The following is a 72,089-nucleotide window of genomic DNA, read 5'->3' as shown; positions in this document are numbered from 1 at the left end:
ATGGAATAACTAGGAAGAGGATATATCATCGTATCCTCTTCCTTGTAGTTGTTTTTGAGAAACCTCATTTAACTAGGCTACTCTCATGTTGTACAAGTTATTAAAATAAAAAACACAGAAAAAATATGGGCCCAGTCACCAATGGTATGAGAACTTCCATGACAGATGAGCAGCCCATTAGTAGGAGCATCAGGGGCTGTGTCATTTTTTGAATTCAAGAATTAGGACTTGGGATTTGTTCTGGATACTAGTCCTTCCACTCTCTGGCCTTTTGTACCCAGACATGGTTCACAGTTTCTACCAGGCTAAAGGGAATAAGGATGCGCATGAAGAGTATTAGTTTAATGAAGTGATTTTTGTGAATCACTCCACCAGTCAGACATGTTCCTTTCCAGAGCCTGAACAGTTTTGCATAAAACGGTCCATTAGTGTCAATGGAGAGGGTCTGACCTCCTTTAGCTACTCTGTAAGCCTAGTCAAGTGGAACTATTAGAGTTGTGCTTGGACTGGAACAGTAGGCCTGTTTATCCCATGAGGGATTTTTTCCCTCACATCATTATGCATTCAATGAAAAAAATCTATGATACTGCAAACTCATAGTTGCAAATTCAGAAAAGTTGGATAATTATTTTAATACACAAGAGTACATATGCTTTATGTTTAATTATAATAAGCTCTTTTCATTGATTGAAAAAGCTACAATTGTTTTGTCATTTTCTTTACACTAATCATTATTTAAACACATGTGCATATATATATATATATGTACACACAATATGTACAAATTCATTTTGGAGGTTAAGACACTCAAATTTATCCTGCCATTAGTCAAATTTAATAATTCATTTGCAAAATATATATTTTTAAGTCTCTTGTTTTCTTGAATAATAAATCCATGGTTGTGGCAAAATAGGAGGGGTACCATGAGTTGATACTAATGATCCAGTGGAAAAGAAATTGGATTTGAATTTATAATCACTGGTTTCAAATCATTCATAAAATTTTTCTAGGAAGTACAGTGCAGGGTTTTTTTGTTTTTGTTTGGTTTTTTTATTTTTTATTTTATTTTTTATTTTTTTACAATTTTGCTACTTTGATCTCCTTTAGATATATTTTCATTCCAAATTCCCAGGATTATAACTCGGAGCAAGTTTCATCTATCAAGCTTTCCCTCCTAGGAGTATATTGAAGAAATAATTGAAATTAAGCATACAAAGGAAAATTTTAGTTTGGAGTGTAACCATTATCTTCATTCCAACAGTGTAAGATGATTTGTTTTATCTTGTTTGTTTGTTTGTTTTCTGTTTTAGGGAGGATCTTTGTACATTCAAGCAAGGATGTAGAATTACCAAGGGTACTACTACTACTTCTTCTTCTTCTTCTTCTTCTTCTTCTTCTTCTTCTTCTTCTTCTTCTTCTTCTTCTTCTTCTTCTTCTTCTTCTTCTTCGATTAGTGGATAGTCTTTGAGGTAAATAGTAAATATATGTGTATTGCAGAAAGGACAGAAAGAGAATACATTGGTTAAATTTGGATTGGTTGACCATAACAACAAAAAACAGTAAGAACAAAGGTCAAAACTGTTTCCCACAATTTCCTGAAAATGACATTGATTCATAACAACTTAAGAATGATGTTTTCATAGACAATTTAAAACATTCATAAGCTCCAAGTTTTGAAAATAGGGAAATGTAAACAAAGAAAGCAAAACTATATAGGAAAAGGATAAGGCATATGCCAGCTCCCTGTACTACTGGAGTTAAACTCAAAATGCTTTTTGTATGTCTATAAAACATAAGCTTGCACTCCAATACTTTTATTCAATTATAAAAAGTAGTAGTTGTTTTATTCAACTGAACAATTGTCTAGAGAACACTGAATATATAGAATTACAAATATATAAATAAATAAAACATAAAAATATAAAATGAACAAAAATAAGAAATAAAATAAAATGAAAGATTTAGGTGGTTCATTTATGGCTCAGCACCATCAAAAAAGGATGATAGTGATAAGAAGAATAAGAATGTGAGAACAGTTTGGCACAAGAATAGGAGAAAGAGTTTTGTAGTCAGGAAGATATAGGCAAATCTGGCTGTCTGTTTCAGACCTACAATTGTTAACACATCCTGACTTTGTGATCCTGATTATGTCATATTTTTGGTGCCCCAGGAAACTCTCGATGACAGTCACTTCCAAACTTCTTGCTCATGCAACTCCATCAGTAATATTTTAGAGCAGTTCTCTTGTACGTATTTACTTACCTGTTAATTACAATACTATTTTACTAACTAGTACTATTGTGCTAACAATTATATACTTTTAAAAACTTACAGAAAATAGAAATTTAAGAAAGACGATGTTAATCCTTTCTTTTTGAATTTAAGTGCTGTCTTGACTTGCGCTTGAATTGGATTTCAGTGCAGCAGAGTTGCACAGTCATAAGCCTCATTCTTGCTTCTAGACATCAAAGATCAGTGGCAAGACAAAAGTCAAGACAGCGGAGAGAGAAAGATGAAATAACATTTTATTCTAAAGTGAACAGAAAGCTATTAGAGTTTACTAAATAGAGATGTTGTTTGTCAGATTTTTGCTTTAAAAAAATCCCTTTGGTATCTGGGTGGAGTGTGGATGAAGGTGGCGAATGCCTTGGAGCAAGGAAATCAATTAGGAAGCCATTGTAATAGTTCTGACCAGAGGTGATAAAGGCCTGATTTTATCTGTGTGGATAAAGATAAAGATACTGAAGTAAGAGACAAGGAGGTAGAAACTACAAAATTTGGTAATCTATTGGCTCAGAGAAGAGAGGAGTGGATTAAGACCAAGATTGTAATTCCAGGGGGATCAGGAAAATGGTTTTTTTCATTAGCAGTACTAGAGAAGTTTGAAAGAATTATAGATTCTAGGGGAAAGATACAAAACGCAATCCAGCTCCCAACCTCTCCAGACCTGTTCATTTAAAAAAAATAAATAATTAAAAATTTTAATTTAATAATTTTAAAAATACATGCAAAGATGTATTCTTCAACACTCACCTCTGCAAAATCTCATATTCCAAACATTTCTCCCTAATTCCCCCCAATCCTCTGCCATTAGCAGCAAGCAATCCAATATAGGTTAAACATGCACAATTCTTCTAAACATAATCCCATAATCATCATGTTGCACAAGAAAAATCATATCAAAAAGTGAAAGAACAACAACAAAAAAAGACAAAAGACAAAAAAAAAGCAACCAAACAACAACAACAAAGTGAAAATACTATATTTTGATCCACCCACTAAGGTACAATTTACTAAAGCTATGGGGTGAACTGGGTGTTGGTGGTGGTAAGAGATGGTTATGTTGTATACATAGATGGGTGATGGAGGTGGAGTAGAATTTTCCAAATGGTGCCTGGGTTGATGTCATTTACTAAGTTTTAGATGCCCATAAATGCAAAGAAAGGCATAAACAGTGTCTTCATTTAAAATATTTTACATTCTAATGAGGAACACTATGTACATATACTTACATAATGCTCCTCAGCTTACATATACATATATATGTACATGTGTGTGTATTTATATGTATATATATACACATATATATACATACATACATATATATAGAGAGAGAGAGAGAGAGAGAGAGAGAGAGAGAGAGAGAGAGAGAGAGAGAGAGAGAGAGAGAAGATAAATGTAGATTAGGTAAAGAGATGTTAGGGATCCTATAGATAAAAAGAGAATGAATGAAGATTAAAAACAGAAAGAGACTTTTAATAGAAAAATAAAAATACTTTGTTACAAGGCAGGTTTGATCTGATGGGCTGCCATTTGGAATGAAACAATTTTAAAAGTAAAGAAAATTTCCAGACCAAGTCATAATTACACAGGGACATTTGAGACATTTTTTTGTGGGGTAGGGCAGAGAGGTTAAGTAAGCTACTTGGTCTGCAACATAATTATGTAAATGCTAAGTACTCATAACTGTTTCTGGGTCATATTAATACAGAATTCCTTCAAGTGCCTACTCCTCCTTTTACCTCATACCAAATGCAGTTTTCTCTAATAGAAGCAGTTAGCTAGGTTTATGGTTCAATCTTGTCTGATTCTTCATCATCATTTAGAATTTTCATGGTAGAGATATTGAAGTTTTTGCCATTTCCTTCTCTAGCTCATTTTACAGATTTGGAAACTGGGGCAAACAGGATTAAGTGAGTTGCCAAGGGTCACACAGCTAGTAAGTGTCGGAGGCAAAATTTGAATTGAGGAATATGAGTCTTCCTGATTCTAGCCCTGCCTCTGTCCTTGCTAGCTAAATAGAATAGTAGATAAAGTGCTGGATCTGTAGGCAGACACTTACTAAGGTTTGACCCTGGGCAAGTTACTAAATTGTTGTCTGCCTCAGTTTCCTCATCTGTAAAATGGTGACAGTAACTCCCATGTTGTTGTGAGAATAAAACAATATTTGTAAAAGTTTGAAAAAAGATTAAGCCCTCTTCTCTTCTCCCTTATACTATTTCATTTGATGCTCTTTTCAGCTCCCATGGACTTAATGACCATGTCTATGCTAATGATCCTCAAATCTACCTTTCCTGTGTCAATCTCTCTACAACTCTCTAGTCTTGCATACACAAACTGCTTTTCAGGCATCTTAAATTGGATGAACAGTAAACATCTTAGATTCAAAGTCTGAAGAATAATTAATTATCTTTCCTCCTAACACCACCCCACCCTTTTCTCTATTGCTATAGACTACAACACCATCCTCCAGTTCCCCAGGCTCAGAACCTAGAGGTCACCCAGGATTCCTCATTATCTCTCACTGCCCATAACCAAGTTGTTGCCAAGGCCTGCTGATTTTATCTCTGCAACATCTCTCAAATAAGCACCCTTTTCTCTTTTGACATATCTACCATTCTAGTGCAGGTCCTTATCACCTTACACATTGATTATATAATATCTGCTCCTCAAATCTCTCCCCACTCCAATCATTCTCTATTCAGCCATTAAACTGATTTTCATGAAGTGCTAGTCTAATCCTGCTGCTCCCCCTTCCCCCCACACACATTCTCACTCACACACATTCATATCCATATATGCCCAACTCAATAAGCTCTAGTGGCTTCTTATTACTTCCAGGAACAAATATAAAAATGCTCTATTTGGCATTCAAAGCCTTCAACTTCATAAAATATAGGCCCTAATCTATCTTTCTAGTCTTCTTACATCTTATTCCCCAACATGGACTCTTTGATTCAATGACAATAGCCTTCTGACTGTCTCATAAGCAAGACACTCCATCTTCTTGCTCCAGGCATTTTCCCTTGGCTACCCACCATTCCTGAAATGCTCTCCTTTCTCTGCTCCCAACTACCAACCTCTCTAGCTTCCTTTAAATCTCAGAAAGCCTTCCTCAAGCACTTTTTAATTGCCGTGCTTCTCTCTTTTTGATCATTTACTATTCAACCCATATGTAGTTTGCTTCGAATATTTTTGTTTGCATGTTATCTCCTTCATTAGATTGTAAACTCCTTGAAGGCAAGAACTTATTTTTCCTTCTTTTTGTATCCCAAGAACTCAGTACAATGCTCAGCACATAGTAGGTGCTTAACAAATATTTATTGATTGATTATTTTTGTGAGAACAGTTCCAATAAGAAGACATTGAAGTTCTGGAAGGAAGGAAGGAAGGAAGGAAGGAAGGAAGGAAGGAAGGAAGGAAGGAAGGAAGGAAGGAAGGAAGGAAGGAAGGAAGGAAGGAAGGAAGAAAGGAAAGAAGGAAGAAAGGAAGGAAGGAAGAAAGAAGGAAGGAAGGAAGGAAGGAAGGAAGGAAGGAAGGAAAGAAAGAAAAAAAGAAGGAAAGAAAGAGAAGAAGGCAGGGAGAGATCTTGTATTTGCAGAATTTTGAGTTGTTCTACCCATTCATATTTTTTATAAATATGCCTGCATACCATGATTCTTTAAGAGGTACTCACCCTTTCAATAGACTGTATTTATTGGTGGAAGACGTTGCCCCAGGTGTATAGGAAAAATATTCTGTAATTGTTTTTAACATTTGAGTAAATACCTTTTTGAGGAGTTAATTGAGGTTTCTAGTTGATTGCTAAAATGAAATACACTTGTTGGCGGTCAGGCGCTGTAGTGTCAGGAATGTAGATACTCACAAAGATTATCTCTTTCTTAAAGGTTGTAGTTGCCTCTTTGGGGACCCAACCTGAAAACATGAGTATGAGTTGAGGGAGTGATCCTAGACAGGGTGTTATATAGGTTTTGTACCTGTAGCTGAATGACAGAAATTGCCAAGAAGAAAGATAAATTTAATCCATTAGATTAAGGACCAACAATACTGGTGGGTAAATTTGAATTAAAAAATTCACATGAATCATCATTTCTTATGATTTTTGATCTAGCAAGAATTTTAGAGGTTAAATCCAATCACCTCATTTTACACATGAGGAAACTGAGGATCAGATAAAATTACTTGCATAATTACACAGCTAATAAGTATCTGAGCAAGGATTCAAACTTTGATCTTCCACGTACAGCCCCCTATCTACTGTGCTATAGTACCTCTAAAATTTTGGCATAATGATGAAAAACAATGCTATTCTTGACATGGGAAAGGGGGAAGATAATTCAAGATGCTCAAACAATTTTAATTATACTCAAATAATAAGTAATTAAAGGTAACATGGCATCGTTGATGACCATCTCTAGATACCTTTGGAGTCACTAAGACTGAGGTTCCAGTTCTTTCTTTGGTCTTCATTGGCTATGTGAACCTGGACAAGTCATTTAACTCTGTTTGCCTCAGTTTCCTCATCTGGAACTGGAGAAGGGAAATGGCAAACTACTCCAGTATCTTTGGCAAGAAAATTCTAAATAGGGGTCATAAAGAGTCACTGAAGTGACTGAACAACAATAATAATCAGATCATGATAATTAACAGTGAATTAAACAAAAAAGGGAGGAGAGACAAAAAGAGTTGGACAGGAGTAATCAGCTAAACAAGCTTTACTTTTTACATTTTAATTTTGAAGTGTCAACTCAGGGGACTTTAAAGATCAATAGATAGTACTATCAGATATATTTGAAAAGTACTGTGGAACTATGAAGGTCCAAAATAAAGTGAGAGATTTTCACATACCGAGTGAATCAATGTCTAGGTTGTTCTGGGGTTGTTTATTTAAGGGATTGATTTTGTTTCTCTGATCTTCACCTCCAAACTCCTTTCAGTTCGGAGCCTGCTACTTAGAGGAAACAACTTCTTATTCAATTCAACCAAGAGGAGGGATCATTTAAAATGATAGGTTTTTTCCTATCTTTTTATTTAGAGAACATCTGATTGATTGTTTCCTCAAGCATTATCTTCAGAGAGCTTGTTACAGGAGCACTTAAACCAGTTAGGTGATACAGTAGATAGAGCTACAATTAAAATCCAGTTGCAGACATTTGCTAAATATGTGAACTTGTAGTTTAACCTCTGTCTGCCTCAAGTTCCTCTTCTGAAAAATGGGTATAAAAACAGCCTCTAACTCTCAGGATTGCTGTGAGGATAAAGTGAGGTATTTATAAAACACTTTGTACAGCTTAAAGTAGTCGAAAAAAATCTAGCTATGATTGCAGAAATATCATTAATTTTTACCTTAGATGTATTTGGAGGCACAGCTAATGTTATAAGGTGATATTTGTAAGTTCTGTGGCATCATGTGGAAATCTTTTTTTTTTTTTTTTAGGAACATAAATCCCTTTTATGCATCTTAGGTGACAAATCAATCTAGTAGTTTGATACAAACTATTTATCTTCAAACTATTTATTATGCTGACCTTGTATAGTTTGGAAGTGAGGATGATATAGAAAAGACAAAAGTTTTTGGAGAGCTAAAGGAGTATCTTTAGTAATAGAAATAGATTTGGGGACAGAACTGCTATTCTTTTCTTAATTTTCTTTTTAATTAGCAAGTATTTATTTTTTCTTCCACCTACTCTACTCTCCATTGAATTTAGAATGAAAGAAAAAAAAGATAACTAAAACCCTTATAACAAATATGCATTGTCAAGCAAAACAAGCTGCCACAATGGCCATGTCTCAAAATGTAGGTTTCATCTTGTATCTTGAGTCCATCATTTCCCCTTCAGGAGGCAGTTAGAATGCATCATCATCTGTCTGACTGATGTTGCAACTTAGTGATGATTCATTGTTTCAGACATCCCACAACCTAAAGTATCTTTGCACAGCTTCATAAGCATGATACAGCTGAAATGGCAAGGAGGGGTCCTGTCACTGTCTAAGCAAAGCTGCTTGAGTTAATTGATAAACCTTTCCTTCTATTATCAGTGCTAGCCTTCTGTCTGGAATGGCTCCGCCTATTGCCCCTGCAAGGCAGTGAGATGTCCTTGTGGGATTCTAGTAGATATTGGAAATTGTGCTGGCAAATTAGCAAGGGCCACAGACCAGAAGTGACAGCTTCAGCGCCCTGATGGAGGGAATGCAGCAATCTTACCCTAATAGCAATTGGCCAGACTTATCATATGGACTAATCACAACAGATCTGGGGAAATAATAGGCACCAGATGTTATCGCTTTGTAGGCTTGGGTTCTCCAGAGATTAGAGCTCTGATAGAAAAGCTCCCTGAAAACAGGAGAATGATTCTGCCCCTGATTAATCAAACAAGAATGGGGAGGGGTGATAACTATCAACTCCCTCCCTTCTCAGCCCATGCTCTCTTTCTATTATGCAGAAGAGGATGAGCAAAGAAGTTTTCAGGAGGCTTGTCTATGTGTGTGTGTATGTATGTGTGTATATATATGTGTGTGTATATATATATATATATATATATATATATTATATATATATATATATATATATATATATATACAAAAAAAAAAGAAAAAAAAAGAAAACATTTAACTGATTTTCCAAGATCATGATATTTTTCTTAGAATGGCATTAATGTTTCAAGATATTCTTTTAAAAATTAGTCATTTCCCATCACCTATCCCACATTTTAAAAACATTAATTACTCTGGACTTTGAAACAATTAAATTCAATTTTGTTGCTTACATTCATGTGCTTTAAAAGTAGTTGAGAGGTAGTATAGTGTAGTGAATGGGGGAATTACAAAGTTCTGAGTTTGAATCTAGTTTCTTACATTTGACTAGCTATGTGACTTTGGGTAAGACACTTAACAACTCTCTCAATCTCAGTTTGTTTATCTGTAAAAATGAGAGTTGAAATAGCACCTATCTTATTGTGAGGATAAAATGAGGCAATTTATGTAAAATGATTTGGAAATCTTAAAATGATATATAAATAGATGCATTGTTCCCAGGGAAACCGAAAAACTCCTTTGTGGTCTCAGAGTATATTACTCAGCAAGTTAATTCATCCTGTGGGATTTATTGTTTTTTTTTTCCATTTCTAATACCTTTTCAATGTATAAATACCTTTCAATAATAAATAGATGATCTTGCTGTTATTCAACTCCTATTGCTTATGGCCAAGCCCTCAAAAAGAGCAGAGGATACAATTCCACACATTGCATTTTTAGAGCCAGGTTTATACCTGTCATTTGAAATATTAGCCTGTCATTTGAAAAATTAAAATGATGCAGTGCTTGATGAAGTTGGTTCAATAGACAGAGTTCAGGACTTAGAATTAGGAAGATGTGAGTTTGAATCTTACCTCAAGCACACCTAGGTGTGCTGGGTGGCACTGGGTAAGTCACTTAATAGCTCTCTGCTTCAGTTTCTCTATCTGTAAAATGGAGGTAATAATAGCAACTATTTCCCAAGGTTGTTGGCAGGATTAGATAATTTGAATTACAGCTTGGGCTAAGATGACAGGAAAATATAATAATAAATGTTGGAGGGGATGTGAAAAAACTGAGACACTAATATATTGTTGGTGAAGTTGTGAAATGATCCAACCATTCTGGAGAGAAATTTGGAACTATAGCCAAACTGTGCATACCACTGATCCAGCAGTTTTTCAAATGGGTCTGTATCCTAAAGAAATCATAAAAGAGGGAAAAGGATCCACATGTGCAAAAAATGTTTGTAGCAGCTCTTTTTGTATTGACAAGAAACTGGAAACTGAGTAGATGTCTTTCAGTTGGGGATTGGCTGAATAAGTTACAGTATATGAATGTTATGGAATATTATTGTTCTATAAGAAGCAATCAGCAGAATAATTCCATAAAGGCCTGGAGAGACGTACATGAATTGATGCTAAGTGAAGTGAGTAGGACAAAGAGAACATTGTATACAGCAACAAGATTATATGATGTTCAACTGTGATGGATTCGGTTCTTTTCAACAATGAGGTGATTCAGGCCAATTCCAATAGGAGAAAGTCATCTCCATCCAAAGAGAGGACTGTGGGGACTGAGTGTGAATCACAACATAGTATTTTTAACTTTTTGTTGTTGTTTGCTTGCTTTTGTTGTTTTTCTCACAAGGAGTGGGAGAAAGGAGGGAGAAGAATTTGAAACACAAGATTTTGCAAGGGTGAATTTGAAAACTATCTTTGCATATATTTTGAAAGTAAAAATCTATTATTTAAAAACTATAAAAATTAATTTGAATAAACACATGCACTTTATAAATTTTGAAGTCATATAAATCCTTAGCTATTTTATAATAAAAAAAATCATTATTATTACTGTGCTAATTTGAAAAATCAAGGAGAAAGGATTATGAATAACTAAAGAATATTCAAAATAATTTCTGAGTGCAGCATAGGTACATATACAAATATGCTAAGATATTATTTACTTCTCTATGAAATGCTCTGTTTTGAACTATTATTATCTGTCTAGTACCAGTGAGATCCACAATGATCTATTTCTATTTAAGTGCAAATTCAACAAGCACTTAGTAAGCATTTACTCTATGCAAAGCATTACTCTCAGTCTGGAGATATAAAGATAAAATAGCCAGTTCCTGCCCTGAAGGAGCTTCTTTTATTAGGAACATGGAGGTAACCAGACAAACCCACTCATTTAACAGATGAAGAAGCTAAGGCAAAGGGTATGATGGATGTCCTGGTGCCTTGTAGAGCACATTGTCATTGATCCTCCCCTTTTCTCTCCTTTCTGTTCTAAATGGATGATCTTGCTATCATTCTTCTTTGGTCAATTCTTGATTCTTATAGCTAATAATTTAAATAAAGCAGAGGAAAAAGTCCCACATTCTGCAGTTTGGGATTAATGACATCTATTGTCATTGAAAAAATTAATGTTCTATAATGATAGATGCAGGTAATGGAGAAGATACATCCGAGGACTTGGAGTCAGAAAAGACTTTGTTCTTAACATTCATTTTTAAATAAAATTTAAGTTTCAAAAATTTCCCCTCTTTTCCTTCCTCTCTTCATCCCTCTCTAAAATGGTAAGCAATTTAATTTATGTAATCATTAAAACATGAGTTAGGAAGATCTGAATTTGAATCTTGCCTCAAACACTCTCCTAGCTGATTGACACTGAACAAATCACTTAACTGTTCTGTGGCTCCATTTTTCTCTCCCTGGAGAAGAAAAAATGTCAGTAAACTTAGTATACTTTTCAGTGAACATTAATGTCTCTTGACCTAAGTTTATTCAGTAAAATGAGGGGTTTAGATTGGCTGATTCCTAAGCTATCTTCTTAAATATTATTTCTTTAATTTATTTTTCCTAATTACATCTAAAAATAATTTTTAACATCCCTGTCTTTATAATTTTGTTATCTTTTTATTGTAAATACTATCTTTGTTGTCTTTTGCTTTGTGTTTTGAGTGACAAAAATATAGCAAACCTAGAAGCTGACTTTAATTATTTTAAGGGAAAAAAGTATAGGGATTTTTTTTTTTTTGATTGAAGGGAGGGAGTTTTGGAAGTAATAGCAATGTTGACTAAAAACACCTAAGAGCTCAATAATTTTTTTTGCAACTAAACAAAAAAGAAATTAGGTACTTTTAATCGAACTTTTCAAAAGAACTATATATATCAGAAGATATAATCACTACTTACATTTTTTGCAAAGAACAGGTAAGAGAAATTCTGTCATTCTAAACTACCTGTGACAGGGAATTAGAGACTATTAATTGAGAAGATTGAATGGAAGTCTGTCTGCATAGCTGGGGGACTTCTTTATATGGCTTTTAGATAGGGCTATGGGCCTGATTGGGGTGTATGGGTGTTCAGGAAGAAATAGCACCCCTTATATAAAGGCTTGCTACACCTTTTTCATGGCAGCATAATCAAATGATTAGCTGTATATACAGGACAAGGAAAAAGAGTGACCTAGATAATCAGGAATTAATAACAATAAAATAATACAGCATGAAAAGGGAAAGAAAGATTAGTGGGGCAGATAACTATGAACATAAGGATCATGGGTCAGGATGAAGGGAGCTAAAATTGAAGAATTCTGTGCAAAGAGCCACAATTAGGAGAAAAACAAATTTTGTCCTTAACTGGTCTTATGTAACAGGGAAGGCTGAAGTGAATTAGATATAGAAAGTTCATACATGTATCACTTAGATATTTATCCACCAATATAGAAAGTCATTGAGAGCATTTATACCTCAGGAATCAGATCACTACAAAACAAATTGTTGTGTTAATTATTTAAACTTAAGAAAGTGTTAATAATGCAGATTAAATTAAAAAGAAAAACTTAAAAAGTGTGTGCATAGATTTTTTTTCCCCCTTGAGAGTCTAATTGTTAAATATTTACCCAGCACACTCCTTTATTGCTCTAGAAACATTGCTTGAGCTCAGCTGGAGTGCAGTAGGAAGCTCAAGAAAGAGGTTATTACCTTTATGGAAGCTTACTAACTACACTAATAATAGTAATAATGATAACAGCAACAATAAGCATTTAAGATTAAGATTGGCTGTATACTTCTAATTTTGGAGGAACAAGTAGTTTTAAAAATCTCTTTAAGGCTATTAAATCAAACTATGTTTTCCAAAAATTAGATATAAGGCCTTTCCATTTCAATAATTAGTATGTATGGTTAGTTATTTTATTTAATAAGGAACATTTTGGCTCATATTAAAGCTTATTCATAAAGTTAGTATTATTCAAAATTATATTCCAATTTAGATTGATGATAAAAATTATAGTTCTATAGAATTACAAGAAGATTAAAATTATTTTTCAGTCAATTAATCAATAAACCTTTATTAAGCACCTACTATGTGGCAGACAATGTGCTAAGTGCAGGAGATAGAAAAAACAACAAAAGACATTCCCTGCCCTCAAAAAACTTAGGGGGGATACAACATACAAGCAAATATACAAAGCAAGTTATATGCAGAATAGATAGGAATTTTTTTTTACTTTGAACAGTATTTTATTTTTCCAAATACATGTAAAGATAGTTTTCAACATTCATTTTTATAAGACTTTGTGTTCTAAATTTTTCTCTCACCCTGCCTTACTTTCTCCCCTCTGCAAGACAGCAAGCAATCTGATATAGGTTAAATATGTGCAATTCTTTTAAAGATAATTCCATATGTGTTGTGTTATATAAGAAAAATAAGACTAAAAGATAAACAAAACTATGAGAAAGAAAAAACCAAAAAGGTGAAACTACAATGCTTTGATTCACATTCAGTTCTCTCTCTGGATGTCATTTTCCGTTCTAAGTCTATTGGAGTTGCCTTAATCACCACATTGTTTAAGAAAAGCCAAGCCCATCCCAGATGATCATCATAAAATCTGGTTGTTAGTATGTACAACATTCTCCTGCTTCTACTCACTTCACTCAGCATCAGTTTGTGTAGACCTTTCCAGGCTTTTCTGAAATCAGCCTGCTTATCATTTATTATACAATAGTAATATTTCATTACATTAATAAACCATAACTTATTCAGCCATTCCCCAATTTAATGGACATCACTCAATTTCCAGTTCCTTGCCACAACAAAAAGCTGCTACAAACATTTTTGCACATATGGGTCCTTTCCCCTTTTTTTTTATTATCTCTTTGGGATACAGACCCAGTAATGAGACTGCTGGATCAAGAGGTATGTACCATTTGATATCCCTTTGGGCATAGTTCCAAATTGCTCTCCAGAGTGGCTGGATCTGTTCACAACTCCACCAACACCACTGTCCCAGTTATCCCATGTCCCATCCAACATTCATCATTATCTTATTTCTGTCATCCTAGCCAATCTGAGAGGTATAAGATGGTGCCTCAGAGTTGTCTTAATTTGCATTTCTCTAATCAATAGTCATTTAGAGCATTTTTTTCATACGACTATACATGGCTTTAATTTCTTCATGTGAAAATTGTCTCTTCATATCCTTTGACAATTTATCACCTGAGGAATTACTTGTATAATTATAAATTTAAGTCTATTTTCTATATATTTCAGAAAGTGACCTTTATCAGAAACACTGGCTATAAAACATTTTCCCTAGCTTTCTATTTCACTTCTAATCTTGGCTGCATTAGCTTTGTTTGTGCAAAAACTTTTTAATGTAATGTAATCAAAATTATCCATTTAAAATTAAATATTGTCTTCTTTGGCCATAAATTCTTCCCTTCTCCACAAATCCAACAGATAGACTATCCCTTACTCTATTAATTTGTCTATAGTATCATCCTTTATATCTAAACCATTTTGACTTTATCTTAGTATAGAATTTTAGATGTTAGTCAATGACTAATTTCTTCAATATTTAAATAGGAAACAAAAGAGGGAAGGAATTGGAATTAAATGGGTTATTAGCAAAGGTTTCCTATAGAAAGTGGAATTTTAGTTGGGACTTAAAAAACCAAGAAAGTCAGTATTGCGAGATGTAAGAATACTGAAAAGGTTGGAGGAGACTCAGTTATGTTCAAAATAGAACATTTTGAATTTGCTCTTGGAGGAACTAGGAAGTCACTAGATTTTATTGAATAGGAGTGTTTCATAATGGGACCATGCTTTAGGAAAATTACCATAGTGGCTACATCAAGAATGGCTTAGAGTGGGGAGAGATTTGAGCCAGACAGACCGTCCAGTAGGCAGACTATTGGAATAATGAAGGCCGGGAGAGGTGATAAGGGCTTGCACAATAGTGGTAGCAATGTCAGAAGAGAAAAGAGAGCACTTTTGAGAGATGTGGCAGAGCTGAAATTAAGAGACCTGGGCAATAAACTGGGTGGGAATGGGTGGCGAGTGATGTGTCCTCAGTAAGGAGGACTTAATCCCAGATTGATGCTAGGAGGGGAGTGTTACTTAAATCTCTAGGATTCTAACTTCTTTTTCTGTAAGGAGAACTTTCAACCCCAAGGTTGTAATCAGAGTTAGAGTGGCCACATGGATGGTTATGGGAGATGGGACTCAATTAGGGGAAAATTTTTCTTTGTTTTTTTAATTAAAAATTTTTTTTCCAAATACATGCAGAGGTAGTTTTCAATATTCGTCTTTGTAAAACCTTGTGTTCCAAATTTTTCTACCTCCTTCTCTTCTCCCAGTAGACAGCAAGCAATCCAACATAGATTAAACATGTACAATTCTTCTAAGCATATTTCCATATTTGTCATGTTGGGCAAGAAAAATCAGATCAAAAGAGAAAAAAGAGAAAGAAAAACAAACAAGCAACAAACAACAACAACAAAATGTTGTGATCCACATTTAGTCTTTATAGTTTTCTCTCTGGATGAAGACTGCTCTTTTCATTGTAAGTCAATTGGAATTGGCTTGAATCATCTCATTGTTGAAAAGAACTTGGACTTGGGTCCATCACAGTTGATTATCTTATAATCTTATTACTGTGTAAAATTCTCTTAGTTCTTATTTTATGCTTTTAAGGGAGAAAACAAACAAATAAATAAATAACCATCATCAAAAAGGTGAAAATACTATTCTTTAATCTACATTCAATCTCCATAGGTCTCTCTTTTTGTAGTGGCTCTTTTCATCATAAGACCATTGTAATTGCTTTGAATCATTACATTGTTGAGAGGAGGCAAGTTCATCACAGTAGATCATCTAATTTTGTCACTGTGTACAATGTACTATTGAGTTTGTTCACTTCACTTGTATCATTTCATGTAAGTCTTTTCAGGCTTTTCTGTATCTTCTATGACTTGTGAACCACATATGAGCTTGTAAGGAAAGTGAGAATATCTAGGCAAGATCTAAGAATAAGCCAAATTCAAATGTTCCCAAGGGAATATAGGACACAGACTATAGAGTTACTATCAAGAAGCCTTCAAGATTGAATTCATCCTGTGAAAAACCAGAGTTGGTTTTCCCATGGTCAGATAGGACCATAGATTTTTTCCTGCACCCAGAGCAAGCTTCACAAAACATACCCTCAATTTATTAATACAAATTTTGATGGGAGGAAGAGATAAATGGGAATACTGGCATATCTCTTTCTGAACTCAGTTGTGTCCCTTGTAATGTCTTAAGAGCTTGTTAGTGCTTGAGGATCTTTTAACCATACCTTCCTTAATTTACCTCCTTAGGAGAAGGTCTTTTAGAGTCATTCAAAGGTAAAAGTGGGTAGACAGGGGGATAAGGCATCCTGCAATCAAAATTGAACCTCTGGCATTTTGTTCTGTTTGAGAAAATGATCACTAGCATGTAGCATGTAGTGATTGAGAGACTCAAGTCTCTTTCTTCTCCATAGTTGACCTTCTATCCAGCTGGCAAGCAATTTTTTGAAGCCAGAGAGCTGATCAATGACCAAGTCATTCTTCAAGTGAGTAAAATAGAGTAAAATCCAGAGGTACTCTGTTGACACTATAATCAAGTACCGATTCCTATTTGGCAGCTTTGCAAGCTGACTCCAACCTAAGTTTCCAGCTTTATATTACTCCTTTTCCCTTGATATTCTCTACAATCCAGGCAAATCAGCTTTCCCTTTTCACATTATCATCTTCATTCTTCTGCATTCATGTGCACATCTTCATTTTTGTGCCCCCCTCTTAAAATGCACTTCCTTTTCTCTTCTGCTTCTTAAACCTCTTAGAGTCAGGGGAAATCACTTATGTCAAAAAGAATACTTTCAACTAATTGTTCATTTAAATATCAAATAAAATTAATGATATTAAAGTGTTTTGAAAACCTTAAAATACTATATAATGCAAGCTTATTATTATATAATGAAAAATTCCTTATAGTTCAACTAATTTAGAATTAATGATTTTTTTTGGCAGGGGATTGGACTGCAGTTTAACTTAGTAGTTCCTATAAGAAAAGGTCTGTAAAAAATGAATTGTGAAAATAAAGTTAAAAGGGGAGCTTTTCAGTCACTAAGAAAAACAAATCATTTTCATACTCTCTATTCACACATATAACCTCTGAATTGGAAGGATCCTAGGAAGTCATTCAGTCTAATCCATTCATAACAGAATTTTTTTTTTAATTATGGAATCAGTTGTCTTCTGTTCCTTATGTGTCAATCCTCTATTTGCTAAAGAAAATTTCTTTAGGACCCAAATATATTATTGGACAGTACTTTGTTAGTTTATTTATGACATATACTTTTATTCTTTTTGTTTGTTTTTTGTTCAGGCAATTGAGGTTATGTGACTTGCTTAAGGTTGTGCAGCTAGTAATGTCAAGTGTCTGAAGCTAGATTTGATTTCAAGACCTCCTGAGGGCTGGTGCCCTATCCATTGTACCATCTAGCGGTCCCTACCCTAGAGTATATACTTGAAATAATGAGTGAAATTCTTCAAGGTAGGGAGGGAAAAAGTCTGATTAAAACACTTCTGGTATGGAAACTCCTTTTACCAAGCAAGGAAGGTCTAGTTCATTAATGGATTGTTAGGAAAATTCTAGGGAATTCTGAATCACATAGAAATTAAATGATTTGTCCATCTTGCACCCAGGATATTTCAGAAACAGGATTTAAATCTATGTTTTCTTGATGCCAAGCCTGATTCTCTGATTACTATATCACTTTATCACTATAATAAAATGATTTTTCTTTAAAAAATAACCTGTAATTCAAAGACACTGGCTATAGAGTCATGAGTTCAAATTCAACCACAGACACTTGAAACTTAGTAGCTGTATGACTCTGGGCAAGTGACAACCCCAAAAATCTCACCAAAAAAAGTAATAAAGTAAACTATAAGTCCCTTGTGTTCTTTCTCCCAAAAGTTTTCTGATGCTTCTTTTCAAAGACACATTTTCTGCAACTCCTGAAGAGAGGAAACCTGAATATGGAAAAAGCTTAAGGGAGAGAAAAGAAAAGAAGAGGGAAGAAAGGGGGAGAAAAAGAGTCAGAAGAGGGAGAAACAGAGGGAGAAAAAGAAAGGATGAAGGAAGGAATGTGTGTATACCAGGAAAATGCACCAAAGAGAAAGAAAAGCAACCAACTAGAGAGAAAGGAAGAAAAAGAAAAAAAAAAACTAAGAAGGTATGACAAGGAGGAAGGAGAAAATAGAAGGATTATCACAGAGTTCCTGTCAACCAACTTCTGACAGAACAAGGACACTATTTTTACATTTCCTGAAGAACTTCTCCCTCCCCTTCAGTAGAGTCATCAATTCTATGGTTTCTCTCCATCTGTCATTTCTGCAATTCAAAAGTCAGAAAAGAAAATTATTTTCACATTAGCAACCTATTAAATGGCTCCATATTTGTAGCTGAATCACGGCTGGATGCAAATGCATTGTTTTTTACACATCTAAATGCCTACTTAGAGGCATTGTCAGAAAAGTCAGTGCAGGCCTGCAAGACCTTCTGTCATGCATATGGTTAAGTGGGTGGGGTGGGACTGTGTCATAGTCATCCATCACTCTCCATCAATGTCACTACCACCTGCAGGGACCCAGCCAATCTTCAGTCACTCACTCAGAGCTGACAGCTGGCCATCAATCTGGGATAGCTGAGCTCTGCAGCTCTGAAGATATGGGATGCTTGAGTAACTCTTATGTACTAAGATCTGTAAAATATGCTTATTAAAGTTTGAGAGGCATTCCATGGCCTTACAATCACTTGAAATATTAGAGGTTCTAATTTATTTACATTAATTCAGTTCTAAAATTCTATGAAACTGTATGGTCAGTTAGTAAAGAAGTGATAAGATTTGGACTGTATTTGTTCTGAATTCTGTTGAACTTTTCATTCTTTAAATTAAACACTATAATTTAATCAAATGAATGCAGAGATTTTAGACTGTCATTTTCAAATGAGATAAGGAAGACAGACAGGCAGGTAAGCAGAAAGGAAGGAGGGGAAGAAGGAAGGAAGGAAAGAGGAGAGGGAAAGAGGGAGGGAAGAGAGAGAAAGAGGGAGGGAGGAAGGAAAGAAGAGGGAGGGAGAGAAAAAGAAAGGAAAAGAAGGAGGAAGTGAGAGGGAAGAAAAAGGAAAGGAAGGGAGGAAGGAAGGAAAGAAGAAAAGAAGGGAGGGAGGGAAGGAGAGAGGGAGGGAGGAAGTTAGGAAGGAAGAAAGGAAGAAAGAAGGAAGGAAGAGAGAGAGAGAGGCAGGGAAAGAGAGGAGAAAGGACCTTTTTTATTCTATTTAAATGACTTACTAAATGGGGAGTTTTAATGAAATTATAAGACTTAAATGAGAAATCTTTGTCAAAACGGAGAAGGATAATAGACAAATCTAAATAATGGAGCAAAGCCCTAAATTTTGTATGATTTCTCAATAGCTCAGATGTTTTATGTGAGAGAAATTATTGAGCTATGTACTCTTTAATTAGTATTAAAGAAAAAGAGGTGAGGTAAAAGGGAACTAAACATATCTCAAGTGTGGATGAGCACACTAGATTTGGTATCTTAAAGTTCACCTTTTTTTTTTTTTTACAATTCATGAGAGAGAAATAGATACATTTATTAAAACATTTATTATATATAATATACATTATATATAATACATATATAAATAAACATTTATTAAGCAAAGCATGAATGATGGTTTTTTTACCTAAACAACTGACATTTTAGTGGAAGATGGTACATAAAAGAGAGTTGGAAAGAGAAAGGGAGAAAGTACATGAGGCAGAATGGTGTAGAGATAGACAGGAAGTATAGTGGAGAGGTAGTTCTAGGAAATATTAAATCCATCCTGAATTGTAGGAGCTCATTATTCCACAGGAAAAATCCAAGTTTTTATTAGGAAAAAAGATGGGGATGATTAGATGGTATAGAATGAAGGTGACTAGACAGTGTTACAAAAGCCCAAAGAATGAAATAAGGTAGACAGTCAATTGAATGGCATTTCTGGGCAAGGCTTTCTTCGTATATCTGGGAATGAAATGGAACAGACATTTTAGTCTTATGAAAACAAAAGCTTTTAGTTACTTATACAGAAAGATATCTTGAGATTATTCCAAGAATTTTCATCTGGCTTTCTCTACTATAGTTCAGCAGAGAATCCAAATTGTACCAATATTCTCCCTTAGACCAAAGTAAGTCAAAATAAGGTATTTCAAGCCTGACATCTTTATAAATGAGGGGATAATGAAAAGAGACTCAAATAATATTAATAATATGGTATTAATTAACCAATTATCAATCAATTGATTAATTCAACAATATTTATTAAATATTTGTTAGGTACAAAGTCCGTTATATTAACTACTAAATGAAAATAAAGCAAGGTCTCTATATTCAAGGAGTCTATCATGAAGGTGGGAGGTTGAAAAGGGAAAGAAATGTAATATATGGGTGCAAAATAATGACAATGTGAAGTTTTCTACAGTTTCCATTCCTTTGTCAGTGGGTTGCTTGAACCCATTGTATTTATTATAAATTTGATTTGGCTGAAATCTTCATATCTACAAAGCCCACTGACAACATAGATGTAATGCAAACATATTTCATGATATCAAAGAACTAGAAACAAAGCAGGTATCCTTTGAATGGGGAACGACTAAACAAGCTGCAATACATGAATGTAGTGGAACGTTGCTATGCTTTAAGAAGTGATAACTGTGATAAATGCAAGAAAAAGCAATTCAAAACCAAAAAAGTTATATTATATATATATATATGTAGTGATTACAGCAATATAAATAGAAAGAATAACACAAATTATAATTACAAGCCCTAAGAAGCTTAAGAAAAGAAATGAGATATTATATCTGTACATGAGGTATAAAATGGCATATGTAATAAAAATAATTTTTTTTGATGTGTTGATTTTTTGGTGTTTTTTACTTTGCTAAGTTGCTTTTTCTACATTTTCTTAAAAATTCTTTATGCAACAGGTATTTGAACAGCAGTGGCTCATTTCTCTATTGCCTTATACATTATTTCATGTGGATCCATAAGGAAATGGAATAGGGGGATCCAGCCTTCCAGTTCAGACCATGGGAAGGTATCCCATGACTATTTTCTGTCTTACTGTGGGATCTTTTAACTTGTTGCTGGAACTTGGTCTATGTAAAACATCCTCAGTGACTTGAGTTTGCTCTTTTTCCCGATGACAATCAAGGCAATAACTGCTGTCAACCATTGATAAAGAAAAAGTAGCACTAACATCAGCAAACTAAGATCTCTTGTGGCCATGAGTACCTGATGCTTCCCTTTCTTTATGTTTGCTACCATATCATCATCATTATTCTCTTGAGTCAAGGGGCATTAAAGATCACTACAGTCTTATGAACTTTGATAGTTGAAAGAGGAAACTGTCAGTGGACCAGAGTCCTTTCCAGAGATTGTGAGCAGCAAAATCCCTTAAGAAGGAATCAGCAGTCTAGTCCAGCAGTGACTCAACCTAACATCCATGATTATGTTTTCTTCAAGCAATAATAATCATAATAATAGTTGGCATTTATACCTCATTTTAAAGTTTGTGAAATATTTTGCAAACATTTCATTTTATTCTCACAAAAGCCCTGAGAGATATTGATATTATTTTTACTATTTTCAGATAAGGGAACTAGTTATACAGTTATTAAGTGACTTGACCAGAGTCACACAATTAAGTAAACATCTGAAGATAGATTTGAACTCAGGTCTTCCTGAATGAAGGTCCAGCTCTCTATCCATTGTAGGACATGTGTGTGTGTGTGTGTGTGTGTGTGTGTGTGTGGGTGTGTGTGTGTAGATAAATAGATAGATAGATAGATAGATAGATAGCCATAGTTCATTCTAAATTTGGTAAGGTTTGAATCAACTGTTTGCCCACCCTTCATAGAAACAGAGGTGATAGAAGAATATCCCCTCAGTTTGGAGGGTAATATGCTTTGTAACATTTATTTTTGTTATGTCTTCTCAGTAAATATTCTTTTGTAAAAATTAATTGATGTTAATTGGTTAAATAATGGGATAAATAGTGGGGTGCCACTAATCAAATGTCACTGATAAAGGGGAGAAATTAACAGTAGCTGGCAATAAATATCTAAAATAACCAACTGGAATGGGAACTTGAGCTGATAACATTAGAAAAATACTCTTAAATCCTTCAGAGGCATACTTAGAACCCTAAGAGAGAGATGTAGTCAGTTTCTCTGAGGAACCAATTTTGTCAATAGAATTAGAAGCTAGGATAGGAATTCTCATAAAGTTAAAAAGATTATATTTATTATAAGGGATGAGATGGGACCTAAAGGGGGAATCCCACTAAACAGAAATGTATATGATATTTTAAAAAAAGGCTTCCGAAGAACTAGATTCAAATCTTAGCTCTGACTTTTATTGGATATATCATGTGGCAAGTAATTTAGTTTCCCTAAATTTACTTCCTCATCTGTAAAATGGAAATTATAAAGGTTATATTAGCTACTTCACCAGGTTATTGTATTAGAAGTTTTAGGGAACTAAATTATTATAATTGAACAATGATTATTTATAGCATTTATCAGTAGATAAATAATTTGAAAATGAAAACATAAAACACACGGGTAAAAAACCAGCTTTCCAATTCATTATGGAAAAGGCATTGTTAGCAGTCTTGTTTTAGTTTGGTTGTTTATTTGTTTGTTTTTTTAAGATATGAGAACTTTAGAGGACTTCAGTTAGCAGTATGATGTGATAATAATAATAAAAAAAAATGTAACAGGATCTTGACTTGGAAAAAGATGAGAAGCACAGGTTCCAGGAAGAAAAAGGTGATTATTTCTCTGTAGTCTTCCTTGATCCTATTGTGGAGAATTGTGTTGAATTCTATAAACCACAGCTTAAGAAGGACATTGATAAACTAGAGGGTAGCCAGAGGAGGACAACCAGGATAGTGGAACCTTTAGTTAGTATGATAAAGGATTTACTGAAGGAATTGGAACTGGTTAATCTGAAGGGAAAAAATACACAAAGACATATTAGCTGTCTTCAAGTATCTGAAGAACCGTTATATACATGAGGGATCAGTTTTGTTCCAGCTGATCCAGGAGAGCTGAATGAGGAAAAATAGTCAGAAGTTGAAATGATGCTGTTTATTCTTATAATAATCAGAACAGTCTAAAATTGGAATGGATTGTCCTGCAGTATAGTATGTTTTCCTTCATTAAAGGTCAAAAAAGTGGACAATCATTTGTCAGGTATGCTTCCCATTTAACTATATTACTTTTGAACTTCTTGGAATTTTCCACTATGCAAGTACCTCCCTACCTCTCAAATGCCATAAGCATGAATGGAAAAATTCTTAGGGCATGGCAAATGAGTATAAGCACCCCAATTCCTGAGCTTGAGGTCCCATGTTATTGGTATTTAATTGTTATTTGGATGATGAGCAAAGAGAATGGGAGAATTCCACTAATGGATATTGAATAACTTTATACATCCATTCACATGAAGTGGTTTAGAATTTTCTCCCATTATCATCTTTTATAACTTTCAAGAAATATGTCTTTTTAATGAATTTTTTTCTTCTCAAAAGAGTTGCCCTTGATAAATATGAACTTTATTTTATATCAAATGAATGAAATCTTCCCCTTCAGTCCTGACTGGAGAAGAGAACCTGGTGATGAGGAGGAAAATGTATAAGATAACTTTATTCTTCTCCAAAACGATAGTGGTGGTGGGAGTAGTAGTAGCAGTAGCAGTAGTAGTAGCAGTAGCAGTAGCAGTAGTAGTAGTAGTAGTAGTAGTGGTGGTAATAGTAGTGTAGTAGTAGTAGTAGTAGTAGTAGTAGTAGTAGTAGTAGTAGTAGTAGTAGTATTGAATGGTAGCATCAGTCATAGTGATGATAAGTGGTAGGATTAACAAATCAATAAACATTTATTAAGTACCTATTATATACCAGACACTGTACTAAGTGCTGGGACTGACAAAAGTCAGTCCTTTCCCCAAAGAATCTCTTGCTTTAATGGGGAGACAAAAGCAAACATTTATATAAAAAACTATATAGAGGACAAATGGGGAATAATGAACAGAGGGAAGGCACTAGAATTAAGAAGGGTTTGGAAAGGATTCTTGTAGAAGATAGAATTTTATTTAGTACTTAAAAGAAGCCAGGGAAGTCAGTAGGTGGAGATGAGGAGGGAACAGTGGTATAGGTATGGGCAGGGGCAGGGTGGGGATAGTCAGAGAAAATGCCCAGAGCTGAGAAATGGAGTGAATGACTTCTCTGAGAAATGGCCAGGAGACCAGTGTCACTGACTTGAAGAGAATGTATTGCGGAATAAGAAGTCACAACCAAGATTATGAAGGACTTGGAATGCCAAATAAAGGATTTTATATTTAATCCTGGAAATAATGGGGGAGGGGGAGTCAGTGAAATTTTATTGAGTAGGAGGGTTGACATGGTTGAACCTAAGCTCTAAGAAAATCATTAGTAGCTGAATAGAGTGATAGAGAATGGATTAGAGTGAGATTGAAACAGGCAGTCCTACCAATAGGCTATTACAATATTCCAGGCATGAGGAGATTAAGGCAAATGAAAAAATGTGGATATTAGAAAGATATTATGGTAAAATAGACAGGTCTTGGTAACAGCTTATATATGGAGGTGAAGTGAGAAATAGGGAGGAATCAAGGATATTTCCTGAGTACTGGTAAGGTGTTATGGCTCTCTATGATAATAGAGAAGGTAGGAGGGAGTGGGTTTGAGGGAAAAGATAATAAGTGTTGTTTTGGACATAATAAGTTTAAGATATCTACATACAGTTCAAGATGTCTGAAAGCCAATTGAAGAATCAGCAGAGAGATTGTGGCAAGAAAGGGAGATTTGAGGATCATCAGCATAGAGATGGTAATTACATCCACGGGAACTGGTGAGATCACCAAGTGAAGTAGAACAGAGGGAGAAATGAAGAGAAGGGGGTTCCTCTTTGCTCTGGAGATTGTCCACATCCTGTTTGGGAGGTAGGCTGGCAGCAGGAGGTGGAAGTTGCCTTGTGTTGGCACAGGTGGAAGTCCTTGCTTTGGGGCAGATGGAAGACTCCCTACCCAGCCCCTTGCTGCCTTCCCTCAGGGAACATGCTGCACCCAGCAGGAGGTGGAAAGCACAAGAAGCTTACATTATATTGAAGAGGACAACATGTACACGTAAATCAGGTTCAAGCCTGGTGCATTTGCATAAGACTCCCCTCCTTTGTGGAGAGATTGATGACTTGAGGTTGTGTGCCTGTGTGAGTTGGTATGAGAACTTTGGAGAGGAAAGATAGTCTTCCTGTTTTGAGAGAGGATACATTTCAGTCCAGACTTTCTTCAAGACCAGCTCTAGGGGAAAAAAAGACTCTGGCAGGCAGATACACAGGGAAAAATCAGCTCCTCAGCATCTCCTTGATTTTTAAATTTGTCTCATTAAAGATTATGGGGGACTTTCTCTTGTGTGAAATCAGGAACTTTTCCTCCCATAACTGAGGCAACTTGCTCTCAGTAGGAAAGGTCATTTATTTCATGTATTTATCTGATAGAATTTAATCTTTAACTTGTCTTACTCCTGTTTACTATCTGTTAAGATAATGAGTTTATTCAGAAATTACTATTTGTGACAGTCTTTTGTGTGACTTGTAGTTGGTGAGGAGGGATCAAGTCCTCAGACATTAGCTTGGTATATACTTTCCTCTATAAGAAATAGTCACCAGGAAAGTTGCTTGAACCTAAGACAACCGTTCCCTTAGACTAGCAATATTTGGGGGTGTAGGAAGCTATAATTTAGTCTCTCTCTGAAAGCAGCCACCCTTGTGGTCCCTTCTCTTCCATCCCAGACAGAAGAGCCTCCATTGGAATGGGATGGGTAAGATTCCATAAACATGTATCAAAGCCCTCTTCATGTCTTATATCCTATATATTAGCTATTATTGTTGTAATATAGTAATAGTTGTAATATAGTTATATGTAGTTGTTGTTTTTAACCCATGTAGATATATACATAACCTATATGAACAACATATATATCCTGCATAAATATTAGGAGAAGCAGCATTGGTAGTAGAGAACTCATGGTATTGGAAGTCAAGAAAAAAGAGGTTTGAATTCTGCCATAAACACTTACTCACTGTGTGATTCTGAGTTACTCACATAAGCTTTATGGGCTTCACATTTCTTCAGTTGTAAAATAAGGGGACTGGGTTCTAACTCTAAAATTCTTCCCAATTCTTAATCTATGATCCTGTGTATAGAAAAAAAATCAAGGTTATTTACTTTCCTTTCTTCTTTCTACTTCTCTCCCCTTTCTTCCCTTCCCCTCCCTTTCCTTTCTCTCCTCTCCTCTCCCCTTCTATTCTCTCTCCTCCTCTCTTCTCTTCTCCCATCCTTTTCCTTCCCCTCCTTCCCTCTTTCCTTTTCTCCTCTCCTCTCATCTCCATTCCTCTCCTTTCCTCTTCTTTTTTATCTTCCTTTCTTTTCTCTTCTCCTTCCCTTCTTTCTTTTCCCTTTCCTTTTTCTCTCTCCCCTTGTGTCTTCTGTCCTCTTCTCTCACTATCTCTCCTCTCCTCTCCTCTCCTCTCCTCTCCTCTTCTCTCTTCTAATCTCCTCTCCTGTCATCTACTCTCCTGTCCTCTCTTCTACTCTCCTCTTCTTTCCTCTCCTCTCCTTTTCTCTCTTCTCCTTTCCTCTTTTCTTTTCTCTTTTCTCCTTCCCTCTTTCTTCTTCCTTTAGTTTTTTCCCTCTCCATTTACTTCTTCTATTTTCTTCCCTCCCCTCCCCTCCTCTCCTGCCCCCTCCTTTCTCCTCCTCTCCCCTCCTCTCCCTTCCCCTCCCCTCCTCTCCTCTCCTCTCCTCTTCTCTCTTCACTTTTCTTCTTCTCTCCTTTCCTCTCCCCTTTCTTCCCTTCCCCTCCCTTTCCTTTCTCTCCTCTCCTCTCCTCTCCCCTTCTATTCTCTCTCCTCCTCTCTTCTCTTCTCCCATCCTTTTCCTTCCCCTCCTTCCCTCTTTCCTTTTCTCCTCTCCTCTCCCTTCCCCTCCCTCCCTTCCTCTCCTTGCCTCACCTTGCCTTGCCATACCCCACCTCACTTTGCCTCACCTTAGTCTTCTCCTTTCCTTTACTTCCCTTAACTTCCTTTGCCTTAACTTCTTTTTTCTTTCCTTTCCTTTCCATCAGAACACTGATAGCCAGGAGATCAGAAAAAACTTCATATAGTAATTGACCTAAAACTGAATTTTGAAGGAAACTAGGGATTCTAAAAGGTGGAAATTAAAAGAAAATGCATTTGGGGCAGGGATAGGATATTATGTCACATGTAAGGAACAGCAAGGACACAAGAGTGTCTGGACCAAGGAGTTCTCAGAGAGGAATGGCTTGTAAAGCTGTAACTGGACAATGAAGAGTTTTAAATATAAAACAATGGTGACTAATTCTAGAGGTAATATGGAGCTACTGGGGTTTCTTGAGCAGGAGAATGACATGGGCAGAATTGTGGATTGTGGAGGGGCAGAGATAAAGGAGAGAAATTAATTAGAAGGCTATTGTAACAGCAACTAAAAGATTATGTAATGATTAACTGAATCTTTTCAATAATGAGGTGATTCAGACCAGTTTCAATAGACTTGTGATAGAGAGAGCCATCTGTATCCAGAGAGGGGACTATGGAGACTGAATGTGGATCACACATTCACCTTTTTGCTGTTGTTTGCTTTCTTTTTTTTCTTTCTCATTTTTTCCCTTTTTGATCTGATTTTTCTTGTGCAGCATGATAAATGTGGAAATATGTTTGGAATAATTGGACACGTTTAAGCCATATTGAATTACTTGTTGTTTAGGGGAGGAAGGTGGAGGTAAAGGAAGGAGAAAAATTTTGAAAACAAGGTTTGCAAGGGTGAATGTTGAAAACTAGCTTTGCATGTATTTTGAAAATATAAAGCTGTTATAAAAAGTTTTAAATAAATAGATAATGAATATATTTTTTTTTTAAAAAAGAAGGCTATTGTAAGAGTTCAGGTGAGATGATGAGGATCTAAACTAGGGTGGTGATAATGTAAGTAGAAAGAATAGGATGAATTGAGAAATTCTGTGAAGACAGAACTACAAAATAACTTCTTCCATGAAGCCTTGTTTGATCTCCAGAGGCAGAAGAGATCCTTCCCTCTATGATTTCTTCTATTTTACTGCTCCTAATCATCTTTGCTCACATAAAAATGTTCAAGGCATGGGAGAAAGGAATAGCACTGTCTTTAGATCCCCTAAGCCTAATAGAAATGGCCTCCATCTTGTGAATAGCCATATAATAGCACAAATTATTTTACATCCATTCATAGAATTTTACATTGTAAATATTTGGAGATAGATAACTTAGTTGATAGAGTACTGGGATTGGTATCAGGAAGATTTGAATTCAAGTTTTGCCTCAGAATATTTACTTATCTGTAACCCTTACCTTCTCTGTACCTTGTTTTCTTAATCTTTAAAATAATTCTAATAATAGCACTTACCTCACAGGTATTTTTTGAAAATAACAGGAGAAAATTTGTGCTTTTCCAATTTAAAGCATTATATAAATGTTAGCCACAACTGTACATGCAAATTGTATCTCCCCTATTAGATTATAAGCTTTTTGAGCACAGGGATCTTGCATCATATCTCTTTATATACCCTAATACATAGCAAGCAGATGTTCAATAAATATGTTGAATGAATGAATGCATATATGAATGTTACTCAAGTCTTATTCCATTACCCCTCATCCATGGAGATAATACAAGATTGATTCTAGCCCCAAGAGTGTGTAATTGACTCATAGATAGACTTATGAGCATTTATTCTAACTTTTAAATCCCACCTAAAGTAATAACTCTTAGAAAGCAAGCCTTAGCTATAGGAAGTCCAGAGTTCAAAAATCTTGCTTTGGATATTAGTTATATGATACTAATCATATAATCGCATAATCTCTCTGTGTCTCTGTTTCCTCAATTTATAAATGAGGAGCTTGGACTTAATTGCCTCTTAGGTTCTCAGCTCTAAATTTATACTCCTGTTATCCTTTAGATGCAGGCTAAGTAAGGACCCTGAGAGCTATTCTAGGACTGATCCAAGGATTTGGATCCACTGAAGTATCTCTAAATTGAACTGAATCCCCAGGAGGCTTAACTAAGGCTTTCTAAAACTCTGGGTAGTTTGTAAAATGTTTCTTATTGAACTAGCTTCTAAATAATTATGTATTCCCAAGATTATTCAACATCACAAATTATAGTCCATGGGACAAATCTGGACTGCTACCTATTTTGGACAATCCATCAATTAAGATGTGAAATCATCTTTTTGTTATTATATCATGGAAATCCTTGGTTTTTTCCATAAATTAAAAATAAAATAAATAAGACTCAAAAAAAACACACACACACACACACAAATACTTAAAGGAAAATATATGTAGTAAAGGTCTATTGCTTTAGACTTCCCTGGCCAGGTTGACTTTTGGCGGAGACCTATTTGAAGGCCTAAAACTGTAGGAACTAATTGGAACAATGTTCTAAGGGGCTTTCCTTCATTTTTTCAGGTATCATATATGGTTTAACTCCAACCTCTAGACAGAGACTGTCTATTATCTATTAATGACATTCAGGGTAGAATGGGACTGCAAGGACTATGACAGGTTGATGAAGAGTGGGACTCATATCTAGCATGAAAAAGCAACCTTGTAGAACCCCTCAGATATCTCAGGGAATGGAATGGAATCAAAGTGGCAGTAAAATATTACAGAATATTTCAACGTTCTCAAAGATTTGAACAAAACAAATTTGAATAATTAAATTCAAATGTACATGCAAAGTATTTTCCTTCACTTGATTTACTATAATGAAAAAAGGACACAGTTTTGTGCTGACAGAGAAAATATTCCCTCCCTAAAACTCTACTTTCAGTTATTCCCAAGTCTTATTGTATGAATAATCTCAAATATTTAGAAAACTTCAGAGGGGTCCCCAAGACTCTTCCATGTTTTCTCCAATAGATAAGTCTCAAAAAAGGGAAACAAATCAAGGAAATTGAGCATTTTTTTTTTATTTCTTAGGTTTTGAAACCTTTTAACCTAGAAATTGTGCTTTCCCAACTAGTTCTCTGTGTTGGGCTCATTAGCACTTAGCAGAAAACAGTAACAGGCATGTTTTCGAACTAGAAATAGAGAAGGTACTTGCAGCTGGTAGAGATAGCACATTAGAAATTCATTTTTTCCTGTCATAATAACAAAGTGCTGAACAGCACTGGTGACATAGTTTCGTATGGGAAAACCCACAGAAGGGGCCAGCTGAGAGAAGCTGTTCTTTTCTCCTATATTCCTAGTCGGGTAGAACCATCCTCAAAAGGAAAAAGGGCCTTGTCTCATTTAGACATCTAATTGAAAGTGGCAAAAACAAGTCCGTCCTCCTCTCCCCCTTCTTCTCCTGAATGTCCTGAATGATATTATGTACACAGAATTCCTGCTTCAGAAGAGCTAAGTTTCTTTCTAGCTGGAGGATGATTTCAGCCCCAGACTCCAGAGAACTTAGACAAGAACAAACTTTGTTTTCTTGTATTTCCCTCTGGACAAGTTTCTAAGAAGCAAGATTGATTTAAGGAAAAGGAAAGGAAAAAGAGATTAAGTAAATGTAGCTTTTAGAGCAAACAGATCTTACTGAATATACATTAGCTGTATTCTTCAGTTAATGCAAACATCTCCATTGCTAGCCAAATTAAAAAAAATGCAGGAAGGTGACATGTAAATGACAAAGAAAATGACAAAAAAAAATCTGTCCCATGAGTGTAACTGTATTACAAGGCTATTTCCTCAGCTCTAATCTGTGACAATCAGTTACCCATATCAGAAGAAAATAGTATCATTCCCAAAGGAAAAAAAAACACTTCACTTTTAGTAGCCAAATTGGTGGTTCTCAAAATTTTTGGTTTCAGGACCCCTTTTTACTCTAAAAAAATTATCAAAGATTCTCTAAGTTTTTATGTGGAATATTAAACAATAAAACATATTTGCATTCTTATGAAAACAGTTTTGACCTCTCAGACTCCCTGTAAGGATCTGAGGAACCTTTAGGTCACACTTTGAGAACTACTATTTAGATAATAAAAGAAAAATAAACAAACTTATCCAGTTATCTTCTTCAAGCAGAATGAACACAAGAGCAATGAAGATGTTAGTTTGTTTTTTGTTTGTTTGTTTATTTTTTGCAGGATTATGAAATTTAGAGAAGATCAATCTTGATCCCAAAGGAAAGATATGAAATCGTACATATTTCCCTTAAAAAAATGGTGGGACTAAAGGCATAGAATACCACATATAATGTTAGGCTCTGTAGAACTCTTTACCTCTGGTTTTAAATATTCTTTATAAAAGATAACTTCTAGGAAAGTTGTTTGCCAAGTTTTCTAATCAGCGCAAATATTAGCTGGGAAATACTAAAAATGTAGAGGGTATAAAAACAAAAGTTATCAATAAAAATTTTTACATTTGAATTTTAAAAGAAATTTGAAAAATACATAGAGGAGAAAATAAATTCAAGTTATTAATGTGCCTTTCTAAATTAAGAATTTGTATACTTGGATACCTGAATTTTGTACTTTAATATAATAAAGCTATAGTTTAGTTGATAGATCATTAAATTTATATTCAAAAGCCCTGAGTTCTTGTCCTAATTCTGACACCTATTAACCATGGAACTTCAATTAAGCCACTTAATCTTTCTGAGCTCTTTCTGCCTTCTCCATAAAATTGAGATGTCAATACTTATTTTGATGGTGTTGTTTTAAGAAAAGCCCTGTGTAAACTGCAAAACTCTTTCCTGATGGAAGCTGCTGTTATTGTTAATATTCATTTCAATGCAGGTTGTAGTGGATTCTAATAATCACACACATTTTATTATTTTACTTGCTGCAGATATTAATAACAAGCGAGGTTCAAGAGATTCTGAGACTTTCTTTGTTCTTGGCAACATATAAGGAAATCTGAAGAAAAGTTCTTGCCTCACAACATCATCCAGTTTTCCTAATTAATCTAGCTTTCCCTGACATACTGAAATCCTTCACTTAGTGTAGAGAAAACTGAACAGCTACTGGAGCGCCAGTCCTTACCATTCAATGTAAACCAGCAGGGGTTGCTAGAGAACAACCCAGCCAGTCATCCTTTCTCTTTTTAAGAATGGTGTGAAAACAAAGTAAGCATCCCCTTACGGAAATCTAAAGGATGTAGGTAGGATTCAGATGTTTGAGAAGCACATGAAAGAAGTGGCTAAATAAGACACACTTAATTTAAAAGGACAGAATGAACTATTTTTGATGAAGAAAGACATTATAATTAAATGACTATAGAATTATATATCTTTGGGAAGTCTATCAGATCTGGAATTGGAGGACCTCCATTTGAATCCCAGCTTAGCTACTTAGCATCTGTTTGATTTAGGGCAAGGCAAATCACTTCACATCTCCCAGACTCAGTTTACTCATCTGTAAAATTAGAAAAGTGGACTAGAAGATATCCAAGATCTTTTAGAACTTTATATGCATTCCAAATGCTTAAATGGAACCACATGTCCCATAAAAGCATAGAAGTTTGCAGAGAAAAAGTCAATTTCTGAATTGATTGAAAAACAACAATTTGTGACCATCCATTTCTCTTAAGCAACTTCCCTGAAGAGTCTGAAAGGTATTCTGTTCTTGGAGAGCAGATGAGACTGGAAGGGATAAGAAACCAGAGTAGGGGAAAGAATGCAAAGTTAATTTGGGGTTTTGATCAGGCTTGGAAGGAGCTATTCCCTGATTTCACTCCTCTGACAAACATACCACACAAAGTTTCCTAACAATTTCCACATCTTCTGGTTAATCTTTCTATAAAATACTACTGTATTTCCAGCCACTGCTGAAATAAAATCTTTAGTTCCTGGCCAGTTGTTCCAGGTTAAACAGCCAGTTCCAAGAAGAAAGTCTTGAAGCTGCACTTGCCATCTTGCTGCTGACTATTGTGTTGAGGGTTTTGTTGGGAATTTTTTTTGGCCCTGATTGTAAATGTTTTGAATTTAACAGACACCCAAATTCATTAAATGTGTGAAATGATGGGAAAAAAAGTGTGAAATTGTAACAGTCGGTTTGTGGTTGATTAATAGAAATCTCTTCTAACAATCCCCAGAACCTTCTGGGGGTCATTGGAACAGAGCAGCTGTAAAGACAGCAGGAGTGATTTAGCCATCGCCCAATGGGGGCTGTGCAGGGTTCTGAGCAAGTGGGAAGTGTCCCATGCATGAGTTCAGGCCAGTGGGAGAGGATTGGCCACTGCACTGTCAAATTAATACACCGATCAATCAGCAAGGTGCTTGACATTTGGGCGTGGAAGAATTTTTTTTCCAGTAAGGAAGATTAGTGTTTAAGGAAGGCCTCTATAACACAGACATTTTGCCCACCATTAGGGGTTTTGTCTATTAAATCCTCATTACATAGGCTGATTGCTTATACCATGAGCAGAAATAGACAATCCAAACTATCTCAGAATTCTTCAAAAGCTCAAATTTAGCAAGCCTGCTACTTATGGGTTGTGTGTTGGTGTATAGATAGACCGAGTCAGGGGAGAGAAGGGAATGCAAAATGCTCTCTAAATATTGAGGAACCATATTTTTCCATTTCTTTGCTTTCATTCATTCTCTCATCCCAAACTTGTAGTCACTTTCCCTCTTTGAACCTCTCTTGCAGCCTAGAGTTCTGTGGCTGAAAGAAAAAAAAAAGCTTTCGGAGAGGTACAAAGGGGACATCAAAGTAAATGTCCTCACATTGACATAAGGCTAGAATAATGGTGACCTAGCAGCTAGAGACTTGGCCAAATGCTGAAAGTAATTCACGCCACTCACTAACAATGGGGGATGTGTGACAATGATATATACCAGAAGACCGAGGACAGCTACTTTGTGGGGGCTTCGATGCCCCACAAACCCAATTGTAGGCAGATCAATACTGTCATAAGACAATTATCAAAGACCATCAGCACATCATATTTTCATACCATAAACAGCTCAAGGCGCCAGGGATGGCTTTCCTACAGAAAGCACATAGCATAAATTTGAAGGGTGTGAAATTGACATGATTAATAATTATAGTTATTAGCACATGTGCCAGCTGCTCATGTATGGTTTATCCCTTGATTTATGGTGCCATAAATGCCCATATCTCCCTCTGATGCAGAATCAAGGGGGCACACAACCGTGGGCAGAATGTGCCTCTCTCATTGCCAGGAGTTTCACCACAAATAAAAGAAAAAAGTGGGCTGAAAATCACCCTGGATCAGTAGACACCTCGGTGAGAGGGAAGCGGGCCTTTTGTTTTCCAGGCTGCTTTATCGGCTGCTGAAACCTGTCTACTCAATGTCCTGAAAGCCTTTGAAGTTTGGACTGCAGCTAACAAGGGGCTATAGTTTTTCCGGCCCCCTCTCACTCCTTCACGCTGTTGCCAGGCTGCAGACAATCACTATATATATTACAGATGAAACCACGAGGACTAACAATAGAAGAAGCAAAAACTAATCTTTTAGGTGCCAGAAGTTAAAGCTTTTGTTGTCAAACACAATTTGAGAGGAGTTTTCCTGGCTTTCCATAAAGTCAGTATAGACATGGTTAGAAAAGATGTGCAAACAACTTAAATGTCTAAATCTGAGCCACACACAATCTTCTCTAGGATAAAAAGAAAAATCAAAGAACACTGTGATTTTTTTTTTTTCAAATCATGAGCCTGGCTAAATTATGATCAGAAATTCTCAACTATTTCTCATGATTTATGTTCTGTTAATTGACATATTCAAGGGAAAAAAAATACTTGTAGAATGTTAGAAAATGTAGACTTTTGTGGTGGGGCTTTCTTTTTTTCCAAAGGTCTTATTTTCTAAAAAAAAATCCTTGAAAACCAAGCAAAGAACAGGTAAAAAGAGACTAATACTTTTGTTCATTTTAGGAGAACTTAATTTTGTAAAGATGAGGGAAAATGGGCAAGTTGGGAGGAAAAAAAAAACAAATTTCAAAAAAGTTGCCATTTTTAAAAAGTGACCTAAAATCAAATCCCTAAGCCAAATAATTAGAGGATTACAATCTATATATTATCAGAAGGCTATTTTGATGAATTGTTATTTATTTTTTATCCACAAGAAATATGCTCTAAAGCCTTTGTCCTGTATCATCTCTTCTTTATCCACTGGCCTTGTCTTGGTATTCTCATCAATTCTCATGGGCTCAGTTGTCATCCCTACACAGATGATTCTTGGATCTAAATATTTAGCTTCAGTCCTATATCATATAACTCCCCCTCCCTCATGTTTAATTGACTATTATTCCTCTAACTTTATTTCTATAGAGGGCACCCCTACTCTTTTAAGCCATTCGTGAATGCAACCTGAGAGTTGTCCTTGAATCCCTTCCCCCCTCAATACCGATACATTATTTTATCTTGCATCTCACATAGTTCACACCTTCCTTCAGGTTCTCATCACCTCTACCTTGGACTACTGCAACAGCTTCTTGGTCTTCATGCTTCTAGCTTATTTCACTCCTCCTAACTATGACCCCATTGCTAAAATCATCTTCCAACAATGTCACTCCTGTGCTCAGGAGTCTTCACTGGCTTCCTAGTGTTTTTGAGATAAAATACAAATGGTAACACTCTTTGGTTCCAACCTGCTTTTCTAGATCAATTTCATATTATTTCCTTTTTTTTCATGCATGTTACTTTCCAGTCAAACTGACCTACTCACTGTTTGCAGTCAGGATTTTCTGCCTTCTCTTTCCATGTCTTCACCCAGATTATCCCTTAGTTTGTGAAAGCCTTCTTACCTCTTACAAGTCTTTGATTCCTTCAAGACTCAGTTCAGCTACTAAGTGAAGTCTTTCTGATTCCCACTAGATGCCACATACTTGTAATCCTCTGCTACTAGGGAGGTTGAGGCTGGTGGATTTCTTCAACTTGGAGATTTTGAGCTCCAATGGGCAAAGCTGTTAAGTGTCTACACTAAGTTTGGCAATGATATGTTGAACTCCTGAGAGTGAGAAGAATAGGAGGTGGACCATGCTGCCTGAGGAAAGGCAGACTAACCAAGTTCAGAAGCAGAGCAGAGCAAAGTCTAGTGCTGATCAGTACTAGGATGATATCTCCAAGCCTATGTAAGATAGGGAGACAGTCTTAAAAAAAAAAAAAAAGTGAGAATGGGATTGATGAATAGTTTGTTAGGTTCCTTGAATATTTTATAGGTTCATTATAATAATCCTCTGGCTCACCAAATTTCTCTAATTTATTACTCTGATCTGCCTCAATGTAGTTAATGTTCTTTTGTGATTAAAGCACCCTCTGATTTCTCTTTCCATTCCTTGATTTATAAATGTGGCATACTTTTCCCTCATCTAGTCTAAACTTTAGGCTCCCTAAGAATGATCTGTTTGACTTTTACTTGCTTGTTTATTGTTTTTCATTGATAGCTCTCTTCTTTATTACCAATAGAAGCTTCCCCAGATTCACATTCATAGAACTTGCTTTTAGTATCAATCCATTGCTTTCTGCTCATCCCAGCTAATTCCTTCTCACTAATAACATATTTAATTAGTTCTTTAAGATGTGCAAAATATCTTCTTTATTTTTTCTCATTTTGCTTCACAAAAACTTGATGAGGTAGGTAATGCAATTATTCCCATTTTACAGATGAGAAAATTGAGGTTCCATGATTATATATGGTAAATGGTGGAAATGGAGTTTAAACTCAGCTCTTCTTGGATGTTATGGCTATTACTCTACAGTTACCATGCCTCTACAACAAATATTTTCATTTATAACTTTGGGCTAAGATAATATCTCTTACAAAAATACCTAACATTACATCATTATGAATTTATTTTATGCTTCTAGAGGCACCTATTATAGTGAAACTATTTTTTTCAGCAGGATGACTCCTTAAGTCATTATTAGTTTAGACATTGGAAAACAAATTTGTTAGACTGCTAGTTGTGCGAGTATGATGTCCCAATTAGACACAGAATAGGTACCAAGTAGGAGGCAAGAACAAAGAAAGGCATAAAGCAGAGGAGGATATGGTGTGTGTGTGTGTGTGTGTGTGTGTGTGTGTGTGTGTGTGTATGTGTGTGTGTGAATATTCTACTGTGTCTGACACTTCATGACCCCATTTGAGATATTTTCTTAGTAAAGATACTGGAGTGCTTTGCCATTTCCTTCTACAGTTTATTTGACAGATAAGAAATTGAGGCAAACAGGGTGAAACAACTTGCCAGGGTCACACAGTTAGTATTTGAAGCTTGATTTGAACTCAGGTTTTCCCGACTCTGATCCTGACACCATCTAGCTGCCTTGATATATTATATAATACATATACTCTCTATAATATTATTATCATCACAATAATTCAGGGATGTAAATAAAACAAAGTAAGATATAATGGTGAATTAATTACCTCTGGATTCTCTAGATACCAAAACTTCAGGAAAGAGAGAGAGGGGACTTTGCTCATGCTCATATTTTTTTAAAAAATAACATCCTATTGAAACTTGTTTACTGTAGTAGAATTCTATGTGAAAACCAAGTTATTTTCATTAGTCTCCAAAATATCTAACAAATTTATATTTTAGACGAGAGGCACAAAGGGGAGTCATTGATGCCATTTCTTTTTTAAAAAATCAACCATCCAACTAATAAGTATTTGTTAAGTACTTAGCAGATGACAAGCCCTAGGTCAAACTCTGGGGATACAAAGTCAAAAGAGTGAAACAATACCTGGCCTCAATGAATTTGTGACTTACACATATATAAGAATAATCAGAGGCAGCTAGATGATAATGTACAGAGCACCAACCCTGTAGTCATGAGTTCCCAAGTTTAAATCTGGCCTCAGACACTTACTAGCTATGTGACCCTGGGCAAATTACTTTACCCTATTTGAGAAAGAAAGAAAGGAAGAGAGAGAGAAAGAGAGAGAGAGAGAAAGAAAGAGAGAGAGAGAGAGAGAGAAAGAAAGAGAAAGAGAGGAAGGAACGAAGGAAGGAAGGAAGGAAGGAAGGAAGGAAGGAAGGAAGGAAGGAAGGAAGGAAGGAAGGAAAAGAAGGAGGGAAAGGAAAGAAGGAAGGAGGGAGGGAGGGAAAAAGGAAGGAAGGAAGAAGGAAGGAAAAAAGGAAGGGAAAGGAAAGAAAAAGAAAGAAAGGAAAGGAAGGAAAGAAAGGAGGGAGGGAAAAGGAAGGAAGAAGGAAGGAAGGAAACAGAAAGGAAGGAAAGATGAAATAAAAAAAGCAAGCAAGAAAGAAAGAAGCAAAAAGAAAGAATGAAAGGAAAGAAGGAAGGAAGGAAAAAGAAAGAAAAAGGAAAGAAAGAAAGAAAGAGAAAGGAAGAAAAGGAGGAAGAAGGAAGGAAGGAAGGAAGAAAGAGAAAGATCAAAATACCTACAAAAGGAATACAAGAAAGTTTGGGGAAAGAGGGCAGGAGCAGTTTGGGGGGGTTCAAGAAAGGTTTTATGTAGAAGTCAGAGCATGAACTGAATGTTCAAGAAAAATCTGGGTTTCTAAGAGATGGAGATAAGAAGGGAGTGAATTTCAGATGTGAGAGCAGCTAGTGTAAAGACAGGGAGATGAGAAATGGCATTTCACCTTGAAACAGCAAATAGGTATATAGGACTGGGCTACACAGTGTGGGGAAAAATAAAAGGTCTCTTCAACATCATCTTTTAAATAGAAGATTGGAAAGATTTATATGTACTAATTAACAATGAAGTGATTAGAAGCAGAAGAATAATTTATAATATCAATATTATTAGGATTTTTGTAAACTGATGAAGAATAAAATAAGCAGAATCAGGAGAAAAAAATCATACAATGACAACAGTATTAAAAAAAACAACAACTTTGAAACTGTAAAAACTATGATCAATACAATAACCATTCATGAATTTTAGAGGACCGATGATGAGGGAAGGGAAAGGAGTAAACACCTAATATGTGCTAGGTACTGTGCTAAGTCATACAAATATGACAAATATGACGTCATTTGATACTTACAACAACTTTGCCATTAGTAATATTATTTATATTACTAAAATTCCTATTTTACAATTGAGGGAACATGCTACTCATTACAGAGAAATGATGGATTTAGGCCACAGACTTCACACACACACACACACACACACACTCATGTATGTGTATATATACATATATACATATACACACATATATGCATGTATACCTGTATATGAATATCTGTGTATGTGTATATGCATATATTTATGTATATGATTTGTAACTATATTTATACATATACATATGCATATATACATGTATGTGTATGTATATGTGTATATACTCATACATATATATGTGTGTTGTGTATAGTCATTAAGGGAATTTGTTTTGTTTGACTATGAATATTTGTTACAATTTTTTTTCCTTTTCCTTTTACACTCCAATTATGTCAGGAAGATGGGATGGTGAGAAATAAGATTTCTGTTAATTTTTTAAATTAGAAAGATTAAGGGATGCTACAGTATGTATTTTCAGATAAAGTTACTTTTAATTTTTAACTATTTTATTTATATATTTACTATTTTACTTGTTACAAGAGGCCACTGATAAAGTGGGAATAATCTACAAATGAACTGTGTATAGTCATTAAGGAAATTTGTTTTGTTTGACTATGAATATTTGTTACAATTTTTTTTCCTTTTCCTTTTACACTCCAATTATGTCAGGAAGATGGGATGGTGAGAAATAAGATTTCTGTTAATTTTTTAAATTAGAAAGATTAAGGGATGCTACAGTATGTATTTTCAGATAAAGTTACTTTTAATTTTTAACTATTTTATTTATATATTTACTATTTTACTTGTTACAGGAGGCCACTGATAAAGTGGGAATAATCTACAAATGAACTGTAATTACATCTATACTGTAAAAAGAAAATATAAGTTAAAAGTTGTAGAAAAAATAATATGTAAAGAAACTAGAGGTAGGAGTTAGTTCATGAAAGCCTTTATATGCTAAACAAAAGAATTTATATTTGATCCTGGAGGGTTATTGGAACTAACAAGGGGCATGGGGATAGTAAGAATGACAAGATCAGATCTAAGTTTTAGAAAAATCACTTTTGTGGCTTGATTGAGTTGAGGAGAGACTTAAGATAGAGAGACAAATAGGAAACTATTATAATGGTTCAGTCAAAATATGATAATTTAAAAAAGACATAGAAAGACCTAGGTGAACTGATGCAAAATGAAGCAAGCAAAAATCAGAAGAATAATTTATACTATAACAGTAATATTGTAAAAGTTTTTAATTTTTAAGATTTTATATACTGATAGAAAGTGAAAAACACAAAACCAGGAAAATTATTTATAAAATAGCAATACCATAAAGACAAGTAATTTTGACTGACAGAATAATGATGGATTTGGGATGTATGCATGTATATATGTGTATGTGTGTGTGTGTGTGTGTGTGTGTGTGTATAATGCATGTGCATATAGTATATTATATAAACATATTAAGTGTTATATATTTTATTATTAGATAATTGCACATTAGATCATAATTACATATGCATATAATATTGTATGTATATACATAACATTGTATATATATATATAATTCTACATCTACATCTATATTGATCCAAGTTCTTATAGTTTTCAAAATTTGTCTTTATGATCTTATTATTTTATGAATTGTTCTCCTGATAATGCTTCTCTCTCTCTCTCTCTCTCTCTCTCTCTCTCTCTCTCTCTCTCTCCTCTCTCTCTCTCTCTCTCTATCTATCTATCTGTTCTGTCTATCTGTCTGTTTGTTTGTCTTTCTCTCTCTTTCTTCCTCTTTCCTTCTCATCCACCCCACACACATACATACATACATATGCACATAGAGAGAGCCAGGTGATGCATAAATAGAGCACTAAATCTGGAGTTGAGAGAACCTGAGTTCAAATCTGGAATTATATACGTGTGTTTGATATAGACCTGTGCTTTCACTGGTATATGTATCCTTTCCCACCAATACAGATTAGTGATTCATCTGTCATATAGACTTAGATGTTGAGTGTTTGAGTGATTTGCCCAAGTTACACAACCACTCTGTGTCAAAGAACAGGGACCTAGGTCCTCTTAACTTGAAGACTGCCTCTTATATTCTATCATGAAACTTCTCAACAACAATAATACCAATACAAATAGCTGTATGAACCTGGGCAAGTCACTTAATCCCTCTTGACTCAGTTTACTCATCTGTGAAATGAAATAGAGAAGGATATGATAAAAGCACTCCAATATCTTTGCCAAGAAATTTCCAAATTGGGTCACAAAGAGGGAGATATGACTGAAACAAAATGAATATATATGTGTGTGCATACATATACACATACACATATGTTTACATACATACATGTACTCACATATTCAGACACATAGCCTCATTTAAGGTCAGCAAAACAACTTGATTTGGATCACCTGCTAGCATCCACACAAGACTAGTTCAATAGAGGTACACGGTAGGAACCAGTAGTTCAATTTTGATGGACAGGCTATCTCATAAGACCCCATCTGAAGGTTTTGAAGATTTTGAAGTATGGGATATTCACCCAATTTAAGTGCATAAATTAAAGGAAAGCAAAGGGCAAGAAGAATAGAGAAGCTGTAGCAAATTCAAAATTCACAGTTACAAAGGTCAGTCACTATCACTGTTATTTAAATCGTTAGTCCAGAACTTATTTATCCATTGCAGGTAAACCCTTTAAAATAATAATATTATTAGTAGTAGTATAATTATATGTGTATATTTGATTTAGACCTATGCTTTCACCTGTGTATATCCTTCCCCATCAATACAGATTGGTGACTCGTCTATCATACAGACTCAGATATTGAGCATTTGAGTGATTTGCCCACAGTCACATAACTACTCTGTGTCAAAGGACATGAACCCAGGTTTTCTTAACTCGAAGGTCTCCTCATTTACTCTACCATGAAATTTCTCAACAATAATAATACCAACAACTAATATTTATATAAAACTAAGTTTGGCAAAGCACTTTAAATGCAGCATCTCATTTGTTCTTCTTAATGACCCTGTGAGATAGCTACTAAAGATCTTATTGTCCCCATTTTCTACTTGAAAAAATTGAAGAGTGATTAATAAGTTACTAGGGGTGTTATTCCTCCCAGTTTCCAGTTGAGAAAATTAAGGAGTGGTTAATGACTTCTCCATAGTCATAAATTTATATATACCAGAGGCAAGATTCATATTCAAATTCCAAGATTCTAGAATCCAAGTTTCAAGTTTTCAAATTCCAAGTTTCTAGAATCTTGGTTAATCATCATACTATTTGGCAATGTATCTAATAGATAACAGCTTTTACCTCTATATTGCCAAGCAAGTTAACTCTTTCATTAAATATATAGACTTTCCCTCACACAGACAGATCTTCTTAAGTCTTATTACTCTCCCATAGCACTGTGCCAAGTCTATAAAATTATTCATCATCTTTTATATGTCTTTATGCCTATGTCCTCAAAATCCTCAGCCATCCACAGAGAACAGCTCCTGGCTTATGGCTCCAAGCACTTCAAATGATGTTCATAGATGGTTGAGTTGGAAGAGTTTCCTGGAGGACTGGAAATGTGGCTTAATACCAGTTTTCAGATCTCTTGTCACATCCTTGAACTGGTTACCAAAAAAAGCAGATTAAATAAAATTAGGCTTAGTATATAGCCCCTTGTCACTTTGTTGGTAACAGAGAATTAATTAGAGAGATCATCAATTCTGACACATCTGGCAGCCTATCATGCAGCCAGCAGAGGATTTTAGTGAACTTCTCTGGGCAGCCAAATTGGCTGAAAGACTGTTAAAGCCCAGACCTACTAATGACATGAAATACTTTTCTAAGGATCCTTTCATCCCATAGTCACAGAATCAACCCATCCAGAAATATTTATTTAGCATCTACTAGGCACAAGGTATGATTTGTTTCTGGTCCCATAGTAAATGTCTAAGGTGGCATCGAAATGCAGGTTTTTTGTTTTTGTTTTTCCTGAAAGCAAGTCTAGTAAATTTCTTATTCTTTTATCCCTCCAAATGTCTGAGCCAAATCATGTTATTTGACTATTGCAAATAAAATGAAGTTCAGGGGATCACTTTCCATTACCATGATTGGGCAGTGCTTCACAAAGAATAAGGTACAAGCAGGGGTGTGCTGGAACCAGCTTATACCCTCTCATGAGAACCATTTGTTATATTTTCAGTGTTAGCAATTATACCTTGGAAAATCAGCACCACCACAAATTATGGTTTCAGTTATCATTTAATTGACCGCCAACACTTAAGAAAGTGTTGGAGAAAATGTTAATAATGAAGATTAAATTTAAAATTGTCTCATTTTTAGAGTTAATTGTCAATATTTACCAGTATACCCTAGCATAGTTTACACATTTCATCAATTTATTCAGTAATTCAAAGAGGTTCCTTTATGTTTGGCATCCTCACCTAATAAAATGAGAGCATCTTATTATAATAATTGGAGTGAGAGATATTCTCTTACATAACCTATTTAGCTTTTCAACAAATTCTTGCTGTCTCTACAGCTATCTTCTTTTTTTTCTTCAGCTTTCTTCTCCAAGGTCCCATCCAGCTAGAGATCTTTTGACATATTTTCTTTCTTCCAATTGATCCATAGTGTGGCATATATGGGTAGGATCTGTATCCATGAAGCTCACACATGAGCTGGGAAAGAGACTAGTGATTAACTAAGTTACAAAGCTTCATAGATTTCTACAGGCAGCATTTGCTTCCTTTTTTGCCTTTGAATAAAGCTAGTGGAAAATGTCATAAATTTAAATAGTAGATCTATGTTCAAATCTTAGTTCTTCTACTGAACAGCTTTGTGATCTTGGTTAAGTGACTTCCTCTTAGTTTCTTATGTGTGAAATAAGGGAGTTAGACTAGATGGTCTATTTAATGCCCTGCCATTTTGACATTTACCTCAGAGCATCTAGATCAGCTAGCTATCAGCTACAATAGATAAGAGTCAGGAAGACTCAATTTCAAATATGGTCTTAGGCACTTAGTGGCTGTGTGACCCTGAACAAGTCACTTAACCCTGATTGTCTCAGTTTCTTCATCTGTAAAATGGGAATAATGATAGTATCTCTTAGATTTATTGTGAGGATCAGACCTTATAACAATTATGAAGCACTTTGTACAGTATTTGGCATATAATAAGTGTCATATAAATGTTCTATTTGTTGTTGTTCAGTTGTTTGTAGTCATATCTGGCCCCATTTGGTGTTTTCTTGGCAAAGATACTGGAGTAGTTTGCCATTTTCTTTTCCAGATCCTTTTCCAGATGTGGAAACTGAGGCAGATAGCATCAAGTGATTTGCCTAGGATCATATAGGTAGCAATTGTCTGAGGTCAGATTTAAACTCAGGTATTCCTGTCTTCAGAATTAGCACTCTATTTATTATGCCATCTAGCCCCATAAATATTATATAATTTTCCCTATATAATGTTATATGACATCCTGAAATACAATATTTTATAATTGTTCCAATCCTAAATTATCTTCTATTTGCTTTCCCTCTCTTTCTAGATATGTGTGTGTATTCATCTACATAATATATTTGTATATATGTACATATCTGTATATATACCTATCTGTACAATATATCTGTATATATCTACCTATATTACATGTATATATATATGCATATATATATAATATCTCTTGTATGTATCTTTTTATTTACATATTAGTTCTTCCCTTGGAATGTAAATTTCTTGAGGGCAGGATTTATTTCTGTCTTTCTTAGAATCCCCAGCAATTAACACAGGAATGCTTAGTATACAGTAAATACTTTAAAATATTCGTTGGGGGGGGGGAAGACATTTACTTTATAATTTTGTTACATATATAAAAAGAATAGCAAGTTGTACATAATAGATTTGCAGTTTCATGATCAATCATCTTTTTTATTATATTATATTATGGAAATGCTGTTTGATTCTATAAATTAAAAGTAAAATAAGTAGAAAATTTAAAAATGTAATAATAAAAATATTTGTTGATTGAATGAGTGAACCCCCAAAAGGGAAATAATTCTTCCTAGAAGCTCAGAAAATATCCAGTTCCCTACAAGGAAGCATAGTGGCAAAAACATTAGATTTAGAGTCAAAAACTTGGGTTCAAATTTAAACTCTGGAATTTAATGACTTAGAAACTTATTAAGTCATAACTTCTACAAGCTTCATTTGAGTTGTAGTAAATGATCTCTAAGGTCCTGTCCAGCAAGGATTCAGTCCCCCAGTGAAGTGGGGAAAGAATTTTCCAAAATCTTAGATTGTTTCATCCATGTCCAATCAGTCTCTGAGGGATCTTTCAGAATCCTGTGAGTAAAGGGTGCTGAGTTTTTTGTTGACATTTGAAGTCAGTTACAGGATTAATAGTTACACAAGATGGAATCAAACCACAGAGATCATAGCTGCTACATAAAGATGTTACTTTTTGTTTCTTTTTCAGCAACACATGGCTGGCTGCTTTTGTCCTTTGGGATGCTCAATTTTTTGCTCAGGCTCAGGGCTATTATCAGCCTCTGGTTATGGTTCTCAGTTTTCTGTACTTTTCTAGAATCTTTTGGGCATCAAAACCAGGACTTGAATTTATTGATGTTCATTTGCATTCAGTCATGTCTGATTCTTTGGAACACCATTTGAAGTTTATTTTGGCTAAGATGCTAGAGGGGTTTGCCATTTCCTTCTCCAGCTTATTTTACAGATAAAGAAACTAGGCAAGGGGCAGCTAGGTGGCGCAGTGGATAGAGCACCAGCCCTGAAGTCAGGAGGACCTGAGTTCAAAACCGGTCTCAGACACTTCCTAGCTGTGTAACCCTGGGTAAGTCACTTAACCCCAATTGCCTCAGGAAAAAAGAAAAGAAAAGAAAAGAAAAGAAAGAAACTAGGCAAACAGGGCTAAGTGACTTTTGCCCAGAGCCACCGAGCTAGGATGTGTCTGAGGATGGCTTCCTAGAGTCCTCCTGACTCTAAACCTGGCACTTAGTTGTCTACCTATCTGGACTTGGTTTATGTTCCAACTGAAAACTTCATGGTGGTTCTGAAAATAAATAACTCACAGTGCAAGCAGTAACTGATTCAGGAGTGTTTTCACTGCTGCTGGATGCCACAGAATAGCCTCAGTTCTCTTATTTTCCTTTATGAAAATATTCATGGTAGTTGTGTATATGTGTAGGCAGGTGTGTGTGAGTGTGGTGTGTGTTTGTGGTGTATGTGTAGTGTGTGTGTGGTTTGTGTGTGTATATAATGTATGTGTGATTGTGGTGTATGTCTGTATGTGTGTGGTGTGTGTATGTAGTGTGTGTGTGATTGTGATGTATAGTGTGTGTGTGTGTGTGTGTGTGTGTGTGTTTATCAAGCCCCCTCCCCACTCACACAGTCACCTGTCAGATCACTCTCTTCTTTCCTGAACTTAACAGTGCACAGCATGTGGCTAACTCACACACTTCTGTCTAGTGTGCTCCAATGTTGCCCTTCCGCCTCTAGGATAGCATTAAAGCTCTCTCATTTAGTATTTAGGGCCTTTTACAAGCTTACTCCAGGCTCATTACATAGCACTTTTATGCACATTCTAAAGATGCGTCCAGTTGGTTCCAATTGGCCTTTTTGCTGTTTCTCACACAAATATTCTATTTCTAGCCTTTTTATCTTTTCACAGACTATCTACTGTGCCAAGAATGCTGTCTCTTTTCCCTTTGCTTCTTAGAATCCCTAATTTCCTTCAAGGCTCAGTTCAGGTGTTACCTGTGGCCTTCCCTGATCTCACCCACTCTCCAGGTAATAGTGCTTCCCCTGCTTTGAAATTATCTTGTATTTTTCTTTTTCAACATATGTATGTAGACATAGTGTTTCCCCTGATAGAATGCAAACTCTCTTAGGACAGTGGTGTTTTCATTTTTGTCTTTCTCCTTAGCACCTAGTACAGCATTAAACATATGGTAGATGCTTAAAATGTTTGTTGATTGATCAATTTGAACCCTAATGACACTTATTCAATATCCTGTATACTGAAGAAAGGTCTATTTATATGTTTTTGTAGACTCTCCCTTCTAATCTGGTGCATCAAGTTTTACCTCAGGGAGTAGGGATTTGCTAATTCACCTTCATAAGCATTTATTAGGCACCTCTGAGTAAAATCAAAACAAAACAAAACAAAACAATGGACAATAGACCAGTTTCCAAGATTGCAAATAAGACAAATACACATTCCCTGTACTCAAAATATCTGTAGTCTAATTGAATGGATAGAACTTGCAAAGAGTTCATGATTCCGACCATGACTTTAATAATATTAGCTGTTCTTTAGAGATAAGGGCAGTTTTTAATCTGGGATCCAACAATGAATAGATTTTGGGGTGTCCATCAACCCCAGTGGAAAGAAATACATCTTTATTTTCACTCTTCCAACTGAAACCTCTCCTTCAATTATGAATGCCACCAAAAATATTATTCTGAGAACGGGTCCACTGGCTTTGCTAGACTTCCACAGGGGGTCTATGCCACACACAAAAATGATAAAAACTCTTGATAAAGAAGTTAAAACTTTGTTAAAGGTTTTATATTATACACATACACACACATACACACACACACATACACACACACACACACATATATAATATTACCTTACTTGAACCTTATAATAACCCTGTCAGGGATATGCTACAAGTATTATAATTTCCCATTGTAGAGATGAGGAAACTAAGTCATGGAGAGTTTAAATAAATTGTCCAAAGATAGAAAGTGTTGGAGGTGGGACTCAAAGCCACATCTTCCTGACTTCATCTCCTATAATCTTTCCACTTCACTTGCTGGCTCCATAAGTTGGCGGGGCATCTATTTCATCCCATCTTGGCAGGTTCTTTCTACTGCATCCTCAACTTTAATAAAATATTCCATCTGTCATCTCAGGCAAAGGCAAGAGCTGCTATTAAGTGAAAATAGTGGAGCAGACATATAATTCATTCTTTGTGTCTGTCCATTAAGTGTGAAATCAAAGCGAGTAAATAGCTTAAATGTAATAACTGGCTTATGTTGTTTGGAATAGCACAATCAATCAATCAACAAATATTTATTGAGCAACTATTATTATGAGCAAGGCCCTATGCTGGATATTATGGAGGTTACAAAAAATGCAGATCACAAGATCTTAGATTTATTTATTTATTCAGCAAATGTTTCTTGAATTTATTAAATACATACAAGGCATTATATTGGGCTCTGAGGGTTACATGGTCCCTGCACTCATGGAGCTTACAGTCTAATCAATGCAGGGGTTTTTAAAAGATGTGTTCAAGGAATATTCAGGTCAGGCTAAGCTGTTGTTTGTTCTTTGTTCTTCAACAGAACTACAATGTCAGGGAGGTATTCCATAACATGCAGGTGAATTGGATTTAAGAGAGGAGGGGCTGTGCAAGGTCACCTGCACTCTTGCATAGCCATCTGGGTGCAATGGCCAGATATAGATCAGGATAACTTAAGATGGCCTTGGATGCAGTAGGAGAGCTTGGCCTTTTTAAGCTTTTTAAACTTAGCTCTTTAACAGCTCTCAGTTTGACTAACTCAATGCCCAGTCAGTGATTAAGACTAGCTAAGAAATGAAGCAGAGTGGCCACTTTACCTAGTCTTCATCTCCCTCTCCCTCTCCCTCTCCCCCTCTCCCTTTCTCCCTCTTCCTCTCACTCTCTTCTTCTCTCTCTTCCTCTCCTTTTCCCCCTCTCCCTCTCCTCCCTCTTCTTCTTCCTCTCCCCTTCTCCCTCTTCTTCTTCCTCTCCCCCTCTCCCTTTCTCCCTCTTCCTCTCCCCCCTTCCTCTCCCCCTCCCCCTTTTCCTCTCTCCTCTCTCTCTCTCTCTCTCTCTCTCTCTCTCTCTCTCTCTCTCTCTCTCTCTCTCTCTCTCTCTCTCTTTCTCTCTCTCTCTGTATGTATATATATATATATGTGAATTTTTTCATATGATGAATATATATTGAATCTTTTTTTCAAATACATTGCTATTAAATAATGTTTCTTCTCATCATATTCTATTGAAATCAATTTTTGAATCTGGTGCAAAGAGCTACCTGTTTATAGTATATTTTGAAGTCAATTATAACAATGCTTTTGCCACACATTTTTACTAAATGAAAAAAAGTCAAAGGTCAGGTTAACAATACCATACAAATGTCACTCTTTGAAGTTGGTTAAAATGCTTATCACTATGAATACTATCTAAAGAATAAAATCATTCAATGGTCATACTACCCATCAAAATAACTGATAACTTGGTAAGATGATTAGTAAGATGAGTAAATCAAATTATCCATTAGATTCAATAGATAGCCTAGGTATTGGCAAGGAAATACTGTTAAATATTCAGTTTTTTGAATGATTATCAATAATTTAGATGAGGCATATAGTATATGGCTTGCCAGACAACCATTTATTTGGGATATTGTGCAAGGGATTCTTAGACACAGGTTGGATGAGCTGTTCTTTGAGATCTTTTCTAGCTTTTAAATGTCATAATTCTTTGATGCAGCCTCAAGTAGATTTTTTCTGAATTTAATTAATCTCAATAATTTTCTACATAAAAGACACTTTGCTAAATGTTGAGGAGAGAAAAGTAGATATGACAGTGTCCTTGTCTTCAATGAGCTTACAATCTAATAACAGGGATAAAACAATAGTACACAAATATGACAGAATTTAATTTCAAAGGAGAAACTTAGCAAGAGCATGAGTTTAAAAAGGAAGAAAATAGAATATATGATCCTAAAATATTCTTTCTTGCAACTATTTTCTTCTTCCTGTTATACTTCTGTATAAACTTCTTTAAATTCTTCCCTGTTTTAATTCTTAAAATCTCACTTTCATGCCCTTCCTTCCATCTCCTATCTTCTTTTTTTATCCTTAGAATTGCTTTCAAACAATGAATCTCTAAATGTGCATATCAAAAGTATTTCTTTAGAAATTTGGCCTGAGAAAGCATTAGAGGTTTTAAATTAAATTAAAGGTTTTGAAGTAAATGAATTTAATATAGATTTTGCTGTGGTAACTGAGTCTACTGAGAAGATGAAACTGTCAGTAGAGATATGTTAGATAAAAGCAATTTACTAGACAGCTGGGATCATATTTACTTAAGTGAAGGGAGATTACAATAAATTAATAGGTTCAAAGATCCACCACAGTTGTCCAGTGCTTTGGGGCTAGTCTGAAGATTCACTGTTTAGTTTAGGAGCTGTGGCTCAGTATTTACCCTTATTTATAAAAATAACCTCAGATTTCCTTTCTTAGAATCAAAAAGATACACTCAACACATACAAGTGTATATCTGTGTCAAAATGAAACATGTCTCTTTATATATATTTTGGTAATTTGTCACTGATAGTTGTCTGTTCAAGCCATTTTCCTGAAGACTCTTTGTGCTAAAATGGGCATCTGCTCAACTCACCCAATTCAGAATGAAAAAAAATTTGCATAATATGTATTTGCATAGCAGCAAGTGGGTGGAGTTTAGGCAAGTGCACAGATGAACATAAAAATCAAAAATGGGCAGGAGGAAACTCAATTTCATTATAAAAAAACCATGTTTGTTTAAACATTAAAAAGCTGTGTAAACATTCCAAATGTGTTAACCATGGTTTAGCCTATAAGGCCACCATTTTGTTCTCGCTTCTTTAGCAGCACAGTGGAATCCAAATGAACCTGCTCTCATTAATCCACATCCTCTGTGTGGAATTCACCATGCTATGACAAGAGAATGATGAAGATAAAGATTTTAAAAGTCCTGATTGTTGTGGTGGGAGAAAGATGAAAAAAGAGTTTGAAAATTTGAAATTGGATTTGAAATTTACTGATGATCATTGAAGCAGTCTAGGAACTCTTAGACAAATAACAGCTAAAAGACATCCAACAAACTATTCAAATTAATGGATTTGGAAATTTAGAGATGAAAACTTGTAAGGTACATTGGGGAAATGGGAGTCAGAAGGAACTATGTACAAAAGAAAATTCATATTAAAAAAAATCTTATGGAATTAAAGATAATTAGATCAGTGATTGAAGTGTTCAGGAAAATAAAATTCAAAACTATTTTGATAGTAACAGAACATAATAAATACACATATGTAGATTTATTTGTACATATGACTCAATGAAATCAAAGGGTACAAAACCAGATTCAGAACTTATATTTTTCAGAACTGAATCTTACAAAAATGTATTATCATCTGTGGTCAGCAAACAAGATCATAATGTTTGGGTCTATCATAGCACAAACAGTGTATTAATGGGGCCATTAATCACCATCAAAACTGTATTAGGAGTGAAGATAGCCAAAGAGAGCTTAACTGACAGCAAGTGGCCATAAACCTGTCCAAAAACTAATTTGATTACCATCATACCAGCATCTGTGCCACTTAGGAGGGTTCATTTTTTTGATGAAATTAAGTAGACAAGTCATTCATGCGTATAATAGACATCTAAATCACAGTAAACATGTTGCTGGCAACAGAAGTAGTTAAAGAAAGTGTGTGGATTGTTTTGGAGGATGAATAATAGGCAAACTCAATGGGTAGAGTCTTTCACACAACAGTTGGGTGCAAAAAACATTCAAAGTAGCTACTGATGAAGCCAAATACCAAGAGAGAAATGTCTTGATCCAAAGTCAGCTGCTGAAATTCCAGGAATATTGGTTGTTTACAAGAAGCACTGCTTTGCCAGTATAAACTCTCACTCTTTATGGGTCATAAATGTTCCTAGCAAACAATCTGTTTTATTTGTAGACAGTTGGATCAGTTACGGTTTAGTCTTGACAGACGGAATCATAGGATGTCCCATTTAAATGAGATAGTAGTCTGATAAGGGCTGAGACTAGAATTTCCATATTAGACCAAAGAAGAAAAGAGATTTGACTAAAAAAAGTCCATTTAGGCACTGGCAAACCCTAGTTATCAAACCCAACATATGAGGTAGATCTGGGACACATTATAAAAGTTGTATTTTAGTTCATTTTGTCCTCAAACAAAAAGGATCCTACTTTCTACATATCTTTGATGTTTTGTTCCTTGAAGAAAAAAAAAATGTTCTTTTCCTCAGGACCCTAAACTATTCAAATGTCCCAAAAGTTCAACAGTACTTACGCAGCAAAATCTGACCTGAAATTTAATTGAAGGATCAAAATGTTAAATTTTGTATTTGTACTTAAAAAAACTAACCACTTTTAATTTTATAACAAGTAATTTAAAGATTTAAGGACCAAATTTTGATTTTGTCATACCATAAATATGAGTATTCTCTGCATCTCTCACCATGAAAGCCATCTATGCCTGTCCCTGTTATGCAAATATTAGCCATGTTCTTCCATAAATCCTTTGGGGAGCATGGCCAACATGTTCCTAAAGCAAAGAAAGAAGATGGAGTTTTAAGTTTTCCAACACTACTTTGAATTCTCTTTCCCTTATCATACTGGGTCTCACTGCATGGATAAAAATAGAATATATAAAACATCCATCAGTTATCCTTTATCCTCACTACCTAGGGATACCAACATCTTTTCCCATTCCATATAGGTCTCTAATAATATCTTTTATGTTGCTTGCTCAATCATTTGCAATGTGTTACAGCCTGGTCATACCTACTATGCTCTTCTCTACTGCTCTCTGTGTAACTCATAAACTTAATTGTAAAACTAAGTCATTTTAAATCTTCTGTGGAATATATTAGTACTGTTCTATTTAATAGAACAATTAGTGTTCTATTGTCACCATGAAATCCAGTCACAAAGTACTATAAATGTTTACGCCATCCTCAGCAAACTCATTTGCATTATTATATCTTTATAAAAAACACATAGCACTGTATAATAGTGATTGCTACTATTCATACAGAGCTTTAAGGCTTGTAAAGTGCTTTACAAATATTATCTCATTACCTCACAACAACTTTGTGAGGTGGGTGCTATTTTTATCCCCATTTTACAGATGAGTTAATTGAGTGGTTAAATGGTGTCAGATAGTATGTGTCAAAGGTTAGATTTGAATTCAGATTTTCCTGATTCCAAATTTAATGTTAAAATATGCTGTCTTTAAAACTTTACCTATGAAAATTATCCAGAAAATGAAGGAAATTAAGAAATGGGGCTTTTTTTTTTAAAGCTCAAGATCACCTTCGCCCAAAAGACCTAGAATCATATGAGTGACATTTCTCTTCAGTGCCTTTGGAAACACTGAGCTACTAATGCTGAACACCTTGCTGCTGCTGTGAGAGTGCCTCAAGCCACGGGAAGCTGAGTGCCATTCACAAGCTGATGCCTTGTAGGCCTCCACATCTTACCTGAGTTTGCAGATGGGCCATTTCCCAGGTGGGGCTGGCCAAACACTCCTCATTAATCATGGCTTAAACCTCTCTCAGTGGGAAGACCTCAGGTTAGACATCATTTGGAAACAAATTGGGTGAAAAATAGCTCTGACAATAAGGAGCCTCCACAGAATTCCCCTGTGAGAGCTTTCAGCAGTGTGAAAACAGACTCTTCCAAGACACTAAATGATCTGTCAGTTAGGGAATGACATTATAATCCAGTTTTATGTCACATGCAGCTCTAAGCAGTTGCTGCAAATCCCAACCTTTTGTTGTTGTTTTTCTAGTTTTCTAGGTTTACTTCAATTAAAAAAATGTTTGGCTCAAGAAAAGGGGGGAAAATATCCAACCCTGAGAAGTAGATGCCAGATGCTACCAAAGTTGAAATGATACTTATTCAGATTTCCTGTGAAAGTAAAAGAGTCACAGAGGTATAAAGTAGAGGCCTGAATTATTTTGTAGGATATAAAAAAATTGGAACTGTGACAGCACAAATTACTCTCCATTTGAGAACTCAGCCACTTTTCTTCAAATGCTATCCAAGCTTGAAAGACTCAGGAGGAATTAACTTCTTCTTTGGTTTTTTTTTTCCTCTTTACAAAAAGCAAGTAATTAGGCATATACCAAGAAGAATTACATCCTAAGGTGGGGAGGGGGAAAATGAAAGGAAAGAAAGAAAAGAAAGGAGAGAAGGAAGGAAAAGAAGGAAGGGTGGATGGAGGGAAAGAAGGAAGGGAGTTCAACATCAAGCATTTGTTAAGTTAAGCAGTGGATGTACAAATGAGGTAAAAAAAGAAAGCAAGGAGCTCACCGTGTAATGGAGGAATATGGCACATAAAAGGAAACTGAAAGGCAAGGAAGATACCAAAAGAGTTGGGAGTAGGGAGAGAGAGAGAGAGAGAGAGAGAGAGAGAGAGAGAGAGAGAGAGAGAGAGAGAGAGAGAGAGAGAGAGAGAGAGAGAACTGCAAATACCAGAAAAGTATGCTGAACCTGGAATCAGAAAGACCTGAACTGAAATCTGGTCTTAGATACTTACTGAGTGACCCTAGAGAAGTCATTTAATCTCTGCCTCTGTTTTCTTATCTCTAAAATGAAGATAGTAAGTAACAGCAACTATCTCTCAGGTTTGTTGTGAGGAACAAATGAGATAATAACTATAAAGTATATAGTATAGTATCTGGCACATAGAAATTGCTATTATGTTATTATATTTATTATGTTATCAGAGAGAGACAAAAAGAACATAGAAGTACTTTTTGTAATAACAAAGAAGCTTATGATGGGATATAGTAATGTAATGTTATTATTGTTATTGTTATTATTACATAGTAAGATATAACAAATATGAAGTATTCAGATAAATATAGGAAACTTATATGAACTGATACAAAGTAAAATAAACAGGACCAGAAGAGAATAGTTTCTTCTGGCCCTGCTTATTGGTAAAATGACTATAGAAATGCATATGAAAACATCACCAAAAGGAAATTAAATATTGATTTTTTTTAAGTTTAGAAGGATGTCCCTGTGAATAAATAATGAAATAAATATTCCTCCTCTCAACATAAAACAAAGGACTGTGGAGACAAGGCAGCTAAGTAATACAGTGGTTAAAATGAAGACTCTTCTTGGTGAGTTAAAATGCATCCTCAGATATTTACTTGTTAACTGAGTTCCTTGGAAAGTCACTTCACCCTGTTTGCCTCTGTTCCTGATCTATAAAAATGACTTAGAGAAGGAAATGACAAACTACTATAATATCTTTGCTAAGAAAACCCCAAGTGAGGTCATGAAGAGATAGGCACAACTGAATCAATTCAACAAAATGGGAGCAAAATGTTATACACATCGTCAGACATGGTTACTGTTATCAGTTGTTTTTGTTTAACTGATTTTCCTTGTCACAAGAGTTCTGCTTTATAAGTGGTGAAATGACTGTGATACAAAACCAAATATCACTTAAACTTAAAAAAAAAACAAATTTACCTCATTGTGGTAGGAAAGGTAAAAATACAATACATGTGGCTATTTTTATTATTACTAAAATACTTGAAATGCTTATAAAATATTTATTGCAGTGCAGAAATGTTTATAGCAGTTTTTTTGTGGCTAAATACTGGAAATTGAATAGATGCCCATCAATTGGAAAATGGATGAATAAATTGTAGTATAAGAATGTTATGGAATACTACTGTTCTGTAAGAAATGACCAACAGGATGATTTCAGAGAGGCTTGGAGAAGAACTGACGCTAAGTGAAATGAGCAGAACCAGGAGGTCATTATACACAGCAACAACAAAATTATATGATGATCAATTCTGGTGGATGTGGCTCTCTTCAGCAATCAGATGATTCAAACTACTTCTAATTGTTTAGCAATGAAGAGAGTCAGCTACACCCAGAGAGAGAACTATGGGGAAATGAGTGTGGACCACAACATAGCATTTCCACTCTTTCTGTTGTTGTTTGTTTGCATTTTTGTTTTCTTTCTCAGGTTTTTTTTCTTTCTTTCTAGATTTGATTTTTCTTGTGCAGCAAGATAACTGTATAAATATGTATGCATATATTGGATTTAACATATATTTTAACATATTTAATATATATTGAACTACCTGCCATCTAGGGGAGAGGGTGGGGGAAAGGAGGGGAAAAGTTGGAACAAAAGGTTTTTCAAGGGTCAGTGTTGAAAAATTACTCATGCATATGTTTTGTAAATAAAAGGCTATAATAATAATAAAAAGTGTTTATTACAGTTCGCATAGCAATAATATTTGTTATTCTTAATTGTCAGGGAAAGCTAGAGGGAGAAAAACATTAAGAGAAAAAAGAACTCATAATTTCCCCCCATAAGCTGGAATTTGATAAATAACTCTTCCAAGAATGAAGGTTTACCCTTTGAGCCTGAAAATTAATTTGTGGGTAAGCTTATTAACCCCTCCTGGATCACTGCCTAGCAGAGGGGCTTAGCAGCTCTGTGAAAGTATGAGCTATGATGTATAAAGTTACCCAAGACAGGCAGGTCATAGTGGAGAGTTCTGACAAAGTGATCCACTGGAGAAGGAAATGAAAAACCATCCCAGTATTTTTGCCAAGAAAACTCCTTAGGTAGTATTAAAATGCATGACATCAGAAGATGAGTCCCTTAGGTCAAGGGTCTAGCTTGCTATGGTCCATGGGATCATGAGCACTTGACACAGCTGAACAATAAGATAACAACAAAGTCTATTTAAAACAATATTGCTTCTCTTGAAAAGGGAAAATATAAAGCCTTAGCAAAAGCCAGTAATCGATTTTTTTTTTTGAAGCATCTAATCTGGTCCAGAGAGGCCCTGGGAGATAAAATGATTCTAAGTGCATTCTCAGAGAACACTAAACCCTCATTAACATAAACACATTTGTTTACTTATTCATAATCCAACTACTTTGGACCTATTTGAAACCAAGCTATTGTCAGAGTCATAGCTAAGAATTTTTCAACTGGAGAAATTACTTAATAATTGCAGCATAAAGCTTCCCTTCAGTAGAGTTGGAGAGGGGAAGGGAAAGAATGGGAAGTGAGAATCATTTGCTCTTTATGGAAGAGAAAGAGATTCTGATACAAGATTAGGAAGAGTGAGACGTCACCTAAAAAGAACATCAGACAACTTCCAATTTTAACTAATAACCTTTATCAATTATGTGCTAAGTTATTTCTAAACTTCCAAAGAATTACAATTATTGTCACATCCTATAAATTTGTTGCACGAGGTTAAAACTGCAGAAACCCCAGTCTTACTATGTTGCTGGTTTTTATACGCCTATAGAAACTCTCTATTGTTTCATACAGAAGTGGCAAAATGTGCACACATACTGTCCTTGTAATAGGTAATATAAAGTGATTCAATGACTCTGTTCTGCTCTTGCACAGAAATGCATGTATAACACATCTCATTTAATTGACTTGTTTAGTCTGGCTCTGTTTTAATAATTAAAGCATATTTATTAAAATGTATAAGTTGAATTAGATGGTTGTTGAAGTCCCTTCTTCCTACTTTTGCCGTAACTGAGGGAAGAGATAACTTCTTGCTTTCTACATTAAATTAAGCAGCAAGACATAGTGATAAATGTTACAATTACAACGATAACAATAGAATTTATACTGAATGTTCTAAGAGTCTCTTTTTTAACTTTTGGGAGTGCTTTAAAGTTCCCAAAGTAACTTATAGATATTATTTTTCCTCCCAACAATCCTAAGATAGGTGTTATTACTCCCATTTTATAAATGTGGAAATTGAGGCAAAGTTTAGGTGACTGGATCAAAGTCAAACAGCTGGTAAATATCTGAGGCTAGATTCAAATTTAGGTCTTTCTGACCTATTGTGCCACCTAGTTGCCTACTTTGGCTGCCTAGTAAGGCAAAGTCTCCAACTTTTATAGTGGTTTATAGCCTTTGAGTAACTCCAGGGATATCTAAAGATCCCAGAAAAGAAATAATGAAGGTTCTTACTAATTTTATCACTCTGGTCCTTAAACTGCTAGCTATTATTTAGATTGACTTATTTAGGATTGTTAGAATATATTATTTATTTTAACTAATTTATATGGTCTTATATGCAGTGATTACTCTTATAAACATTATCATTTTGTTAGTATTTATTGATATTTAGAAGTACAGTACAGTAGGATGAAACAACTGGAACTTTTCCCCAAAGCTGTGATATTGGTGGCAGGGTGTGTTTACTCCTTTTTGTTTGTTGTTTGTTTTTCATAGCCTTTTATTTACAAGATATATGCATGGGTAATTTTTCAGAATTGACCCTTGCAAAACCTTCTGTTCCAGCTTTTCCCCTCCTTTCCCCCACCCCCTTCCCTAGATGGCAGGTAGATCAATACATGTTAAATATGTTAAAGTATATGTTAAATACAACATATGTATACATATCCATATGGTTATTTTGCTGCACAAGAAAAATTGGACTTAGAAATAAGGTAAAAATAATCTGAGAAGGAAATCAAAAATGCAAGCAAACAAAAACAGAGGGAATGGAAATGCTATATTGTGGTTCACTCTCATTTCCTAGTGTTCTTTCACTGGTTCTTTTTATTATTGAACAAATGGAACTGATTTGGTTCATCTCATTGTTGGAAGGGCCACATTCATCAGAAGTGATCATCACATAGTATTGTTGATAAAGTATATAATGGTCCTGCTCATTTCACTTAGCATTAGTTCATATAAGTCTCTCCAGGCCATTCTGAAATTATCCTGCTCTGTGTGTTTACTTCTTGCAACAATCTCTTACCCTCTGAAAGAAAGAGAACCTGAAAGTTACCTAGTAGTTCAGACCTTGGATAAAGAGCAGTCAGGAATGGGGCCTGGTGGAGAGATGTTCATCCATGTGCAACTTTGGCTCCTGGACAGCCATGGGAAAATATCAGTTGGGGATAAGGTCTGCCAAGCCAGTTTTTGCCCATGGAAAGGGATCTTTTTAGGGATCTTTTAACACATTCCAGTAGGGAAGCAAGAGTACCTAAAATCCTTAAGCCCACCGGGGTCTGGTATGTTCCAACATTCCTTGTTATAATTCTATTGTACTCTTCCTTTATTTTCTCAGAATCTTGTAGGATATTGTAGTCTATAGATCCTCATCAGAGTACTTTGCTGTTGTTCAGTCATGTAGTTTCAGTCATGTCTGACTTTGTGACCCTATTTGGAGTTTTCTTGGCAGATATTGCATGGTTTTCCATTTCCTTTTCCAGCTCATTTTACAAACGAGGAAAGTGAGATAAATAAAGTGATTTGCCCAGGGTCAGACAGCTAAGTGTCTAGGGCCAGATTTGAACTTATGAAGATGAATCTTCCTGCCTCCAGGGCCAGTGCTCTGTCCACTGCTTCATCTAGTTGCCCTCAGAAAACTGTGATAACCACTAAAGGAGATAACAGTAAATAGAATGCTGGTGAACTAGACTCAAAAGGCTGGAATTTGTGTCTTTGATCCATTTCTTGTTATGTCCAATGTACCTTACCTGAGGTGCCCATTTCTCTTTCTGATATATTGCCAGCACTTTAATTCAAACACAAAGCTAAACCAGAGATTATATTAATTATGTACCTACTAATTGAATTATTAAATATTACATTAAAATCCTGCTTTTTCTTTTTTTTTTAGATTTAATGTGCATTATCAATATTTTTTCCGTCACCTTTTTAAGTCTAGATGATCAATCAAACTATAAACCAAGCCTTAATTTGTAAAATCCTGCCTTTTCAATTGAGCACTTCAAGTATAGTATTATTTTTAACAAGATTATTGTTTATCTTTAAATCTCTCACACCAGGTAGCATGTTGTCCTGACTATAGTATAAACCCAGTAGGTATTTGTTGATTGATTGATTAATTGATTGATTAAAAGTATCAAAGAGGGCCAATAACTTCTCTTTCTATATCTCTTTTTAATCTTGGGATATTGGATAAGTTAATTCATCACACTAAGCCTCATCTATATAAAAAAAAGTTTAAAAGAGATCATCTATCTCTAAAATCTTTCTATTCTAACTCTATAACCCATTGCTAACAAAAGGCAAATAGTTTTCTATAATATTTGAGACAAATCTATCTGATGGACAGATGCCTGCTTTATGGTGATGGTGATTTTGTTTTGAACTATCCTGGGATTTTTTTCTTTAAAATCTATTACTTTAAATATATATCAACGTCATCCCCAAATTTATGGACACCTCCTTCTTTATATCATTTTCATACCAATTTTTCACATCACCACTATAGAACTCTTTCTTATAAATAAAACGGATGGGTACAGTGACTACCTCTAACATGGTAAGGGACAATCCCTTATCAAAGACTCTGAAGACTGTTACTTCATTATCAAGAGAAGAAAAATAGTTTCCTAATTTACTCTCCACTGTAAAGATGGGTCATTGTATTTAATCTAAGTTTAGCTACTTTATGGTATTAATTTATATTATTTTAGTTGTATATAATTGTTTTGGTTCTTCTTTATTCACTCCACATCAGTTCAGGGAGGTCTTCCCAGATTTCTATGAATTCACATTGACCTTCTCTTGTAGCACAATAATATTATATTAGATGTATTATATATTGGTATTACAATTTGATGCATCATTTCCCCAATTGGTGGATACCCAATTAGTTTCCAGGTTTTTGATACCACAAAAATGATTACTATGAATATTGGAATATGCATGAGACCTTTTTTTAGGTCTTTCAGCTCCTTTGGACCCTAATTGTGTTAGAGTGAAACAATTAGCAATTGTTTTTGTTTTGGCCAGAATCCCTGAAGGTCTTCCCCTCTCATATAGATTTTTTTCCCCACTAGGTAAATGGTCTCTTTTATATAGAGACCATTCTCTGCCTCATTTCTTACTTAGTCTTAATTGCTGAATGTGCATTGCCTCAGCCAAACTGAAATCTGTTAAAGATCTTGGCTTAAAAAGGCCAAAATCTCCCACTTAAATCCAAAGCCATCGTTAGTCATCCTGATCTGTATCTTGCCACTGAATCCAGATGGCATCAGAGGAGAGAGAGTGAGGCAGGTGACTTTGCACAACCCTCTCTCATTTAAGTTCATTTTTTTTTTTTTTTGCATGTTATGGCATCGCTTATTTGATGTCATGGTTTTCTTCAAGAACAAAGGACAAGCATAGTCTATGGTCCTCTTCAAGAATGAAGGATAAACCCAATAGTAGAATTTCTAAGTCCAAGGGTCTCAATATTTGAGTGATTTGTCTTGCATAATTCCAAATTATTTTCCAGAAGAGCTGGAATCATTCATAGTTTCACATATTTTCATGGCTTCTCAAGCATTAATTATTGCTATTTTTTTCTCCCTAAGTCAATCCTTTTGGGGATTTCTGGGTAATTAGCGTTACCTGTAGAGAAGAAGTGGGGTAGAAATTAACTTGATTTTAGTGTGTTGTATTACGATAATCATTAGCCCAAGTTAGGTGTCTGGAGTCTAAGCTGGGATTTGCTGTTTACTAACTATTTGACCCCTTTGAGTCTCGACTGCTTCAACTACAGAATACTGCATCTTAATAGAGCATATGAATCTCTAACTGAATCACAAAGATCCCTTTAAAATTTAAAATTTTATGAAATTATCCCTTGTTTATTCCTGAAATGATTAGAATCCTAGAATACTTCTTGAACTGGAGAGCTCTCAAACTTAGACTATAAGCTTTATGACAGGAATATTTCATTGAAATATCCCTAGTATATTATTACAGAGGGTAGATGTTTTATAAATGTTTAATTTGGTGAAAGTGAATATACAAGTGGGTGAAGAGAAGGGGTAGAATACTTAACAGTACCAAAGTTAAATAAAGACTAAAATTTCTGGGGACATACCAGATAGAGCTGGATTATATTCCCAAATCACTTTCCTAGAAGCACATCTCAGGAAAAGTACTGGTTACCCCAGAACCAACCAAGCACTTAGAAATGTGGGAAGTCACAGAATAGTTCTGAATGCAACAGACATTATATCCTTTGTCCAAAGTTGCCTAGATATGGATAAATATTGTATGTTGGATTACTTGTGACCTATACTTTATTTTACAGCATCAACCCTAAATTACTCAAGGGTAAAATTAAGACATCAGAACAGAGATGATATTATTTCCATCCATCTACCTATTAGTGTACTATATAACATATTGTAGAGAATAGGTATTTTATAAATGTTTAATTAATTCTCTAGGACCCATGTGTCTCTGTTATCCTCTTAGAGCCTAGTTCTATCCTGTGATACTATCATTTTATCACTATAATTAGCCCTTTTACTGGAGGGCAAGATAGAGAAATAGAAAAAAATCACCTGGACCAAGCTAATTTTAATCTCTTTGGTAGCTTTGATAATGAGATTGGCAGAGGAGGTATTTGAAAATATTGGCTAAAATCATAATTTTGAATTATTTATGCTTTAAATTTGGCATGATCTCCCTATCCCAATTAACAAATTTCGTAAGAGAATTGGCCTTTTATAAGTAGTCCACATATCTTCCCAAATGGTCATATGGACTATTTGTACTTGACTTTGGCAGAGCCTTTCCAGATCATATCAGTTTGATCAGCTACACATAAACACGATGTATATTGATTACAACATTGGGATGTCATTTTGGTCATCCTTGAATATGAAATACTAACAACAACGAGTGGTCCATTAGCAGAGAACTTTTAGGCCAACTATTGCTGTTATTTCAAAAATAATATTTAAATAACAGTTCAAATTAATACCATGCTTTAAGGTTTCTAGAGCCCCTATGTCACAAGCATCTTTATGTTATAGAGTGGAAGTAATATATAATAAAGTTGATAAATAGAGGAAACAGGTTGTGAGGGACTTTAAATGTCAATAAGATTTTGCATTTTTAATAGTATTTTATTTTTTCAAATACATACAAAAATAGTTTTCAACATTCACCTTTACAAAACCTTGTGTTCCAAATTTGCTCCTTCTTTTCTTTCCCTCTTCCCCAAAACCAAAATCAAGGATTTTGTATTTTAGCCAAGGAATAAAAGAAAGCAACTGGATTTTCTTGAACAAGGGAATAATATGTACAAAGCTGTGCTTTTATAATGTTACTTTGGGAGCTGTGCGAAGAATAAATGAATGAGGGTAAAGAGAGACAAAATTAGAAGTCAATTATATGTTCTAGGTAAAATGGGATTTGAAATAGGAAAGTGGCTGAGATAGTAATGAATGGACATATGTTGTAGAAAGATAACTTGACAATATCTGGTACTTAAATTAAATATATAAAATGAGATAAAGTAAAGCGTTAACTGAAAGGAAGTCATAGCCCTTGATGGAAATAAATGAGTCTGGAAAAAGACTAAGTTTGGGAGAGAAAGATAATGAGTTTACTTTTGAACATGAGGCCCAACCTAACCTTCCAGTATCATTGGGCATTACGATCCACCTCCTTCACATTCACACTTCACAACTCATACAATACACTTTATTTTCACATCAGCCATCCCATATGCCTGAAAATGTACTGCCTTTCACCCCATTTCACAATCTCTATGTTGCTTCAAGAAGTAGCTCAAGCAACAGCATCTACATGAATTCTTTCTTAATCCCTCTAATTTATAGTTCACCTTGCTTCCCTCCTATATTAACATTTTATATATATATATATATGTATATATATATATATATATATACATATATATATATATAATTTGTCTTTATTAACTTTATACTAATACTGTGTATATTTTTTGTATGAACTTGTTTTTGTCTTTATCCCAAGAATATTAGCTCTCTGAGGTCAAGAATTATTTTTTACTTTCTTTGTATTACCAGGATTTCTTACAGTGCCTGGCATATATTAAATACTTAATACTCATCTACATTGCCATCTAACTGCTTCAATAGGGTAGATATTACAAAAACAATAGACTATTGTACAAGTTAAACTATGACTGAGTACCTAGAAAAGCTTAAATTAGCTTCTTGTGTCACATGGTTAGTGACATGGTCATTAGTAATATCAACTTAAAATGGATTCGAATATAGAAGTATGCACTGAAGATTGGGAGGCCAATTAATAGAGAATTTCAATAGTTTAGACCAGTAGTAATAAAGATCTGAGCTACAAAGTTGACCTGAGAAGGGAGAAGAAAACAGATAAGGGGTTTAGTATAAAGACAGAACAGATAAGATTTGGCAGCAATATGGGACTGGGGTTGTACCATAATATTTTGTAAAGTACAAAGAATTATAGAAAGGTAAGCTATTTGTTTCTCTTCTTGCTTTTAATAGTTTCTAATTGATCACTAGCCTTTTCATGTTTCTTGGCTTGGACTTCACTAACAGCAACTTTGATCCATAAATGTTCCAATCCTAGAGCCTCAGAATCTTCTGAAGAGATTACATTACAACTTTACTAATGATTCAAAACCCATTTAAACTAGTTCTTTTTTGGCTTCCATAAAACTCCCCAAATGAATGTATTTTTAAAAAAATAATTACTTTGTATCAGCTGACACAACAGACAATCAGAAGTCAGAAGATGATATATAGGTTTTCAAGAAAACACAGTAATGACAGTGATGATTGATGAAGTCCTTTGGGTTCATGTGTTTAACCTAAATTCTAAGATTTACTTGTAGCAATCAGTTCATCGTGAATCCTTTGGAGATATGCCCTGGATTTTTGACAGCTATAGATAGACCATTTTTGGCATTGAGTTGGAAGGTTATGTTTTTAGGATTGAAACATTTACAAATTTGGCTGGGGAAAGGGCTAATGAGACTTTCTAATTGTCCCTAAGTGAAAACTGTGAAATTCTATGCAGGCAAAGGGCCAGATTCTACACTTAGAGATACTGTGAGCCTCTGGGGATTTGCCAGGAATCTAAGCTAAGAAAATGAAAAGATTCATTTTTGCTTAAATTTCAATCTGTTCAAGTCATTCCACTAAGTTCAGACAAAGCAGCAATTATAGTCACCAAGCAAATCACAGAATCAAAAAACAGGAAGGGCTCTTTCTTTCCATAGTACCTGATACACCCTGCTGCTTTCAGACCAGATCACACCTGCTAGATTCAATAAATGGCAATACTTTTAAAAAAACATTATCCAGGGAAGTAGATTCTACCACATCCCTATGGTGACCCAATTTTAAGGTTGGAGGAAAGTTAAATGGGAGCATAGAAGTAGATAAATTGATTTCTTCACATTTGTTTCTTACAAAACAATGACTCAAGGAGAGGAGACCTGCAGAACTCTTTCTCCCCATTAAAAGGCACAGAGAAATCCTATTTTTACTTCATAGATCCCTAATGAATATTTCAGTTTTACAGAATAATAGTGGTTGATTGGGAAGGAAAATAGGAACAATGCCCATCAATCTTATAAGTAATTTTTATTGAATTTTCCTCTCTTCATGTAGAAACATTGATATGGTCTATCTGTCATTATTATGCAAATAAAACAGACTGTACCTAGCATCTTAAAGTGGCCTCAGTAGACTTTTGCCATTATTGTTAATAGAGGAATCATTCTAAAATGAGGGATTTCCCAGACCAAGTAAGAGGGTCATGATATCATGGGAGCAGGCTAAGAATGAGTTATTGGGGTTAGTTTAAATTTTGTCATAGAATCCTAGAATTTCTTCAGAAGGAAAACAATGTGATGAAAACTGATCCTGAGGGAGGGAAACCCTCTAAGGAGTTACTGCTACATTCCAGCTGAAAAGCTAAAGGCTTTAAAGTGGTCATTGAAAAGGAACAAAAGATAAATGTCTGAGAGGTATTACAAAAGTGATTTTTCAGGATTTGAATTCAGAAACATTTTATAGAAAATTAAGTATTGGAAGGAACTGGAAAACTTGGGCCAAAATCCCACGTCTGAAACCTACTAGATGTGTGCCTCTAAGTAATGTAATCTCTCTGTGTCTCAGTTTTCTCATGTTTAAAATGGAAATAATAATATTCATACTTTCAATCTTATAGGATTGTTGTGAAGTTAAAAAAAAACATTCTATAAACTTTAAAGCACTTTAAAAATGTCTGTTGTATAGATAGCCGTTGCTGAAGCTTGAATGCAATGTCATTTTCCCATCAATGCTCCAGGGGCACTGGGAGCAGAAACAATCCTTATGTATCTTTGCTAGGTTGCCACTCAATACCTGGAATGCTCTGCCTTTTCATCCATACCTTTGTTACCTCCAAATCTCCTCTCAAGTGACACTTCCTTCAAGAAGTCTTTCCTGGCTCCCTCACTGTTAATGGTAACTACCAACAATGTGTTTCTTGAGAAACACTTTATATTTACTTTTCTATGAATGTCATCCTCTCTTAGAAGAATGTAATCTCCTTGAGGTAGGAACTGTTTCACTTTTGTATTTCTGTACCTGGCACTTGTATTGTGCCTCAGAAGCATATTTTTGCCTTCCAATACTTCTAAGATAATGACAGAAAGAATACTGATAGGTTGATGAATTGTCACTTGAATATCACCTGGGACTGGGAGGGGTGGTTCCAATAGGTCTTACATACATGTAATTTGAAAGAACTACTTACCAAGACCTCCTATGCCTGAAAATGTAGTGGTCTTATAGGGCATTATTATACCATACGCAACTACCAAGAAGTCAATTTTTGGGTGGGGTTCAGAATTAAGAGATGACAATCACTGTGATGCAATGGTTGTAGCATCAGACCTGGAGGTAGGAAGATCTTAGTTAAAATTCAGCCTTGGATACTTACTACCTCTATAACCCCAGATATATTTTTCAACCTTTTTCTACTTCAGTTTCCTCAACTAAAATGGAGATAAATAATAGCACTTCCCCTCATGGTTGTGAGAATCAAATGAACTATTTGTAAAATACTTAAGACACATAGAAGATCCTTAATAAATGCTTGTTCCCATCCTGTTTATTGTTGTTGTTTATCCTTTATACTTGAAGAGAAACAATGATATCATGATGTTAGGGTCAAGGTACAGTTGGGGTTAACTGGTTGATCAGTCCAATACAAACTCAGAAGGCTCCATCCAGTTTAGGTACAATTAGTGCATTAAAATATTTGCGTTGAAGATGGCTCTGGATTTGTGCATCTCCTATTTCCTTTGTGCTATTGCAGTTCTGCTTTGTTCACAAAGTGCAACATTTTTTATGATGGGGACTTGCCAGAGATGGTCCTTAGTTATTTTCCCCCATGTGTCATAATAATAATAATGTTCTTCAGCGAGACCCTGAGAGTGCCCTTGTACCACTTTTTCTGACTTCTGTGTGAGTGCAAGACAGTAGCAAGAGAGTCCATGAAGCTATGTAACAGCTGGAGACTTCGGGACTCTTAAGAATAAGTTACGTGACACAATGGAAACGTATTGGATTTGTCATGAGAAAGAACTGAATTCACATCTTGGCTCAGAACATTTGCTAGATATTTAACCCTAGGCAAGTCATTTTATCTCTATGAACTTCAGTTTCCTCATCTGTAAAATTGCACCTACCTCATAGGCTTCTTTTTTTCAGTCATCTCCAACTCTCCATGACCCTATTTGGGATAGGTTGTTGTTATTGTTGTTTGACAAAAATACTGGAATTGTTCGCCATTTCCTTCTCCAGTTCATTTTATAGATGAGGAACTGAGGCAAACAGGGCTAAGTGACTTGCTCAGAGTCACACAGTTAATAAGTATTTGAGGGCAGATTTAAAGTCATAAAGATGAGTATATACTATATAAATGTATGACTATGAGTAATATAATCTCTCTATGTCTCAGTTTTCTCATCTTTATAATGGGAATAATAATATTCATAGTTTCGATCTTAAAGGATTATTGTGAATTTCAAAGGAAATATTATATTAAATCATCCTGTGAATTTTAGAGTACTTTAAAAATGCCTGTATGTACCATATAAACACTCTTACATGGCCAGCCTTTGTAAAAGTATTCATATAGTGCTTTAAAATTTGGGCTGTCACACTGCTCAAATGCCAAACATATGTTTAGCTGAAAGACTATTTTATGGAAAAATAGTAGTAAATAATAAAAATAGTAAATAGTATGAACAAAGAAAGCACTTAAACAGAGGTCAGAAAAAGAGGTACAAGGACACTCTCAAAGTCTCTCTGAGCAAGACATTTAATCTCCTCAAGCCTCAGTTTTTTCATCTGTAAAATGGAGATAGCATAACATTCACTTCATAGAGTTATTGTGAGAGTCCAGTGAGATAACATATATAAAATGTCTTGCAAATTAAAGCGCTATATAAATATTAGTTATTGTCATTATTTTACTTGCAGGAGGGAAAAGGTCTCTGAACAGAAATTCATTGCACTAGGTAAGGATCCCTTTCTAAGCCATAGTCTTTGACAGGAGAGATAAAAGAAGATAAGGTAAAAAAGAACTAAGACATTCTGCCTAGAACAACTACACCACATTTCGTCTTTGACAAGATATCCCTTCAATTAAGAGAAATGGAAATATTTAGCCTACGTGATTAGAGTCTATAAATATTCTAAGAGCTGTAGAGCAGAAGACATACTAGAGTTATCTTGCTTGATCTTGGAAAGCAGAAATACAACCAAAAGTTAGAAGTTATAGAAAGAAGGATTTGGGGCTCAACGCAAGGGAAAAACACCTAATTAGAGCTGTCCCCAAATGGGTTGCCTGGAGGGCATAGTTAATTCTCTGCTCTTGAAGTTTTTAAATGGAAATTCTTAGAAGTTGACTTCTTAAAGAAATTGTGAAGATGAATCATGACCTAGGTCAGTGTGGGTCTAGATGACCTTTAAAGTCATTCATAAGTCTAATGTTATATGATCTGGCTATAAGACTAGAAAGTCAGTTCTATGTCTGGGACAATATCTGGCCCTTGTTTGTCTGTATAGATCAAAAGTTGACAACTCTACGGAGACAAAAATATCTATCTTTAATTGGGAGCAACTTCACTTGATCAATGGAGAGTTGACAGAATTTTAGGAATATGACTATGGCAGCACCCATTCCAATTCAAAAAGCAAATATCTTTTTTTTTTTTTTGCCAGAGGAAAGATTTTATGATGATACCTAGTATATATGGCTAGAAAACCCCAACCTCCAGGATTATATAAATGTAGGCTTCTTAACTTTTTCTACTTATAATACCTTTTCTCCTGAGAAATCTTTATGCAATCCTGGGTGTACAGATTTATAATAGGAATGAAAATAATAAATCATAATTTCATCATCCCCAAATTCAGTTACATGACCCTATACAGGATCATGACCCACATTTTAAGAAGATATTAGAAAGAGAAAGAGAATTAGAAAGAGAAAACTTCCCCATACTGAAGCCCATACTAAAGCAAAAATGTCACACCATGCTATTGAGGTAATTGTTTACCTGAATTCTCAGATTCTTAGTTGTGGCCCCCAGAATACCCCCCAAAAGACAAATTTTCAAATTTTTTACAACAACCTTAAACACTAGTCCTTATGTCAAAAGAAGTTGTCAGAATCTTGGGAAGCAGACCTATTCCAAAGAGGAAACCAGCCAACATAATTAACAGCATTTACATGGCAGATTGCCGTTGAATTTCCAATCATGAACACAAGGGGTAGGAAAAGCAAGGCTGATCTGACAGTCATCCCATCTCAATATGTTTGCACCTCACTGCTCATCCCCAGAGACCTGGGGCTGGAGCCAACCTCACTCATCACACAGAATTAGTGCCTATGTGAGTGTGCACAGCAGTCCACAGGCAAGAAGATTTATTGCTCTATTTGACAATCTGTTATTCACTAACTGAGCATGACACATCTGGGATTTGGAATCATCAACATGACATCTAACAGGATAACAAAAACCTTTGGGGGGGCAGGGGTGGGAGGAAAGTGGCTGTTTTCAGAGTGGGTTATTCTTTTCACCACTGACCCTGATTGTTAGTCTGGGTCTTAGGTCACAAAACTGAGTAAAGGAAATAAAATCAGAGGGATTGAAAACCTGTGATCTCATGGGTCCCAGATTCTCAGTAAGAAGAAGTGCCTCAGGTGCTTGTAAACACATCCTCTCTTTTCTGTAGGTGTATTTTCTCCTCTTTCTATCTAGATACAGAAACCAAGAGTTTCCCTCTATTCCTAGCTCCCTTCTTAGTATCTGGTCATCATTCCAGTTTCAATGAACAAATGAGCCAGACATGGCTGCAAGTCATCCTTTTAGTGGTGTGGCAGCTTCTGGCAGGATGACCACTTCATTCCCATTCACCATGTCCCAGCTTGACCCCTTCCCTCTTCTCCTCTTCCCTCCCCCACAATCAGTATGGTACAACTGGAGTTAGATTCAGGCAGCCCTCTGCCTGATGTCACCTGCATCTGAATGGAATAGCATACAGATCTGTCATTTTTCAGTTGTTATTCAGTCATGTCCGACTTCTCTGGAGTTTTCTTGGCAAAGATATTGGAGTGATTTGCCATTACCTTTCCAGTTCATTTTATAGATGAGAAACTGAGGCAAACAGGGTAAAGCAACTTGTGCAGGGTCACACAGGCTGGATTAGTACTCAGGAAGATAAGTCTTCCTGACTCCAGGCCCAATGTTCTATCCACTTTTTACCTGCTCATTTCATTTATTAAGCATCTCCTATGTATAAAGCACTGCAGGGGAGAGGATAAAAGACAATAGAGATGCTTCCTGAAAGGAATTGATAATTAAATATGGATGATATATGTATAACACCAGCTTCCATAGCCTCTCCTATAGATACTATTGGAACAATTCCTATTTCTTTTAGAGAGCATAGAAATGTGAATTTTGAATAGTTAAAAGTTTAACTATCATCTATGAGAAGTTTGTGAGAGCCTAACAGTTCATTTGCTATCTTAGAGAAAGGAGGGTGATGGAAAAGAAAGACCAAGAAGTTAAATAATAAAAAAGGAAGGTGAAAAGAAAGTCTTTTCTGATAGAACTTTTCATTTCTTTTAACTCTTACGTTGCAAAAAATAAAAATAGGGTAGACAATTTCTTGAGGACATTATGAACTGCCACTCTGGAGAGTTACTTACTGTGACTATAGAGAAATCATGATGAAAACACAACACATTTTTTGAGATGACCAAGTTTAACTCTAATATTGTGAATAAATAAGAAGATTATTGAGAAATGAGTGTTATCCAAAGAAGCTGACTGGTAAGATTCTATTTCAGAAGTGAGGAGAAATCAAGAGTTGAAGTGATAGAAGTGATTCTGATTGAGACCTTTCTTACAGTTAAAATACAATTTTTATGGCTACTGTTATTTGTTACCTGTCTTTGGACTTCTCCCTTTGACCATCTATCTCTGTATTCTCTGTGCCATTTGCTTCTGCACACTGTGGGACTTATTAAAGTGTGATTGAAGGAATACTTCTTGATTCCACTATAGTGTTTCCCAGTGGTCCCCAAAAAAACAGGGCTATTTCCATGAATTGATCAGCAATTTATCCACTATGAGGAAGACCACACACCTAGAAGGAGTGATTAAGAAAATTTGTAAATGATAAGAAACTAGAAAGAATGCTTACTTTGGATGATAATCTCAAGATTAAAAAAATATAAACCAATGGAACAATTTATATGAGAGAATATCTTATATAATAATAATAATAGCTAACATTTATATAACACTTACTCTTTGATAAGCACTTTGCTAAATATTTTACATATATTATCTCATTTAATCTTCACAATAACCCCAGTAAGGAGCTGCTTTTATAATCTCCAACTTACAGTTTAGGAAACTGAGGCAGACTGAAAAACTGAGGAAAGTAAGTGTCTTGTCCAGAGTCACAAAGCTAGTAAGTATTTGTGCCTCCTTCGCTGCTTTATATACAGTAGATACTTAATAAATGGTTAAAGAATAAATGTTGTTCAGTGAATTAACTAGAGATTCATTTAAAGTTCAAAATTAAATACAAATATTAAAGTGTGGAACTATCCT

Source organism: Antechinus flavipes, chromosome 4 (genome assembly GCF_016432865.1).
Source record: "Antechinus flavipes isolate AdamAnt ecotype Samford, QLD, Australia chromosome 4, AdamAnt_v2, whole genome shotgun sequence".
NCBI lineage: Eukaryota > Metazoa > Chordata > Mammalia > Dasyuromorphia > Dasyuridae > Antechinus > Antechinus flavipes.
This window is presented reverse-complemented; position numbering follows the sequence as displayed.